Genomic DNA, 70,345 nt, shown 5'->3' on the forward strand with positions numbered 1-70,345 from the left:
AGTCTAAAATTGCCTTTTCCAGAGTGTGTCCCGTTGCCTTGCTCACAGACGAGAGCATCAGAGCCTTAACAGAGAGCCCCTAGGGACCTCCCAATCCACCCCAAAAGAGCGTGTTGCTCGTGCTGGGATTTCACACCATGAGATGAGGTGGGCAGAAGGCTGGTGGGGGGCCTGTCTTTATGCCACAGCACCAAGAACCCCTGCCACCTGCTTTGTCCCATTTCTATCAGCCCATCGTGGCTCTCATAGATGTTTCCTTCTGGCTCATAAAGGCTGATCGCCAGCAGCTGTCATTTAAATGGAGGCTTGTGTCTTTGTCACATTCTGAGCTCAGCCTTTGGAAGAGACAGAGAAGACTTTGGTCTTCTGCTCTAATGAAGGTCGTATTCCGTCTAGAGGGCCCACAGGGGACCTGTTCCCATCCAGCATCAACTCCACTTGGCTGTGCACCTCCTGTGTGTCCGCCATGTATTCACACTTCCACATTCATCTTGAGTCTCATTGTTCTAAAGAGATTTCAGAAGTTTGGGGAAGGAGCAAGATGCCAGGGAATGAGAGATGTGGGTTACTATCTAAATACATGAGGCTTAGTTTTTCAATTCTCTTTTAGCCATTGATTTTTTATTTAATTATACATGATCGGGGACACCTGGGTGGCTCAGCGGTTGGGCGTCTGCCTTTGGCTCGGGCCATGATCCCCTAGTCCCAGGATAAAGTCCCGCGTCAGGCTCCCTGTGCAAAGCCTGCTTCTCCCTCTCCCTCTGCCTGTGTCTCTGCCTCTCTCTGTGTCTCTCATGAATAAATAAATAAAACAGAAAATATTTATACATGAATGGTGAGGACAATTTCTTGAGATTTGTTGGGATTTGCTTTATATCATGTCGCATGATACACATGGTAATATCTGGAAATCTTCAGCGTGTGCTTGAAAATGACATGTCAGGTGCAGGATTCTATACATCACTGTCATTCTGCTGCGTGTCTCTGTGGCTTGCTTCTTTGTATGTCCTATAATTTTGGATTGCAAGCTCACGTTAAGGGTATCCCATTGTGGAAATGTCCCTCCAGAGAGGCTTGCATTTACTATTGCCACATGCTCGGTGGGTGTTACACATCCCACGTTTGCTCAGTATGTTAATTACCAGACCTGGCAGTGCTGAGACCACGTGGGTAATACCAACTCAAATCTCAAATTTGTGTTAGGAAGGTCTTGAGTCAGAATTTCTCAAGAGAGACTTCATTTTTTAAAAAGATTTTTTATTTATTTACTAGAGAGAGAGAGAGAGAGAGAGAGAGAGAAGCAGGCTCCATGGAGGGAGCCTGATGTGGGACTCGATCCCAGGTATCCAGGATCACACCCTGGGCTGAAGGCGGCGCTAAACTGCTGAGCCACCGGGGCTGCCTGAGAGACTTCATTTTTATTTTTCCAGCCAGAACCAAAAGTGAGACAACTTCTCTGATGACTTTTTTTTTTTTTTTACCAAAGAATTTTTTTCTTCCACTTGCCTTTTCATTGAAGATATGCTTTATTCAGCTGTCTTGGTTTCACATCTCTTTTGGCAAGTGTTCAAGACCTTGTCTCCCATTCTTTACATAGATGTAGAATCCAAGCTCCTTGGTTACCAAGATCAGCAAAGGCCAATGCTTCCCCACACCTGTCCCTGTGTCACCCAAAGACCTACCCTGCAGGGCAAAGGATTGGCATCTGCATATCACTCTGATTTTGGCTTCCTCTTTGTTTATGGTCCCTAGGGATTTCTTTACTACCTTGGAAAGTCAGCTGGGTATAGAACAGAATGTCTGTTACACTTTAGCCAGAATCTCTAGGTATTGGGTAGCATCCCTTCAGAAGGCTCCATCCACCACGCCCAAGACCTGGGTTCCCCCTCCTTCAGCTTCTGAGTGACCCTGGGAAGTGCTTAGGGAGTTCATTGTCCCCAGCCACCTGCTCCACAACCTCACCCACATGAAAGGCATGAGATTGTGGAGTGAGTGACAGGCAGGAGCTGGATATCCCAGGGGCCCCTGGAGTGAAGCACCTAAGTCCCTAGTGACCCTTTCAGGGTATCTGGTGACATCTCAGAGCTGAGGTGCACCTGGGGACAAAAGCTCTTCAACAAAGGGACAGATTTCTCTAGCAGTGCCTGAGTGAGCAGGAACTTGCTGCTCCAAGCCTCAAATCTATGGGTCAAAATCCCTCCTGATTCACACCCATGGGGTCACACCCAAGCTGCACTCCCCCTCCTCACAAGCTGACTCCTCCACCAGGCTCCCCAGCCTGCCTATGAGAGGCACCAACACCCATTCCTTTGCCCACCAGGTACCTGGGAGGTTTTCAGAGGTTCCCTCTTGCACGCCCTGAAAGCCAATCACAAACTTCAATATTTCAAATCTCTCTCAATTCTGGCCACTTCTTACCATCCCCACTGCCTCTGCTGTGTGCAGGTCTCATTATTACTCACCAGGGTTATTTCCATCTTCATCCCTCCTGTGATGCAGAGGCATGCAGAGCCTCAGAGCCTGTGGTTGTCTGGAGGGGGGCGCCCCTCCCCTGCTGCTTCCCTTGCAGACCCCCTGCATGGATCAGGATCCTTCAGCTCTCTGAGCCAGAGCTCTCTTTGAAGTGTGAACTGTCAGAAGCCAGCAGCCTGAACAAAAAGGGTGCAGAATGGGCACACAGGCCTGTGATCTGGCTTGGGGGGGGGCTTGCCATTAGGATGCAACCACGCTGAGCCCCCCTCTCCACTTCAGGCAGAGCTTGACAAGGACAAAAAACCCCACTGCGTTTAGAGATTTTAAAAAATGGAGTAATTTTACAAACTTGTCATTCTCACCCATCCCAACCTCCATCCTTCCCTTGTCCCAGCCCTGAGCTTCACCCCGTGGCTGACTCCCACCCCTACCCCTGGTGAGGCCCAGGAAGAGGAGGTAAGGGTGGGGGCTCGTTCAGAGGTACCACTTGGTAGATGAGCCCCGTGACATCAATGACCGACGCATTTCAGACAGGGCATCCTGCTTTCTGAGCTGAGTTGTGTGGTCCTGCCCAGCCCCCAAAACAAACCCTCCAATCCTCCTTAAAGAAGCTGTTGTTCATATTCACTCATGGGCAGCAAATACACAGAAGTTGGTCCTTAGTAAAGGCAGGATTTGTGACCAAGGACAGTAGTGACTCTAAATCTCTGAACACACCAGCCTCACAAGGGCAGCCCCGTGTTCCTAATCCCAGAGCGTAGGGCTTGTGGGCACGAGCCAGGCCTGGAGGGCAGCCCCCCCACCACTGGGAGCCATGCCGCTTCAGGCAAATGCATCCAGCATCCATGACTGCTTTAACTAAGCCCCCTCCCCCATGACACTGCTCCTCACGTGAGGCTTCATTGGGCACCAGTGAGGGGAGCGGGGAGGGGGAGTGGGGGGAGGCCAGGGAGAGAGGGGGAGGGGGAGGGGATGAAGAGAGACAGTAAAGTACTCATTGGTGTTTGGCTTGTAGTAGGTGCACTGAGCTCAGGGCTGTTTTCTCAGTAAGTCGGATTAAGGATTTTTGGAGAACAAAACACAGAACTTGGCAAGATGACCAGATGGAGGAGGGGTAGAGGTGGTATGGAGTGGGTGCCGTGGCGGAGGGCCAGCCCTGACTTCACAGCGGGACTCCACATCCCTCGCCCACCTTCCCTCCCTGCCGACACTCCCATTTGTCCTGCTGTTCCAGGACCAGTTGGATGAGTTGCACTGGGGTCCCAGGCCTGCTGCTCGGCTACTCCTCAGCTTCACTGACCCCATCAGTAAGGGGGTGACAATAAGGGGGAGAAAAGCTGAAGGGACCAGCCTAGCGTGTGTCAGGCACTAGGCTGTCAGTGGGGAGATGCAGCCGCCCCCTTAGGGGCCAGTGGGGACAGGTGCCCAGGCGGCACTGTGGGCCATGGGAGGCACCTGGAGAGAACTTGAAAAGGGTAGGTGGGGACAGCACTCCCGTGGGCTCCCAACAGGCTTGAGGCAGTGTGGCACTGGTGGGGAAGGGGCAGGGGTGGTGCAGGCAAAAACGAAGCCTGGCCGACCAGGCAGCTTTGCAAAGACCTGTCAGGAAGGCTGGGGGTGTGCAGGGTAGGGAGACAGCCGAGCAGGGAGACACTGGGATTTCAGGCTGAGGGGGTGGGGGTGCCACGAAGGAGAGGATGTGGGGTGACACCTGCTCGAGGCCTGGCAAGCAGTTGCTACGGATGCACGCAGGTGTGGCTCAAGAGCAGAGCAGCGGCCCCTGAGGAAGGTGTGGGCTTGCCTGGGGCTGCAGCTTTTGAAGCCATGAGGTCACCCTACATGGGGAGAGGGCTCCTCTAATCAGAGAAGGTGCCCAAGCGCCCAGAAAACGGGTCTCTGAACCGGCCTGGTCTCCCAGGCTTGGCAGCGAGAAACTTGTTAGGGATCCAGCCCCACAGGCCCCACCTCTGCAGCGGCTGTGACTCCAAGTGGGGAAAAGGAGCCGTGCCCCCTCTCCCCCCACCACCTACTTGGCCTTTTTCAGGGTCAGACAAGTGGAAGGACCTGGGTCTCAGCTGTGCAGGGGTCCTCACAATGGGCTGGCAATGAGTCACAGCTGGAGGGACAGGCCACCCTCCCCCCTCCTGCAGCGGGAGGGGCCTGTCCTGATGCCTGATGCTCCTACGGACCATGGGGACGGCCGAGAAGAAACGAGACAGACACATCCCTACCCCAGAGGCTAGGCCTTAGCTTCGGAATGTGACAATTTATTTGGGGGGGCAAAAGAGGCTTTTCACTCCCCCTTCCTGGCATTGATACAACATTGAAGAGCAGCAGAACTAAACGTACAAGACGAGAGTATTCGGCACAAACCCTCCCTCCCCCGGCCCAGAAACAACCGAATCCAGAACAACAGAACCAAAACCCACACCCAACACGAGCCGTCTTCTCCACCCTCGACCTCTGGGAGGGGGCAGGTGGACGGGGGCAGAGGGGACCCACCCCCACGCTGGGGCGGCATCTCCATTCCTGGTCTCCTGCCAACCCAACTAGTTCCCTCTCTTTAAACCACTGGAGGCAAAGTTTAGCCAGCTGGGAGCTGGATGGTTGAACCACAGACAAAGGCAACAACACTTCATTTTCAAAATGAGAAAGAGAAAAAAAGAGACAGTGCCCCTCCCCAAATATAGAGCTATATATGTATATTTTATATATATAGAATTCATTCGTGCACAATTCATTAAATGAGCTTTTCAAAAATTAAAAAAAATTATAAGATACATTTCTTTAGGCCTTTGTGTTTTTTAAATTAAAACGAACAAAAAGTGTCCATCTGCACTCCACTCGACAACAGGGGCAGGCCCCAGAACCCTTCGTTCCTTCTACCTTGGCCTCTTGCGAGGGCCCCCCCCCCTTAGACCATCAGCCCCACTTTGCCTAGCTGAAGCTCCACATACAGTAGGCACTCACTCACTGCTGGAGTGGGGTACTGACTCCTTCAAGGTGCAGCGGGGGGACCCTGCGGGCCTGGGAGGTGGGGTCCTCCGTCCCCACTCGGCCCGGCCCCCTATCCTGGCACCTTGTTGACTGTCACAAGACGGAGTCAGGCTAGGGAAACCCTCTCCTGGAGTTTTAGCCCCTAAACTTCTTTCTGAATCTGAGAGGAGATGCAGATTGAAAAAAAACTTAAACCTTTAAACACTTTCCTTTTCTTTTTAAAAGTGATTCCTTAAACCATACCAACCTCCAAGAGGCTGCCTTGGGCTAGTGCATGGGAGCCCGAAAGTGGAACTGACCACGTGGGGCTCCACTGTCCGGCGTGGGCCAAGTGCAAAAACAAAACAAAAACAAAAAAACCACAAACCCAACCCAAACAGCCAATAAAAACCCAAAAAGCTGGGAACGGTGGTGTGTCCACTCAGGTCCCATGGAGGCTAAAAGGACTGGTGACGGCCCAGCCCCTCAGACCTAACAGTCTCCTCCTCTGGGCTGACCCCTTACCCACGACTGCCGGGCACAGGCTGGGGGGGAGGGGGGCAGAGAGCCTGTCAGCTCTGTGGTGGCTTCAGCACCCGGGCCCCCACCTTTGAAGGGGCTTTCCCCACCTTTGAAACGCCAGAGCAGCTGGGCTCTTCACCCCAGAGAAGCAGCTTTGCCTCTGAGCCCCAGTTCCCTGGTCTTTTATATAGGGTGATCCCTCTCACTCTGCCCACGTCACACTGAGGGTGGGCCTCGATCATCACTTCTTTCCAGAGCAGGGGAAGGATGGAGCTTGTTCTGCCCCAGACCCCTGTGCAGGCAAGAATGAAAGGGGGCTGTGGGAGGGAGGCTGGAGGCCCCAGTGCCAGCACCCTCCACCAGCACTGAATCCTAAGCAGCTGTCTGGACACCAGCAATGCTTTATGAAGAGGCCCTGCACCCAATACACCCATTTCATAGAAGGGCACACTGAGGCTCAGAAAGGGGGATGAGACCAGGAGGTGCCCCAACTTCCCACCTCAAACCAGAGACACCAGACCTCACCTGTTTCCTATGACACGTGGGTGGGGAGGGGGTGGCATTATGGGGAGACAATCGATGCCCCAACCGATACTGAATATGGGAGGAGCTCGAGCTTTGGGGGTATTTTATATATAAAAATAAAGCAAACCAGAATGCAACTTCTGCTTGGTAATTAGGCAAACGGAAAAGCAGCAAGGGGAGAGGAAGGGCCCATAGGAGGCTGATTCGTGCAAGAGTGTGGGGGGAGAGTTATGGGTCCCCGCTCAGAGCCACCCTGGGAGAGAGGTAAGGAGGGCTCTACTTGCTCTTGCCCCTGTGCCCATCTAGGCCTCCCAGGGGAGGTGCCCACCTCGAAGCAGTGTGCATGTGTGCCTCTGTGTGTGCTGAGATGGGGTGGGGGCCACATGGCTGAGCATCAGGCACAGCAACCCACCTGTGGAAAGAGAAGGGATCCCCCTCTCCCCGTGGTTACCCCTGATCCCCTAGGGCCACCACCTAAGATTCTCCCAGAGTCTATAGCTCCTGTCTTCCTGAAGCCTGTATCCCCACCTGGCCAGGGAAGCTCAGGGGTGTCATGGTCTTTGGGGTGATGAGGAGGGAGGGACCAGACGACCCGACAAGCTGGCAAACGAACTGAAGAGAGCAAGAAAACCCAACTCTATCTGCTCACCAGCCTTCCTGGACAAAGTCACCAATGATGCAACAGTGGGACTCCCGCTGACCACCCCCCCAACACACAACCTCCCCCTAAATCTCTGCTCCATTTGCCTGGCCGCTGCAGCTTTGCCTAGTTCCCTCAGGGCCAGTGGTCATCCTTCCCTTTGAAGGAGGATAGGTGTGGGGTCTGGGCCCAGGACAGGAGGGAGGCCGTCCCCTGCCTGGGGCCAAAGAGAGCGAGCATCCGGCCAGATGCTAGGGCCCCACCAGCCAGGCCTAGGCCTCCATCCCCGTTCCTAACACCGCCACCTCACCTGTGCAATCATTGCGGTACTAGTTTTTCTTTAAATATCTCTTTCTCTCCCCCCCACTCCCACCCTGACCCCATAGGAATCCCACAATATTTTTTCTATTTCTTTTTTCTTTTTTTTTCCTCTTTTTTTGTTTTTTGTTTTTTTGCAAAACTAATTCTTTCACTTTCCTGTCATAAAATCACCTCTGAAAACACAACTTCTTTACAAAAAAAGTCACGAATGACACGGACTCTCAGGAAAACACATTTCTATGGTCTCTGGAAACACCTGTAACTGGCACCCAGGTGGTCACTCACCTGGGGTGAGGGGTCAGGGGGGAAATCCCCTCTAAGGACAGAGGAGAAATACCAGCCCTTATTTGGGGGGAAGCCAATTGGCACTTGGACGGCCACAGAGCCAACACAAAGGGCAGGGTAGGGAGGGGTCTAGGAGTACCAGCCCCCCAAACCCTGTGAGGGCCCTTGTTCTACACCCTGGGGTGGGGAGGAGCAGGGGCCATGCCTCAGCCCCTGGCAGGGAGATTTGGAAGAACAAATCCTCCTATACTTCGGACAAAGGCATTTGTTTACAACGGGGTTCCCTTTCTGCCTCCTCCTACCTTTTGCCATCATGCTTCTGAGTTGTGACCTCTTGCAGCACACGCCAAGAAGCTCCCTGAGCCATGCTCAGGGACGTGCCACCCATACCAACTGAGACCCGGGGCTAGCAGGGGCGGAGGAGTTCCCACAGTGCACCAGAGCCCGGGTCCCGCATACCTTCCCTCTCCTGAAGAACACAGGCCCCCTCTTTGGTCACCCCCTTTGGCCTCCCCGCCCTCCCAGACTGGGGCCTTGGTCTCTGCTGGCATGGACACCTCAGCTCCCTGGCAACAGAGAGAAGGAAAGCTGCCCTGGGCGCCAGGGCCTCCCACTGCTTCAAGCAGGCTGTGCTGTGAGAAAAGCCTCAGCGGTCAGAAGCAAGAGAGAGGGGGGCTGGAGAGGCAGGAGCCCCCTGCCTGGGAATGGTTTCCAGGCTTCCTCCTTCCCCCAGACACCGAGGAGGAAGGAGAAGGCCAGGGCTGGGGCTCCCCTCTCCACCTGGGTCTCCACCATGCTGTGTCTGCAGCAGAGGCCTGGCTGGTGGGGCGGACCGCCCCAGGGAAGGGTGTGGGGGCACGCACCCCAGCACGGGTGGGCCTTTGACCACCTCATTCTGAGGAACCTTCAAGGAAGCCACCTGGAAAGCCCTGGCGGGCCCTGTGCACATCCAGGTACACGCACAAACATGCCGTGGGGCGGCAGGTAGGCACGCCAGCTGGAAGTTTCCACGGCAGGTTCTTGTAGCACCTTTGGTCAAGAACTGAAGGGCCCTTTAGATGCTGGGAGGCTGTGGCAGGGGTGGGGCACCCTGCCAGCCCCTCCAACCTTTGAGACGGGGATGAAGAAGGAGCTGGGTTGGGGTGAAGCTAAGGGGACCACCTTAGCTGGGTCTGTCCAGAAGTGGGAAGACCCAGGCCTCTGGCCCCGCTCCTGCCACCTTCACTGGCATTGAGGGAGGGGCCGAGGCTGGCCTCACCTCAATCTCTGACGGGGCTTTGCCATCCCTGGCCCTCCTGCCCAGGCATCCAGGGGAGGGAAAGGGACGGTGCCCACGGTGGGAGGGGATCTCCTAAGGGGCCCCACAGCTGCCAGGTTAGCACCGAGAAATCAGATGCTGTGTGCGAGAGCTGGAAGCAAGCTGGGGAGAGAGAGAGTGGGATGCGGATGAGGCAGCTGAACCCCAGGCTTGGGGGCTCCCCAGGAGCCACCCAGCAGGCCCCACCATGCTCGGGCAAGGAGGATGCCAAGAGGCAAGAGGGAGGACTTCCAAGTGCCCTCGCCCCACTCCAGCCCTAACCTGTTCTGGGACTGCTGCTCCCACGGGGCCTCGGGGCTCCAACTGCCCGGCCCCATCCCGGGGGGTCAACACCGAGCCATTTGAAACAAGCAAAGCACAGGCAGAGGTGTCTGAGGGCAAAGGCGGGGGTGGGAGCAAGAGTAGGACTTTGGGCAGGAGGGCCCCCCCCCAAGCCCCCCTCCTCAGTGGAGCCCCCTCACTTGCTCACCCCACCGCTGCCACCACCCACACTGGCACCTGCTACCCCAGTAGCCACCTTCTCGAAATCCTCAGGGTTGCAGAATTCCTTGATAGTGACTGTCAGAAGGTTGCTGGTGACATCGGTGACAACCACATTGGAGCAGGGTGACATCTCGGGGCGCCAGTCCCCAGCTTCAGGCTCGGAGGAGGCACTGGCAGGCTCAGGGGCCGCGGGAAGTGCCTGGCCCACGGCAGCAGGGACATCGGGAGGCACCCGCTTGCTGGTGGCCGCGGCCTCAGGAGGGATGGACAGGTCAAGCACTTCGGGCTCGCGCCAGTTGGGAGCAGACGGGCTCATGGTCTCAGGGAGCAACTTGGGGGGCGCGTCATCAGGGTCGGAGGAGGACTGCGGTACTGGTGAGGGACAGCCAGACGAGCTGGAGCTGCGGGCATCGTAGGGGGCAGCAGGGGCAGCCAGGAGCAGCCCGGGGCCCGGGGAGGCCGCCGTGTCAGCCTTGCCCACCGGCGGCGGAGGCAGAGGGCCAGGCGGGGGCTTATTGTACAGCGAGAAGGTGCCAAACTTCATGTGGCGGATCTGGGTGCGCAGGATGCTCTCGCTGAACTTCTTGCTCTTGCCAATGACGCGGTTCCTGGAGGGGACTTTGGGGCGAGCGAGGGCTCCGGCCCCCTGCCCGGGGCCGCCCCCGCCTGTGCCCTTGTCGATCACCTTCAAGTTGAGGATGATGCGGTTTCGCTTGGGCTCCCGAGGCTTGACCTTGCGATTGATGATGCGCACCGTCTCGGAGAAAGGCGAGATGGGGGGGCGCAAGCCAGGGCTGCCACCCTGGGGGTCTGGGCGGGGCAGGGGGCGGCGGGACATGCGGTGGCAGCGGCGGATGTCCTTCTTGAGCCGGTGCACGGCTGCACTGGAGTGCAGCTTGGGCGAGGAGGCGCTGGGGCTGGGCTTGACCGGGAAGTGCACATCGCTGATGCGGAGGGCCTCGGCCTGGGCCCGCGCCTGTGGGGCAGAGCGCGGGGTGAGCAGAGCCTTGGCTTGTGGGCGCCAGCCACCCACAAGCATTGTGCCCTTAAACCAGCCCGAGAGCATCTCGGAGCATCTGCGGAGCTCCCAAGGCAACGGGGTCAGACAGCTGGAGCAAAGTGCACAGGTCTGCGGGCAGGGGTACCCTCAACCAAGCAGGGCTGTAAGATCCATGGCTTTTGCTAGCTTGGCTGTGGGCCCCGGGGACAGATGGGTTGGTAGCTATACTCGCTGACACCAAAGAGTATAGCCATCAGGTCACTGCGTGGGAAGAACAGCCCTTTGCTAGAAGCCCCTACCTAACTGTTCGTTGGAGGATCCCGGCCTAGCCTGGCACTCCTCCTCGCACCAATTCTTGGTGACAGAGGAAGACGGAGGCCCCTCCCTGCTCCACCCCACCCCCCAGTGCTACTGACCTACTTGCAGGGTCCCAAGGGCTCTGTGCTCTCTGCTTTTGAACAGGCTGCACCTCCAGCTTGGACTCCCTTCCTGGCTGGTCATCACCTCTGGGACAGACACTTGGCCCTCTTGGCCCCTCCTGTACGCTCCCAGCCCCTTCCACTTCCCCTCTTGGGTCTGATTCATGTCTGCCCCGGATGTGGCGCAAGGCCTGGGTCTGAGCAAATCAGTGCCTACAGATTCCAAAGCTGGCACCTAAAGCCTAGGTTGGAATCTACCCCAGTGAGACAAGGGTCTGGCAGGGATAGGCCAAGGGATGGGACCAACCTCATATGGGAGCCAAGATAGCCTGCAGGGTGGGGTGGGATGGCTGAGCAGGCCTGTGGGCAGCCAGGGGAATTGTCCCAGGCTCCTGGGAGCTACTGCACCCCCAGCTGTGAAATCTGTAAAGCCCCTGCACTCTGTAGAACTCACCTACCACCTCGTGGAAGATGGGGGGTGTGGCAGAGCCCTGAGAGACCTTGCCAAGTTCAGGGCAAGGAACTCTCAAGGCCACATAAAATGTCCACCATGGCCAGTCCTTCCTTCACTAACAAAGTAGTAGAGTCACAAGCTGCTTGGTGCTACGACTATGAACACACACAGGGGCTGCCCTCCATGGAGGAGACAAGGGACAGGTGGGGAGGATGCTGGGAGCTTCGACATAATAAAGGACGAATGGGGCCTAGAGGAGCACAGCTTAGGGGGGGCAGGCCTGTCTCAGAGGATGAAGCCTGAGGAGGGAGCCCTGGTCCTTTCTGAGCCAACCACGCTTGAGGCTCTGGTGGCCTGCCACAGGGGTGCCACGAAGACAAACAGTGGGGATGGAGAGCCCAGAGGCGGTCAAGGGATTAAAAACAATGACTGGACAGAGGGTAGAGGCAGTGACTGATCCGTCATCTACAGACAGCCTGGCTCCTGGTGGGGGAGACTTGCTAGGCGGTGTCTGGCTCAATCCACATGGGAGACAGAGGCCAAGAGGACACATGCCCACGGACAGTCTGTAAGCTCCCCGGGAGTGGGATCTGCAGTCTGGGGCCTCTCCATATCCCACCCCACAGCACTAGGCACTTAACGGTCCATGTGTGGTGGCCTGGGTGCCCCTCAGGCAAAACTAGATCGTATTTGACCACAACCCCCAGAAGCAGTGTTTGCAGACTTATTTGCTGAATTAACAAGGGGTCTTTGGAATGTGGTAGCAGCACACTTTTAACTCTACATGGGAAAGATTGGGGGGCTGCTTGGCCAACAACCCTTTGAGCACTAGGTGGCAGCACACAAGGCCCAGCCTGCCCCATGCCAGGAGGGCCAGGTCCTCCTGCAGCACACCAGCCAAGGTCTGGTTCCCTCGCATCCCTTCTCACACCCAGGCGCATCCCTTCTCACACCCAGGCGCATCCCTTCTCACACCCAGGCGCATCCCTTCTCACACCCAGGCGGGAGAATTAGCCTTTCCTCGGCTTGGCAAACAGGGCCTTTTGCAGGTTCATCCCCAAGGGAGTTTGGGGGAACCTTCCCCTCTTATCCCCCAGGGGGTCAGCGCTGATGCCCTCAGCGAGCTTCCTGAGCTCCCAGGGCTCTGCCCCAGTCCCATGGTGATGGTCCCCAGGGTGTGGTGAAAGGGGGTAAACCTCAGACCTGGGATGAAACTCCGGCTGGGGGGCCCATCACATACCGTCAGATAACATGCTAACACCTGTTCAGCACCGGGACTGGCACACAGCAAGTACTCGACAAATACTAGATTTATCCATGGGGGGTGGGGGGTGGGACGGACAGGGGGTTTATGAGCAACAATCTTCTACTAATGTATGATTTCCAAACTTTGTAAGAGAAACATTTCTTACTTTATAGCTTTTAAGTTTTTTTTTTTGTTTTTTTTTTTTTTGTTTTTTTGAAAAGAGACTAGTTTAACCTTCCTGCTCCTTTCCCCTCTCCAGGCTGAGAATTCTGTGAAGGTGGGACCTGGGTCTGCCCGTGAATTAAAAATGTGAACCACAGCCAGTGTTTACTGCTGTGGGTAAACAGGGGGAGAGGCATGGCTCTGAGGGGCTGGCATGTACGACAGATGACAGCACAGATGAAAGAGCTGGACCCTACCACGGACTCTCTGTGACCCGGGGCAAGTTCCACCACCTCCCTGGCCTCAGTTTTTCTATGTGTAAAGTGGGGATAAATCACAACCTACCTCCTGGGCTCCTGTTTCCTTGCAGGCAGAAAGTAAGTGTTCAGTAGAATTTGTTTACTATATACACTGCCCCTCGGTGACTCACAGACTTCTGGGCTCAGACCAAGCTGGCCTCCATTACCCCTTACAAATATCCACATCACTCTCGTAAGGTCCAGGTCTGGGTCCGGGGTCCTCTCATCTGCCTCTCCACCTCCCCCCCCCCCCATCTCTGCAGCCTTCAGTTTCTGGGGTGTGTTCACCTTGTCCCTTCAACCTGATGTGGACTCTCTGACAGACAGGGTAAAGACCAGGAGCCAGAATGAAGCCGGGAAGCTGGGGGGGTGGGGGGGGGTAGGAGCTCACAGAAGTCACCTCCCCTCTCTGGGCCTCGATTTTTCTCAGCTGCATAATGGGAATCCTACGCCTTCATAGGGTTGAGAGGATTAAAGGAGATAATCAATGTGAGGGCTCGGCACCGTGTTAGGTAGGCCCAGAGCCAGCTCAGAAGCTGGAGCTATCAAGGAGGAAAATGGCATTTCGTGAAATCCAAGCTCACGGTCATTACTCACTTCACCGCTAGAGGGTGCTCCAGCTGCGCTGAGAGGCTGTCACACAGCCACCCGCCCTCCAGCTGCTCCGCCCCATCCCTCCTCTCAGGCATGAAGGGTTGAGGGAGCTCCTCCGCGGGTCCCCCTAACGAGTGTCGGCTGGCAATAGGAGTCACGGAAATAGGTAATTCTGGACACCGACAGTTCTTCCACGGCTCCGCTTTAAGTCCGAACCCTTACACATGCACAGTCCTTTCGGGGTGGGGGTGGGGGTGGGGCTGGAGAGGCCCACCCCCACCCTCCTGGGGCTTTGAGCCTTTTGCACAAACTGGAGATGCTGAGGTTGCGCATTCTGCACAGTCGCTTTCCTGCGGAGCTTTCCCTGCCCTTCATTCCCCTGCCAATCGCCACACAGGCTGTCAGGGTGGGAAGGGGCCCGGAGCCATTAGATTATTGGGGCGACTGGGGTGCCCCACGGAGGCGCGCCTGCAGCCTTGCCTCTCTCCTAGGGCCATCTCACCTTCGCTCTCCGACTCTGTTCTTCCTCACTGAGGAAAATTAGATAATCCCCCCCAAACCTCTAAGATGGCTTCCTCCGGAGCTAGGTCCCCCTCCCTTGCCAAGGCCGATGAGCTCCGCTTTCACTCCCTCCCACCCCATCCTCGTCTCCAGAAACAGACAGGGATGGGGAGAAGCCAGCGGCCCAGCCCAGGTGATAAGCTCAAAGTGAAGTGATCTAAGGTCAAATTCAAGTTGGATTCCCCTCCCCAGGAGGGGAGGCATGCAGAGCAAATCCTAAGAGAGAAGGAAGCAGGAGTCGCGGAGGCAGGTGGCCCCCAAATGCTCCCTGTTCCCAGCCCTCAGGGAAACCACATTTACTCTCTCCATGGGTTCTAATTCCAGGCAGAGCCCTCCCATCTCAAGGCTGGGGGAGAGGGGAGGGCTGGCCTCCTGGCCTGTGCAGAAGTAACCTCCCTGCCACCCCCTCAGGTGGACAGCCCCCACCTGCCTCAACCATCCCCATGCTGGAGCCCGGCTGGCCTGCCCAAACCCCCAAATCCCGGTTTTGTCAGCGAGGATTATCCTCCCCGCTCACTCCCCACTCCCAGGCCCCTCTTGCTGAAGCGGGCGTGGGCCAGGGCCGGCTGCCAGGGGCTCGTCGGGGGCCTCACAACCACCCCCTGCCCAGCTGGGGCCCCTCTGGAAAGGTCCGCCTGCCTGGGCAGCCGCGGATCTGTCCCTCCCTTGCAGGCCCCGTGCTGCGCCAGGGCTAGGGGCCCGCGAGGGGGCTGCTGGGGCTGGGCCAGGTTACCTTCAGGAGGAAAGTTTTGGGTTTGGGTCCCCTCTTCTTGGGCCCATACAGCTCACGCTCCCTCTCCCTGCGGCCGAGAAACGCCAAAGGTTAAAAAGAGCCCCTTCCCGGGCCCCACTCCGCGCTGCCCTCCCCGGCGCTCCCGCTTCCCCCGCTTCCCCGCGCGGCGCCCCAGCCGAGCCTCGGCCCCGCCGTCCCTGCCAGCTCCCTAAACTCACTTCTGCTCGAAGGCTGCAATGAGCCGCGAGTCCAGGATGTTCTCCTCAGGCTCCCAAGTGCTGTACCTGCCGAGTCACACATGCACGAAATAAAAATGAAAACCCAACAGGCAGAGGCACATGCGAAGCAGCAAACGTGCACCCCCCTACACCCCCACCCCCAAGGGGAAAAAAGGCCCCGCTGTCCGCTGCCTCCCCTCCCCCCTCGCCCCCGGCCCCCACCGGCACTTACTTGATGGCCCACCCCTTCCATTTCACCAGGTACTCGATGCGTCCCTGAAAAACAGAGAAGAAAAAAAGGGGGGAGTGGGGGTGGGGAGGATGCGGGGACGCGAGGAGGCGGCGGCGCGGGGGTGGGCGAGAGAGCCCGGGTCGGCGGGACCGCTTCGCCCCGATGGGCCGCGGACCCGGACACCGGCTGCGGGGCCAGGCGTCCCGCCTCGGGAGGGGGCTCACCTTTCGGATCCGCCGCTTGATGATGGATTCGGCCGCGAAGACCCGCTCGCCCACTGCAGACAGCTCCATCTTGCTCAGCGGCACCCACAGCCCATAATACTCCCTGCTCCCGCGGCCGGTGCTGCACCGCTCGCGCACGCGCCGCAGCGCACAGGCCCCGGCGGGCGGGCGCGCGGCGGGGCGCGCGCTCGCGTTCCAGCTGCGGGCCGTCACGTGACCCCTCGGGGCAGGCGCGGCGTTGCCAGGACCTCCCCCTCCCCCGGGGCGGTTGCTAGGGAAAGTGAGCGCTCGCGGGGCGGGGGCGCGCGCTGCCTCTTAAAGGGGCCTCGCCGCGCGGCGGGAGTCCCGGCGCGGACCCCGGTGGGTGCTGGGCTCGTGGGAAGCCTGGTCTGGCGCAGTGCAGTCTAACAGGCACTTTTTTGCTCCCTTCTCCATCTTCCCGGCCCGCCATAGCTGACACCTTCTCCCTCCTGTTAACCCCTCCCCCTTGCAAGACTCGCTAGGCCCCAGCAGGGGAAGGACCATGGAGTCGCTGCAGAGGCTGCGCATCCTCCCAGCAGAAGTTTGCAAACAGTTAAATATGATACAGCAGAAATGCATTTGCTGTTGCCTTGCCAGGCCCTGCGGGAATTTCTTTAAAACATTGCCCTCCTCCTCCCCAATCCATTATTTATGTATTCGTGGGAGTGTGGTTTTGTAACCAGTTCAGATGAATTAAAACAAGAACTCCGCCGCATGAAGAGGGGTGGGGGCGGTAAATGGGGTGGAGGAAGGCCGGGAGGATCCTGTGCATCTGTCCTTTGGCCGGCCGGCCGGCCGGGGTCTTGGGCGGCACCTGCCTTCACCCAGGAGGCGGGATGAAGATTGCAGCGAGGACTGTGTGGCGGCGAGGGGAGGGAGAGAGAGAGGCTGTGGGGTGAGAATGGGCCCCTGGCACCCCAGATGAGGCCTGAGCGGGCCATCCTAGGGTCATTTGGCAGACACCACCCACATGATCTTGTCTATATGTTTTCTGATCCCCGGGCCCCCTGGCCTTGTCACTCTCCAGCTGCCTGCAGCTCCTTTGCTGGTTCCGCCATTGCTCACAGGGAGACCAGACCCCAGCTTCCTATTTGAGGACGGACTGGAAGACCTGGCTGTCCCGGAATGGACACACAGAGTAGCCCTGCCACGCAAAACGCTCCATTTCTTTTCTTTTGAATTATTTAAACTTTATTTTTTTTTTATTGCACCAGCAGTCTTGTCCTTTATAAATACATTTTAAAAAAGACCCTCCTGTCCATAATCTCCATCAAACCATTATTAATATCTTCATGAATCCTCTTCCAGCCTCTGTTCTACGCCTATATAAACACACGTATGTATGCATATGTGTACACTGTAGATACATAGTATATGTATATGTATTTGTTATTTCTTTTTAACAAAATGGGATCGTATGAATTACACTGTCTGTAATCTGCTTTTCTCCCTTAATGATATAAAGCAAACCTCTCTTGGTGTCATCAAATGAAAAATTTGCCACCATTTTCGTGGCTGTGATGGGGCTGAGATGGAGGTGGAGAAGAATCGGCATGTAGTGAGAATCAGGATTGTCTCTTGCTTTCATGACTTGTTTATTAGAAAAGAGGATTTTTATATTTCTGTACTGTAATCCTAATTCTTGTAGTTTCTAATCGACCACATCAAAATCTCTGCTTCTCATCCCTGCATCTATGCAGATTTGTCTAATTATCTTGGGAGAAATCCCCCTCACCTTCCTTAAAATCAACATGCTCTTGAAAAATAGTTATTTGCTGGCCAGCCCCAAGTGGGCTTTCACATAAGAACTGAGCTGCCTTCCTGGGGATGATCACGGTGAATGGGCAGAAGAGCTGTGTGAATTGAAGAGTGTGTGTGTGTGTGTGTGTGTGTGTGTGTTCAGGCTGAGAGAGACAAGCAGCCAGATAAAGTGGGTAACCATTAAATCCATTTGTTAGTTCATTCAGCAGCTTTTGTGACCCTTTTTAAGGTTTTGTGTTAAACCACCTAGACAAAGGTGCCGCAGGCTTGAGGAACCCTCAGTCAGGTGAAAGAGGCACCTGCCATGTAGTGTGACTGGTGCTAGAATAAACATGTAGTAATTTCCTATGGCTGCTATAACAAATTACCATAGACTTAATAGCTTAAAGTAGCACAGACTTATTATCTTACAGATCCGGAGGTCAGAAATCCAAAATCAGTGTCACTAAGCTAAAGTCAAGATATCCCCAGGGCTGGTTCCTTCTGGAGACTCAAGAAGAGAATCCATTTCTTGTCTCTTCCAGCTTCTGGAAGCTACTGGCATTCCTCAGCTCATAGAATCACTGCATCACTTTAGTCTTTACTTTTGCCTTCCTCTGACTTACCTCTTGCCTCTTTCTAATAAGGACTTTTGTGATTACGTTGGACTCACCAAATAATTGAGGATTATCTTCTCATCTCAACATCCTTACCTTAATGATATCTGCAAAGTCCCTTTTACCCTAGGGTAACATATTATACAGTGTATGGAAGGTATCATATTCAGACTCTGGGGATTAGAATGTGGAGATCTTTGGGTGGATGGGGCATTATTCAGCCTACCACAAAAAGTACGTATAGGTTGCCTTGGGGGTCTAAATTTATTAGAGTTCTCCAGAGAAGCAGAACTGTGAGGATGTATATAGAAATATATAAGAGGAGATTTGTTCATAGGAATTGGCTCATGTGGTTATGAAGGTCAAGAAGTCTGCAAACTGGAAAACCAGGAAAGCTGGTAGCAGGGGGCCTCACTTGGCTCCTGGCCTCTCATGATTCAGCTGTTAGACCCTTGGTCGGAAAGCCAGGGAACTGGGACAAGAGAAGATGGATGTCCCAGCTCAAGAAGAGAAAGAATTCTCCATTCCTCTGCCTTTTTGTTCTGTTCAGGTCCACAATGGATACATTATAGCGCGCATTGGTGAGGGTGGATCTCATTATTCAGTTTACGGAATTAAATGGTAATCTCTTCAGGAAACACTCTCATAACATATCAGAAATAATCTTTACCAGCTCTCTGGGCATCCCAGAGCCCAATCAAACTGACACATCCAATGAACCGTCATACGAGATAGGCGAGCAGTCCACTACCTGGAGGTGAGGAGGCCTGGAGGGCAAACTCATCTTTATCATTCAAGGCCCCAGTCAGATGTTCCCACCTCTGAGAAGCCCTCCCAGCCTCCTTTCCTCCATGCACTGGTTAAAGGCTGCAAGGAGAAGGTGTCAGGGGGGCAGATGTCAATTCCCAGGCACTTCCTGCTTTCTGCATCAGTGTGCTTCAGTATTCTGGGGAGGTCTCCAGAAGGAGAGGCCCAGGTGCTGGCTGTTGGAAGGAAAAGCACATGGTACCTAGGTGGGGTGGGAATGGGTGTGGGGACATGATAAAGGGCATCCACCCAGGGGGATCTAGGTAGCCAACAGATTTCACTGTGAAGGGCTGAGCTATAACACCATGTATACCTCACTTTATGGGCTCTGCAAAATCCACACTTATTCCCACTCCAGGGCCTTGACACGTGCTGTTCCTTCTGCCTGGAACATTCACGTTTTCTCCTGATGGGCACATGTCTTGTTTCCTCACTTCTTTCAGACTCTGCTCAAATTTCTCTTCTGCAGAAAGGTACTCTCTGACCTCCTTATCTAAAGTAGTACCTGTCACTCTCTATTCCCTATGTCACCTTGTTTCTTCCTGACCCTTAACACTACCTGATATTATAGTGATCATTGAGTTATGCTTCACTAGACTCCAAGCTCCACAGGGGCGGGGGTTTTGTACTTTATCCGATACACTTTATCTCCAGTAGTAGGTGTTCAATAAATATTTTTTGGACCCATGAGTGGAACATTGAAAGGGTTTTCAAGGCTAATCTTGACCATATAACATTTACACGGATACAGACCCAGCAAACAGTCCCTGGGTATCCCCTTCCCTCCCTGTGTTGGGCTTTGGGAATGCAAAGATGGAAATGATGGGATTTTTGTCCTCCCGGTACTGAGGTGCAGGGGGGGATGAAGGTTCAAACAGGTGCATTTTGATGTTTAGCTGTCAACCTCTCTGTGCTTCGGTGTTCTTCATCTGTAAAATGGGGGTAATCATTCCTATCTTGTAGGTTTATTGTGCAGATAATGAGATAAGATACATATAGCACCTGGAATTCTGTTGGGTACATAGTAGGTCTGTGAGAGTGTAAGTATGTATATGCCCCAAGCTGGCTCAGAGGGAAATGGGGACATACACACACAGTGTACACACTTACATGTTTTTCTTCCACCAAAACTCAATTTATTTGATCAACTCTAGAAGTTGAATCTGTGTTGGTCGAGAGAATACCAAACACTACATATAGTGCTCATCATGTTTCAAGGACTCTTCCAAGTGCGATGCATAATATTAACTAACTTAAACCTCAAAACAATCTTAGTGGCCAGATACTCATACTGTCCCACCTCACTGTTGCGGATGCTGGGTTTCTGTCCAAAAATGAAAGACCTGGAGCTGAGATGAACAACACCTAGGCTCTAGTCCACAAGATGTCCTTCATCTCCTCCCATGACCCCATGAGATCTGCCACAGGATGTCATTTGACTTATGAAACTGGACAAAAAAGCTGAAGACGTGCAGTCAGGGGACAGTATAAGTCTCAAGGAATTGAAACATGCATAGTTCCTCCTGAATGATCGTGCTGCAAACTTATGTGCCCCCAAAAGAAAGACAACTATTTTTAGAAAGAGGGCAGTAGAGGCTTTTGGAATTATGCCTGAATACAGTCATAATTGGGCAAGGGATACAGGGAGCTCCAATTTTGGCAGAGGGATCTTTTCGAAATGCAGTTCTGACCAAGTCATCCCTCTGTTTAAGACTCTTCAATGTTGGAAGGAGGCAAAATATCAACAAGGAAAAAACCCTCACAGGAGCCAATGGTTCTCTCTAGAAGGAAACCCAAGTCCTTTCTCTTGATGGTCTTTGCCCCCTTCCCCTGCACCCCGCACAACCTTTCCTTTGGTTTAATTAATCTGCCTGCTGTTTCCTGAATGGTCCCTAATTATTATTATTATTATTATTATTATTATTATTATTATTATTTTGTTCACGTGGGAAGCACCTACATATTTTTCAATACTCGATTCTGGGAAGTCCTTCTGTATGAAGCCATATCTGGCTTCCCCAGGTAGAACTAGCCTGATTTCATTTGTCCCCATTTGAAGGTTTATGTAGTTCTGGGGACACAGGAGAGTTCTGTTTGATCCCTTGTCATCTCTGGGAAAGCTTGAGCTCTCTGAGGGCAGGGACTCCTATATCCTTCAGTTTTCTGACACTGGGTAGTCAGTCAACAGATACTTTCTGGGGACCAACCGTGTGCCTAGCACCTAGGTGCTGAGGAGCTGGCAGAGAAAAGATAGACACACCCCTACCCTCAAGAAGCTTAGATTCTTATGAGAATAGGAGACAGACAATGAACACATGAAGCAAGATGATTTTTAGGCCAGACTTGTATCATAGGAAGACTAAATAGGGTGGCGTGGCAGAGAGGAACAGGGTATGTGGATGAGGTGCTTAGCTAGGGTGGCCAGGGCAGGCCTTTTGAGGAGCCCCATCTGAGATAAGACCAGATGAAGAAAAGGAGGCAGCTGCGTAGATCTGGGACAAGTGCTTTCCCAACAGAAGCAGCAGCAGGGACACCTGGGTAGCTCAGCGATTGTCTGCCTTCAGCCCAGGGTGTGATCCTTGGGTCGTGGGATTGAGTCCCACATTAGGCTCCCTTCAAGGAGCCTTGCTTCTCCCTCTGCCTATGTCTCTGCCTCTCTCTCATGAATAAATAAATAAAATCTTAAAAAGAAGAAGACGAAGAAGAAGAAGAAGAAGAAGAAGAAGAAGAAGAAGAAGAAGAAGCAAGTGCAAAGGCCCCGAGGCAGGGACAAGCTTGGCCTATCTGAGGCACAGAAGGAAGATAGTGGAGCTGGAATGGAGTAGTTGGGAGGTGGAGGTTTTCAAGGAAGGCAGAGACCCCACACACAGACCTTACAGCCACGAAAGAAAGCTTGGTCTTTGTTCTGAATGTGGCAAGGAAGCCCTAGGGGAAAACTCATTGCAAGAGGGAAAAAGACCATCACAGTGCTTGATGCAGAGGCCAAGCCTTGGGTTGTTGGCAACGTCCTGAGTGCCAAGTGGTGGCTGCTTCTCAAATCTGCCACCACCCAGCCTCCTGGATATACATCCATGGAGGCAGAGGCTGTAAAGAAACATGGAAAGAACTGTCTCTGGACTCTCCCAGCCTGGGTCCCCTCCAACAGAAAGGTGGACAAGGGGGAGGAAGCCATTCCTCTGTTCTGCTAGTTAGTTTGGGCAAATGTTCAGCTTCTGTACAAAGATATCCCTCAATGCAATGATTTGTTTCTCTCTTCCATAGCAATCTGGCCTGCAGCAAGGTCAGCGGACAGTTGCCAGGGAGGGTCAAGGCCATGGGTTGGGGGGACTGACTCCTAAGTGATTACAAATAAAATCAAGGATGATTCCGGCTCATGTGAGCCCTGGGGCCCCCTGAGGATCCCTCCCTCTTCTAGAGAATGCAAAACAGATGAGAAGTGCCTTCTCTTTCATCTCCCACAGACTGCAGCCAGCTCTGTGCAAACTTGTCCTCTTCCTGTTCTTTCTGTTATGTTGGGAAACTTTTTTTTCAAATACTTTTCAGTTGGTTGGGTGTGTGTGTGTGTGTGTGTGTGTGTGTGTGTTAATTTCCCAGATTCTTTTGCACAGCAAGGAGAGCTTGGGGGCGGAGGACAGGTGACAGGTGGATGCCCGGAGGCTGCGCCTGAGAGGGGGTGAGACAGGAGGCTGGGGCTTCTTTTGATCCCATGCTGCCAGCTTCATCAGGCAGTGTGGTCCCCGGAGCAGTGGGCCAGCGTGGGGGCCAGAGGAGCCTGGCTGCTGACCACCTGCTCTCCCCATCCTGGCCTTAGTCCCCTGCTTCTGCTCACGGTGAGGACCAGTGTCTCGCCAGGGCCAGCGGTCCTGCCTGAGGGGAGCCTCTCATAGTGTCACATCACCTTTGTCTCCTTCCCTGGGGTCTTCAGAGAGCCCTTGGGGGAGTGATAATAAAGATCCAAATCTCCCTGTGACTTGACAGTTCTGGGGCTGTCTGAAAAGATAAACTTCTAGGGGCTCATTAGAAAGAATCCTTCTAATGGATTCATTGAGCTCTGCCTCCAAAATGCACGGACAGCTCAGAACACGCCCAGAAAGTGCTGCACCAGCCAAGCATCCCAGATACTGTGGGAGGGAAGCAGGTCCCCAGGGCCTGGGAGCACACGTGGGCCTCCCAGACATTGCTGAGGGGGATTTTTCCAGTGGTGTGGCCTTCTCAGGCCACAGCCAGGAGACATGAGTATGTTGGCCTGATTATGTAGCTAATTTAGAAACAACCACTCCTGGAGGCTGCCCCTGACCTTTGTCACCAGTGAAGGTCATTATCAGTCGTCTGGGACTGTCAGAGAATGTTTCTAGCACCGTGTGTGAGACCCCAATTTGTCATTTGCTCCTTGCTTCCACCAGCAGGGCCTTCCCCAGGGTGGGGTGGGTGAGAGCCCCAGCTCTCCTGCCTGGGACTGTGCTGCTGACCACCCCAAGGCTGCACTGGAAAGAGGTGCCCCTCGAGGACTTTGCTGAAGAGAACCACATCCTGATCTTCGTGCTCTGAGCCATGGAAGGAGCAGGAGCCCTGGCACACCGCAGCCTCAGACTCTGGGACAGGTCTGCATGTGGCTGCCTGTCATACCACGGTGGGACATCCCTCTGGGGAACCCTGGGAGCCACCCCAAGTCCCATAAGGGCCAGGGACACCTCTCTCTTCCAGGTTCCACGGGACCCATAGCTGGTGATGGGTGTATACAGCAGGAAGAGTTGTGACCCATGCCCAGTGATGTAAGGGGACTGGGAGGTCAGCCCAGGGGCCTGCTGGGAATTTGTCCTGTTCTTGGCCCCACACAGACAGAAATGAGAGGTGACAAGACTGTCTCTTGCTCGCTTCGGCAACGCATATGCTTCTACAGAGAAGATTAGCATGGCCCCTGCGCAAGGATGACAGGCAAATTTGTGAAGTGTTCCATATTTTTGCTTTGTGGCACTGTTGGTACCAGCTCCGTGCTGTTTCCTCCCCACTTGGGGGCCTTACCTTCCATGATGGCTTTTCTCTCCAAGGGTGGGCTCTTAGGCTTCCTTCTGATTGGGAGGCTGTGCAAAGCTTATTTCTAAATTAAACTGTCTTATCCCTAAAAACAAAACAACAACAAAACCCATCTCAAATAATCTCAAACCCATACACACATCTATACATTAATGTGAATATTTTTTGATGCCCTTAAAGGTAGCTTTTGTGGGTAACAGATGGGAGCTACACTTGTGATGAGCACAGCATAATATACAGAGTTGTCAAACTGCTGTGTTGAACACCTGAAACTAATGTCACATTGAGTGTCAACTACATTTCAATTAGAAAAGTGTTTTAGGGCAGCCCCGGTGGCGCAGCGGTTTAGCGCCACCTGCAGCTCAGGGCGTGATCCTGGAGACCCTGGATCAAGTCCCATGTCGGGCTCCCTGCATGGAGCCTGCTTCTCCCTCTGCCTCTCATTCTCTCTGTGTCTCTATGAATAAATAAATAAATAAAATCTTAAAAAAAAATAAAAAAAGTGTTTTAAGGGTGCCTTGGTGGCTCAGTTGGTTAAGCATCTGCCTTTGGCTTAGGTCATGATCTTAGGGTCCTGGGGTGGAGCCCTCAGCCCTCCCACTGAGCAGGGAGCCGGCTTCTCCCCTTCCTTTGGCTCAGGGCGTGATCCTGGAGACCCTGGATCGGGCTCCCTGCATGGAGCCTGCTTCTCCCTCTGCCTGTGTCTCTGCCTCTGTGTGTGTGTGTGTGTGTGTGTGTGTGTGTCTCTCATGAAAAAATAAATAAAATCTTAAAAAATATATTATAAAAAAATAAAGAATAAATAAAATAAATTAAAAATAAATAAATAAATAAAATCTTCTTTTAAAAAAGGTATTTTAAAAAGTAGTTTTTGCGTGCAGAAAAGACGATTTAGGGGTTTGCTTAGGTTTTAAAAATTACTATCCCATTTATTAAAGGTATACATAAAAGGAAAAAGCTTCATCCTTAAACTGTTAATTTCCTCTTTTTATTGCTGAGTAGTATTCTATTTCAGTTGTATGGATATACCCCAAGTTATTTACCCATTTTCCTCTTGATAGGTTAAACTAAAATAGCTTGCTTATGCTTTTAGGATCAGTAAGGAGTTGGCTGATTCAGCTTGGAGTTGGCTTCAAGTGGTAGGCTGGGTCCTAGCTCTGTCTCTCATTTTCCTTGTGCTGGCATGCTAGCCACAGAATATTACTCCTTTGGTGATGGCGGAAGCACAAGTGGGAAAATCCCATGGCACATATTTCATGCTTTTTTTTCAGTGTCGCCACAAACATCGCATTGGCTAATGTCTGTCCAAGCCCAAGCCCAATAGCAACAGGGTGGGGACATTTACACTGCCCACATGGGAGGGGAAGGAGAGGACACATTTGCTGAATAGTCAACCCAAATAATACACAGAAATGCATTGTCCTACTATCCCAGGACACTTCCAGCCCCACTCATTCTCACTTTTAGAATTTGGTTATCTTAAGGACTTACCTTTACGGCCTTTGAAATGTCAATAAATAGCTGCCAATCCCAGGCCTTTCTGGATGCTTAAAATCCAGCATTATCTATAACATGACATAGACAGAGGGAGAGGCAGGCTCTTTGAGAGGAGCCCAATGCAGGACTCATCCCAGGACCCCGGGATCATGATCTGAGCCAAAGACAGACACTCAACCACTGAGCCACACAGGCACCCCTCGATTATGTATTTTAAATTGGAATCACAATTTCATAACATGAAATTCCAAACAGAGGAACAACATTCACACACTTCCAGGTGAATATAATTTCTTTCTTTTTTAAATTTTTTTTCTTTTTTTAATTTTAATTTAAAAAATCTTAAGTATTCTTTACACCCAAGAAGGGGTTCAAACTTATAACCCCAAGATCAAGAGTCACATGCTCTACAAACTGAGCCAGCCAGGTGTCCTGGTGAATATAATTTCTAATCCATTTGGACTCATGAAAAATTTTGCTCATGATGATAGCAAAAATAATAACAATTTTGTGGATACAAAGACACACAAAGCTAATTCCTAGTCAATATTTTGGAAAAAAAAATTTCAAGGATCTACCCAGAAAAAAGAGAATGGGATCCAAAATGGGAGACATGCAATTTGAGAGTAAGCCAGTAAGATATATAGTAAGTTCAAATGATTGAGGTTGTGATTGTGAATTTTAATAAAAAATAAAATGAAAACCTTTATTGAATGTTTGCTTTAAGCCAGGCATTGTTCTAAGTGCTTTCTGTATCAACACAGTAAACCTTCATAATGATCCTTAATCCAATGACATAGATATTATGATCATCCCAGATTTAAACAGAAGTTAAAGTATGGTTGCATGACCCAGCCAGGATCACAGAGCTAGAGCCCAATCCAGTGCCTGGCTCAACTACCTCAGTGTTTCAATAGTTCAGAATTTCCAAAATGGAAGCCTCATAATTAAAACATAAACAAATCTCAGACTTAAATTCCAGCTGATTTTACTAAAACCTACATGGAGGGTTGAGAAGAAAAGGCAAACAGTGCACTTAAGTTTTATTTCTTTTAGAATAGAATTTTATGCATGTTGACCAACTCTTTCTTTTATTGACATGTAGTTGACACGCAACATTGTGTTGGGTTCAAGCGTGCTGCATAATGATTTGATATATGTATATATTGAGGAGTTATTCTTTCTAAACATTTCACAAATGCCAATTGCACATTTTATTTATCCCATAATGTGAATGACTTTATTTTTCCTGATAAGAAAAATCATGTAGGTTCATGGAAAAAAATTAAATAGTACATAAAGTATAAATGAGAAGATAAATATCATCCTAAATTCCACATCCAGTGATAATCTTTGGTACACTTTGGTGAAGTTTGGCATAGCTTGGAATTCTGGACATCCTCTTTATACATATGCATACACGTATGTCTTAGTTTCTATGTATCATGTGTGTATCATGTATCTCTTTCATTATCAATGAATATTGATCTATAATTATCCCTTGGCACCTACATAGTAATCCATTGTGCAGATGAGCATTATTCATCTATGCCATCCCAAATTGATGGATCTAGATGTTGTTTCTAGTTTTTTTTTTTTTAATTTAAGAATAAGCTATGACAAAGGCCTTTAAGCCATGTCTTCTTGCACTTTCCAGTTATCTTCTTAGAATATGTCTAGTGGCCTGAGTTTAGAGAAAAATCTTAAACGTTAGTGGAAGGTATATAGCTGACCTTGTACCATCAAGCCCAGCTGTAGATTCTCATTTCTCTGCAAACCTGGGCACTCCCCAACTTCTCTGAACAGTGGTTTCATTCTTCTGGGTCCTTCAGAGGGTGTAACACAGCCTCATACCCCAAAATGAAGCTGTCCTCACTGGCTGGCTGCTGGGAGAGCTAGCCAGGGTGGAGCCTTTGCCTGTCCTCAGCTGGGGAATTTCCAAACCCTGTAATTTCCCCATTTAGATAGACATAGTAATAGTTTGGCCACAAAAATCTGCCATCTGCCCTCCTTTAGATCTGTCAAGGCTGGGTTTGCACATAATGTTTTTCACCCCCTGATGGTCTAGAACATCCTATCTGAAGAGAGATGAAGGAGGTAAAGGGAGTTGGGCTCAGGATTTTTGCAAATACAGCTTGTGGAGGCTGTGCCAAGACAGAGGCCAGATTCCACGGCCTCTGTCTAATTCTTCTGTTTGCTCTACCAGCCAGGCTAGACGCTGGGGAGACGCAGGGAAATTAGATGGTCTCCACTCTTGAGGAGCTAGCTGTGCAGAAGAGGCCCATAAACAGATTACTGAGAGAACTATAAGGGTAATGATAAACCTACTCTGGGTTTTGTGAAACAATGGAGGGGACGTGGGGAAGGGGAGAGGCTACCCCATTGTCAGAGTCTTTAGAGAGAGCATGATCTACCACAGTCTGTTTCTTAAGTCCACTGGTAACTCAATCAAAATAATATTTTCAAGTGTCTACTATTTACCAGCTACTCTTCTGAGTGCTGGGGACGGACTTTTGTTATCATAGCAAAAGAAGTGTCTATCATCATTGTAATAGTTTGACGATGATGTCAGCTTTCCTCTGGCACAATCAAAGCACTGGCCATCTAGAAAGGCAGGACACTTGGATGGCCTTGGACCTAAACAGGAGGGACCCAGGAATTAACCCCAAATCAATTGTCCCCCAAATGTCCTTTTAGCTAGTTTTTCTAAATTAGGATCCAGGCCAAACCTGCTTGCATTCCTAAATCTTTTTAAATTTAGAACAGTCCTTATTTTCCTAACATGAGTTGAAGGCACTAAGCTATTGTTTGTAGAACATCCTGCCTTCTGGATGTGTGATTGGTTCCTTGTGAGTTTAACTCATCATTTTGTTTCCTGCTTTTCCCACGTCTAACATGTCTAACACGTCTAACACGTCTCACGCAGTAACTAGCAGGAGCAAACAATCCAAACAAGCGAGCAAATAAAAGGTCTGTGAGGAAAGAAAAGACAGGAATTACAAAATTACAAGCATCACGTAATGGGGGATGCCTAAAACATTTCACCAAGTAACTAGAGACATTACGTTCTCTTCAAGCACATATGGAACATTTATGAAAACTGATCATTTATCTCACCCAAATGCAATCTTTGGTTAACATCAAAGAGTTGGATTGAACAAGTAACATTTTCCAACCATCACGTAACTCAAGAATTTAATCACAAGAATACATAGAACTTAAAAAAAAAAAAAAAAAAAACAACCTTCTCTTTAAATAATTCCTGGACAGGGCCACCTGGTAGCTCAATCAGTTAAGTGGCTACCTTTGGCCTAGGTCATGATCTCAGGGTTCTGAGATCGAGCCCCCCATCAGGCTCCCTGCTCAGTGGGGAATTTGCTTCTCCTTCTCCCTTGCCTCTCCCCCTGCTTGTGCTCTCTCTCTGTCAAGTAAATAAATAAAATTTTTAAAAAATATATTCCTGGATAAAAAGAGAAAGAATGGACTTTAGAATATACCAGAAGTGAAAAATAATAAAAATTTATCATATCAGAACTTACAAGAGGCTTATATGTGATAAAAAGGCTGAAAACCCACAAGCCAAACATTTTACCTCCAAAGTTAGCAAAAGAACAGCTGAATAAACCCAAAGAAAGTAGGAAAAAGGAAATGTAAAAGATAAGGGCAGAAATAAATGACATAGAAACAACCATTAAGTAGATGTAAATAATGAAGCCAAATCCTGGTTCTTAGAAAAGACTAATAAAACTGACACACATCCGGCAGATCTCAGTAGGAAACAAAAGATCGAACCCATGAACTGTTGAAAGGAATCGAAAGGAAACATGACTTCAGACAAAGAATAAATTAAAAATATAGTAAGAGGATATTATGAGCCACTTTTGGTCAATAATTTGAAGTTTTAAATCAAATGCACAATTTTCCACACTTACAAGTAATAAAATTTGGCTCTAGAAAAAATATAAAATTGGAACAATGTTGTAACCATTTCAAAAATTGAATTGATGATCAAAAATCTTCACACTAAAGAAATATCAGAATGAGACTTTTTTTTTTTAACCAGAGAGTTTCAACAAATATTTAAGGATGGAATAATTTTAATCTAACACAAACTTCCACAGAGGAGAAAAAAATACCAGTACGCCCTAAACCAATTTTTAAAAAAGTTGGCATCGGGATCCCTGGGTGGTGCAGCGGTTTGGCGCCTGCCTTTGGCCCAGGGCACAATCCTGGAGACCCAGGATCGAATCCCACGTCGGGCTCCAGGTGCATGGAGCCTGCTTCTCCCTCTGCCTGTGTCTCTGCCTCTCTCTCTCTCTCTCTCTCTCTCTCTCTCTGTGACTATCATAAGTAAATTTAAAAAATTAAAAAAAAATAAAAAATAAAAAAGTTGGCATGATCTTGGTATCCAATCCAGACTTTTGTAAATCAAGGAAATGTAGGTCAATTTTTTTCACAAACATATGAAAGGTAATACGTTATGACCAAGTTGGGTTGATCCCAGGAATGCATCAGAAAATCACGTCATATAATTCATCACATCAACCCATAAAAGGAGAAAAACCATATGATCATCTCAATAGATATAGAAAAAGTGTTTGATAAAACTCAACCTTCATTTACGATTTTTAAAAATTCCAAGTAAATTAAGAACACAAAAAAATTCTCTTAACTCGGTAAAGGATGAAAAAAATCTACATATTTGTACAATTGCTTTCTTTGGACTAGTATTTTCCCATTATGTACTTTTCATTCTTTTATTTTTTTTTCTTTTATTTTTAAACATAGATTTTGTTTCTATCAAACCTGGCAAACACTTTTTTTTAAAATTGCTGTGAACTACACATAACACAAAATTAACAATTTAAAGTGAACAAATTAGGGCATTTAGTACATTCACAATGCTGGACAACCCCACTCTATCTGGTTCCAAAACAATTTATCACTCCAAAAGGAGACCCTATACCCATTAAGCAGTTACTCCTCATTCCCCTCATTCTCCAACCCCTACACTGCCAATCTTCTTTCTGTCTCTATTAGCTTACCTGTTCTCGATATTTCATATCACTGTAATCATACAGGGGCACCTGGGTGGCTCAGTGATTGAGCGTCTGCTCAGGACATGACCCCGGGGTCCTGGGATTGAGTCCTGCATCAGGTTCCCCTAGAGGAGCCTGCTTCTCCCTCTGCCTGTGTCTTTGTTGCTCTCTGTGCCCCTCATGAATAAATAAATAAAATCTTAAATAAAATAAAAGATTTTATTTATTTATTCATAAGCAACAGAGAGAGAAAGAGAGAGAGGCAGAGACAAAGGCAGAGGGAGAAGCAGGCTCCATTCAGGGAGCCCGATGTGGGACTCGATGCCTGTTCTCCAGGATCAGCCCTGGGCTGAAGGCAGCGCTTAACTGCTGAGCCACTTGGGCTGCCCTAAATAAAACCTTTTAAAAATGTAATCATACAATTTGTGACTTTTTGTGTCTGGTTTCTTTCTCTTAGGATAGTGTTTCCAGGTTTATCTATGTTGCAGCATGTGTCAGCACTTCATTCCCTTTTTTGGCTAAATAAAATTCCATTGTACACTATAATTCGTCTATCCATTCATCCACTGAGCAGCATTTGGGTTGTTTCTATTTTTGCTATTTTGAACAGTGCTGATATAAAATGAGTGCATGTATATTTATTTGCATACCTATTTCCAGTTCTTCTGGGTATATACCTTGGCATGGAATTGCTGGGTCATAGGGTAATTCTATGTTTAACTTTTTGAGGAACAGCAAGACTATTTTCTGCAGCGGCTGAACCACTTTACATTCCCACCAGCAATGTACAATAATTTCATTTTCTCCATATCCTCACCAACATTTTCTATTGTCTGTCTTATAGACGTCTCAATGGGTTTAAAGTGGTATCTTATGGCCATTTGGTTTGCATTTTCCTAATAACTAATGATGTTGAACATCTTTTCATGGGCTTGTTGACCATTTGTATATCTTTTTTTTTTTTCATTTCTGTAAGATGACACGTATCTTCTAAGTTTATCTTTGTCATTAGATGATGATAAGAAGATGCTTATCTTCTTTGGAAAAAAGTCTTCAAGTCCTTTGCTCATTTAAAAAATTCTGTTATAGGGGATCCCTGGGTGGCGCAGTGGTTTGGCGCTTGCCTTTGGCCCAGGGCGTGATCCTGGAGACCCGGGATCGAATCCCACATCAGGCTCCCGGTGCATGGAGCCTGTTTCTGTCTCTGCCTCTCTCTCTGTCTCTCTGTGACTATCATAAATAAATAAAAATTTTAAAAAAATTCTGTTATATGTCTTTTTGTTGTTGAGTTGTAAGAGCTCTTTACATATTTGGGTACTGGACCAAGTGATGTAGAATGGCGGGTTTAGAGCTGTGAGACAATACCTTTAGATACATTATTTGCAAGTATTTTCTCCCCTCTCGTGGATTATCTTTTCACTTTCATGATAGTGAAATACAAAGGTTTTAATTTGGATGAAACCTAGTTTGTCTATTTTTTTTTTGTGCTTTTGCTGTCATATTTTAAAAACTATTGCTTAAAAAATAAAATAAAAACTATTGCTTAATCCTAAGTCTTGAAAATATACACTTGTGTTTTCTTCTAAGATTTTATTCTTAAGTTCCTACTCCATCCTTCTTTTTTTCTTTTTAAAGATTTTATTCTTTTTTTTAAATTTTTATTTATTTATTCATGAGAGACACACACAGAGGGGAGAGAGAGAGAGAGAGAGAGGCAGAGACACAAGCAGAGGGAGAATCAGGCTCCATGCAGGGAGTCTGATGTGGGACTTGATCCCGGGACTCCAGGATCACGTCCTGGGCTGCAGGCAGCACTAAACCACTGAGCCACCGGGGCTGCCCCTACTCCATCCTTCTCCTCATACTCTCTTTAACATCTTTAACACTGTATCTTTATCTCACTGTCCCTTACACCAAACTCTCTACTCTCCTTCACACAATCCCTAAGCTCAATCAAAATGTCACAATGGTTTTATTTCAACACCATGGATTTATTTCTAAGTAATCCCCCCACCAGTCCACCATTTCCTTCTTTTTAGTTTACACAATAGAAGCATAACAACACACTGCCTTGCCAGCATGCATGTCTGGGTTCTACAAAAGGTCTTTGCCATTGCTTGCTATGTCAGATAATGTGAACTGATCAAGCCAATATGGTCAAGTGAACTCTTAGCTTTGTTTTGGTAGATTTTGGCAACTGTTAAAAGTCTGAAATGAATGAGGATGTGCTACTTGCTTCTCCCATCCAAATTCTGTCACATATATAAATAGATGCTTAATAAACAAACAGTTAATAGCAAGTAGGTAGAAAGTAGTTCTATTTGCTAATGAAGCCCGAACTCTGTCCTTTCAGGTACTCTAGGCATCATCTTGCATAGAGTGTGCACTAAAGGTAGATGTGACACCAGCCCAGAGGCAGGGTTGTACTACTTTTATGTTTGGTATCAGGCAAATTGAAATTCTCCTCATCATTCCCTGGATACAGGGAATTTTAGAGCTCAATTCTCAGGGAGCATACCTAAGTGTGAACCCTACAGGACTCGCTAAAACAAGAATAAGGAGTGTCACTCAAAGAAGTTAACATATCTTGAGTACCTTTAATTTAACCATGAGAGTCTTACTAACAGTTATAAAGCTATTTAGCAATTTGTTAATTAGTTAATTGTTAATGTAAATTAGTGAAAACTAATTCCTGGTATTCAACTTATTAATTAAGCCTGATATATTGGTCTAGATATGGATAGCAGAAAAGGTCCCTGCCTCTGAAATGTGTCTCCTAATACAATGCCAAATGAGGACTCCTATAGGCTTTGACACATTGTCTGTGATGAAATATTTTAGAGTAATTACAGACATTGTGATATGCATTCCTAAGAAGTTCTATAATGAAAGCCTGTTGGTGGTAAACTTAGTTTTTGTCTGAAAGTGTCCTTGTTTTTCTTTCATTCTTGAATAACTGTTTCACTGGAAATACAATTTTAGGTTGACTTTTTTTTTTTACTTTTTTTTGATTTTGTAGATAGCTTAAGACTTCTGGTTTGCTGCTAAGAAATCAGGCATCATTATTCCTCCATAGGTCATCTGTTTCTTTCTACATCAGCTCTGAAGCCATCTCTTGTCATTGTTGCTGCATGGAGCCTCTGGCAAGCACAAATAGGACATAAAGTACAATCAAATTGCCCAAAGTGAAAGCTTCAGTTAGGACCTATGGGATTCCACAGATTAAATTTATCAAAAAACACATAATCAGAGATTTCTAAGCATACAAGAAATTGAGGCAGTATGAGTTAGTCAGGAAAATAGCAAACATAAAAACATGTAGACCCCTAAAGATTGCAGATATTGGAACTGATATATAATACCAGATTAGGATTCTATATAAAACTATTTGTAAAAAAAACACACACACACATATTTGTAACACATTTAAAGAAATATAGGATACATCCACAAAGGAACAAGGAACAAGATGTTATACATAATGAATAAGTTGATTGGAAAAAAATACAAATAAACCTTAAATGAAAAATATATTGGAACCAAATAATCACTAAATGGATTAAGCAGCATATTAGATACAACTGAAGAGAGAATTAGTGTACTGAAATGTATCTCTGAAGAAATTTCCCACAATAAAGCACAGAAGATGAAAAAAACATGGAAGAGGAGTTGAGAGATATGGAAATAAAATAGAAAGGTCTATTCAGAGTCTCAAAGGAAAGAATAGAGAGTGTAAAAGAAAGGCACAATTTGAGAAGGTAATAGCAGTAAAATTTTCAGAACTGATTAAAAAGAAATGCATCCACAGATTCAAGAAATACAATGGAAACATTTCACATCTATTTATGAAGAACAAAAACAAAAAAAGACTTTCATTCCATTAGTAACAATAATAAAAACTTAAATAGAGTTAAAAACTTATTTTAAAAACTCACCTAGCAAAGGGCACTGTGTATCAGTAAGTCCCAATGAACTAAATTACAGAAAGTAATGGGAGGGGCACTCATGTGGCAGTCAGTTAAGCATCTGACTCTTGATTTTGGCTGAGGTTGTGATCTCAGGGTCGTGACACTGAGCCCGGTATAGGGCTCCCCACTTAGTGTGGAGTTTGTTGGACATTCTCTTACTCCCTCTCCCTCTGCCCCTCTCCCTGCTTGTGCTCTCTCTCTCTCTCTTTCATAAATAAATAAATCTCAAAAAATTTTTAAAAGAAATAAAATACGGGTTCCTTCACAGGTGAGTAGGTACCTATGGCGGCTTCAAGTTATGGGTGAGTTTCCCACTGATCAGGGGAAATCACCTGGGCTTTCAATGACTTCCAGTTCAAAATATTTTCTAATTTTTCTGTGACTTCTTCTTTGACCTAAGAATTATTTAGACGGGTGTTGCTTAATTTCCAAATTTGGAGATTTCCTAGGTTTCTTTTTGTTACTAGTTTCTAATTTTTAAAAGATTTTATTTCTTTATTCATGAGAGACAAAGAGAGATAGAGAGACAGAGACATAGGCAGAGGGAGAAGCAGGCTCCATGCAGGGAGCCCAATGTGGGACTGGATACCAGGTCTCCAGAACCACACCCTTGGCTGAAGGCGGCGCTAAACTGCTGAGCCACTCAGGCTGCCCATGGCATCCTTGGTTTCTAATTTAATTCCATTTTAGTCAGAGTACGTACTTTGATTCCAATCCTTTTACATTTATTGAGACATGACTTGTGCCCCAGCATATAGCTAACTTGGTTAATGTTCCATGTGCACTTAAAAAAATGCATATTTTAGTTTGTGGATGTAATGTTTTATAAGTGTCAATTAGATTGCATTGTTAATAGTGTTGTTCAAATCTACTGTCTTTACTGATTTTTTTCTATCTGCTTGTTCTATCAATTACTGAGAATGAAATATTAAAATCTCCAACTCTAATTGTATAGCCTTTTGGTCTTTATCAATATTTATCAATGTTTGTGGGGCACAACTAAAGCAATGCTTACAGGAAAACTTATACCTTATACCTATATCAAAGTTATCAAAGGAAACTTAAATGCTTATATTGGAAAAGGAATAAAAAGATGATTTAAAATCAATAATCTAAGCTTCCACTTTAACAATTAAGAAAAATAAGAGCAAATTACACTGAAGTATGCAGAAGGAATAAATTAATAAAGATAACAGAAAAAATAAAAAGAAAACAAGCAGGTGACAAAAAATCTACAAAGCTTATAAACTTTAGGACTCATAATACTGAATAACAATAGCTTATAATTAAAGAGAGGTAAATTGATGTTAAATGTTCTAAGTTTCTTGAATTGTACAGAAAGGGGTAGAATAAGGTACTGCTTAATTTTAGACTTTGTAAATGTGCATGGTATAGTTTCAAAGATCATCCCTAAAAAGGAATTGAGTGTGTAAATTCCAGAGAATACATGAAATAGAAACTACAAATAGGAATAGAAAATAGGAAGAGGAAAAACAAACAAAGAAAAACTCAGTCACTGAAACAAACAAACAAAAAAGGCCAGGAAGAAAAACAAAGAAGCATCAAAAAGGAAACACAAGGGGCAGCCCGGGTGGCTCAGTGGTTTAGCGCCACCTTCGGCCCAGGGCCTGATCCTGGAGACCTGGGATCGAGTCCCATGTCAGGCTCCTTGCATGGCGCCTGCTTCTCCCTCTGCCTGTGTCTCTGCTTCTCTCTCTCCTCTCTGTGTATTCTCAGAAATAAATAAATAAAATCTTAAAAAAAAAAAGCATTGTAGAAAAAAGTTCAAATTTACCAATAATCACAGAAGTAGGTGGACTAAACTCACCAGGCAAAGATGGAAATTTTCAAAATGGATTAACCACCTATCCCCTTTCAGCTGTCCAAGAGATGTCTTCAATCTAAAAGAGTGTAAAAAGCTTAAAAACAAAAAGATGGGAAAAGTATGCCAAAATTAACTATTTTAATTATATTAACATCAGATAAAATATTTGTTAAAGAGCCAATACTGAGAATAGAGAAAATATCCATGTAGTGATAAAATATCAATTTACCGGGAAGTCAAGACAATTCAAAATTTACATGTATCTTATAAGATAGCTTTAAAAATGAGTAAAGCAGAAACTGACAGAACAAGAACTTGACATCAATCACCATTGTGGAAGATGCTAGCACACTTCTCCCTATCATTGACAGACCAAGCAGAAAAAACATGCTATGAAATGAAGGCTATGAAATGTAGTTAGCAAGTATTATTGAATGTTAATTTATATAGTTTTTTGAACATGAATTGAAGAATATACATTCATTTCAAGCTTCCATGGAACATTTGTGAAAATTAACCATATGCCACCAAGCAAGCCACAACAAATGTCAACGATTAAAATTATATAGATCACCTTCTATGGTTATATTGCTTAACTTATAAACAGACAACAGAAAGATGATACATTATTAACATATTTGGAATTAAGATGCTTAACTTTCATATAACCTGAAAGTCAGAGATGAAATTATAACATTGAACTGAAAGGTAATATTAAATATCACACTTTAAAATTTGAGACATATAGTTAAAATAGTATTTAGAAGAAAATTTATAGCCCTAACTTCATACTTTGGAAAATAAGAAACTGAAATTAATGATTTGCTCATCTCAAGTTAGTAAAGAGTGCAGCAGAATAAACCCAAAGAAAGAGAAGGAAGGAAATAATAAAGGGTAGAAATTAATGAGAGAACAAACATACAGTAGAAGATCTACAAAGACAACAAAACACTAGTTAACTCTTAATTACAGAGAAAAAACTGATGGTTACAGAGTAGGCGTGTGGTTTGGGGAAACAGGATGGGAATTAAGGAGCACACTTGTTGTGATGAGCACTGGATATTGTATGGAAGTACTGAATCACAATATTGTACACCTGAAACTAATATAACACTGTACGTTAACCAACTGGAATTAAAATAATTTACATGAATTTAAAGTAAAACAAAATAAAATGCTAAGGAACTTGATAAATTTCTGCTGAGATTGATCAAGAGAAAGGAAAGGTACAAATAATATAATACCAAGAATGGAAGAAGGAGGATATAACTCCACAAGCTGCCAGATATCCATAAGATAGTGATGGGGTATTATAAACAAATATATACCAACATATTTCAAATTTTATACTGGACAGATTCCTAGAAAAATATGCCTTACTAGTATTGACTCAAGAAGATATAGAAAACATGGATAGCCCTATAATCATTAAAGATGTTACATGAGTAGTATATAAGTTGGGATCTACTCAGGGAATAAAAACCACAGGTTATTTGAACCAAGAGAATTTAAAAGAAAGAGTTGTTAAGCAGGTATAAAGTCATTAACAAAGTAACTGAAAGAGATCCTTTTAGATATGGAGGAAGTAACTTAATGCAGCTGCCACCCTAAAGTTGGGGAAACAAAGGGAAGAGGTTGGGGTTATTAAAATTTAGTGACTTAGAGGAGGGGCCTCATAAAGGTGAAACTCAGACCTCTCGCTAATGAGGAGGTACTGTTAGCCTGGAGCAGGTGTTACCCAGTTTGGAGGCAGAGCCCCCAGGGATGGAAACCAGACTTCCTAAGAGGAAGCCCAGGACTCCCTGAGAGGAGCCTGCTTCTGCCTCTGCCTATGTGTCTGCCTTTCTCTCTCTCTCTCTCTCTCTCATAAATAAGTAAATACAATCTTAAAAAAAAAAAAAAAAAAAAAAGAGGGAGCCCAGGCTGGCTGGTGCTAGTGTCTTTGGGCTGTGTGTGAGGAGCATGAAGAAGGTGGTTCTGCAAGTGTTGGACACACTTCAAACTGGGCTCAGCTGTTGTTTTAGGAAGACCTGCTAGGTGACTCTCACAAGAAAAGCAAGCTGCTGGGAATCAAGTAAGAAGCAGATAAAAAGTAGCCAGCCCTTTTTTGCCTCCCCTTGCCTCCTATTGCTCCCCTAGTGCCCCCTACTGCAGAACCTAACATGGCACCAGCTGACCAAGCTGCAATATGGTTTGGAGTCCCAGGTCCCCCATCATAAAGTAGAGTATAGGCGGGTGGGTTTAGAGCTGGGGAGACAATACTTTCTGTGGCATAGTCCTTCCCGTTGGCTTCTTGGTATTCACACTCACCATTACACCTACATTTGACTTTTAGGCAACAAGAAAATAACTCTATTTCCATCTAACATGATGCAACTGTCTTTCACGCACATAAAGACATTCTCAATCTCTCCCCAAAATGAGAAGACACAAAGTCTCAATGGTCTGTATTCGTATCTGGTCAACTAATAACTTCTCAAATCCAATTACAGTCCCGCCTGAATATTCTGTTACCTAAATATGAAATTGGAAATTTAACTTCCACAAAAGTTACATAAAATAATACTGGGAAGGGGGGACAGAGAAGAAGAAGTGGTTAATGCACACACACACACACACACACACATTATAGAGCATGCATGGAAGAAAATATTCACAGTTGATTCCGTTTCTGTGATTTGTCATGAGGCTGTGGTTGACATTTGTAATTTCTTCTTCCACTCTTCATTCTACATACTCTCTGTTCTCAACTAGTTAATGGTCTTTACCTCTGAGGTGCCCTAAATCTTCATTTCTGAAGTCTCTGAATTCTTAGTGGTCCTGCCTTTTGGAATGCTGTAGTTTTCCATTCATTTTTACAATGGGACATGGAAGTACTAAGAGGCATCCCAGAACATCCTCGGAGTTTCAGATAGAGTCCCATCCACCTCCACTGTGTAGCAGCAAACAAATTTCACCTTGTAACCAAGATCAGTTACCTCGGGCAGTAGAGTAGCCCCTTTCTTCTCCTCTTGGTTTAGTGGAAGAAAGAGTCAAAATGACTGGTAGCAGTCCCAACTTCCAATGTAATGGAAGTATACTTGTGCCTTTTGGTAGAAGCATTCTTCTCTTAGGAAGCAAGACTTTCAAACCTACAGAGCTCGGAGTTGTGGGGAGGGAAGTGAAAATTCTGCAAGCAGGTTACTAGGTGTAATAGTGAGAGGACTCACTCCTATTTCTATCTCTTAATTCCTGGACTCATATATTGCAGTGATGAGAGAGAAAGTACCATATATAGGTTTTCAACCCAAAGCAAAAACTGCACCCTGTAAGATAAAACTCCATCCTTTAAAGCTCTTCTGCCTGGAAGCCTGGAAGATTTTCTTTTTATTCTCCAAGATCGTGCATTTTACCAGGATGTGCCCTCACATGTGACTTTCTCATCAATCCAGATAGAACTCAGCAAGCCTCTCAATCAGTTGATAGATATATTTTCCTCAGCTCAGGAAGATTTTCTTCTAGTATTCAATTAAGACTTTTCCCCCATCTGTTCATGCTTGTCTCCATCTGGAGCAGCTATTATATGTTCATTAGATCTCCTGGTTTTGTTCACTATGTCTCTTTTCCCTCATAAATTACATTTTTTAAAAAAACCTTTCTTCTCCATGTTTTTGAGGTATTTCCTGCATGCCATCTTTAGAGTCACTAATTGGGTCTCAGTAATCTTTAATTAACCTGCTGAAGTTTTTAGTTAAAAATCATGTTTTCTGCTCCAAGAAGTTGTATGTGTGTGTGTGTGTGTGTGTGTGTGTGAGAGAGAGAGAGAGAGAGAGAGAGAGAGAGAGAGCATGTACATGCAGCACTTGAATTTTAGATTTCATTTTTAAACTAAGTAGTTCCATTTCACTAGGCATATTAGTTCTCAATTGCTCGTATAAGAAATAACCACAAAGTGACCTGTTATGTTATTATCATACAGTTCTGGAGGTCAGAAGACCAAAATACATTTCACTGGGCTAAAATCAAGATGTCAGTTTCCTTCTGGGGGCTGCAAGGGGAGAATCCACTTCCTTGCCTTTTCTAGCTTCTGGAGACCACCGACATTCCTTGGCTCACGGCCCCTTTCTCTATGTTCAAGGCCTATCACTCTTAACTTCTGATGCTGTCATCTCATCTCTTTATTCTGCCTCTGATTCTCTTGCCTCCATCTTATAAAGACCCTTGTGACTACACCTGGCACTTCTGGATAATTCAGAATAATATTCCCATCTTAAAATCCTTAGCATAATCACATTTGCAAAGTCCCTTTGGCTACACCAGGCAACATATTCGAAGGTTCTGAGGCTGGGATGTGAACATCTTTGGAGGGGTGGGGCTTTATTCAGTCTGCTACATCAGCCATGTGTTCTAACTGTTCAATTTGATGTTCTTCCCTCTGGCTGCAGGGATGCCTCGTTAACTTCCTCAGTCAGCCTGTTGGGACTCAGGTCTGACTGTTGGAATACTCTTTTTTTTTTTTTCTGTTGGAATACTCTTAAAGGCAGGAGTCCAGCAAGTGGTGAAAAGCAGAGGAATTGTACACCCTGTGTGCCAGTGTTTCAAGGGTGGGGTCTGGCACTCAGCTCACCTCCCACAAATTCCAGGAGGAAGCCTCTTTACAAGTGTCTCCCAGCCATGAGTCAGAGCAGACATTCAGATCATTGAATATTCTCATATACTTCTTTAAAGTTATTGTAATATTGTCCTCTAAGATTGCTTAATCTGTAGTGACTTCATGCATTGATTTTGCTGGCTTACTTCCTTAGCATTTGATTTCCCTGTAGGTTTTGGGAATTCTGGTTTACAGAGTTATTTTCAAAGGAAACTGTTCTGTTTTTGTATCTTCTTTTTTCCTTTCCTCTCCTCCCCCAAACCCCCCGCCCCCGGCCCAATTGCTCTCTCTGGTCTTCATTTTTCAGTTGCTGGGTCTTTCAGGCCCTCCGTCTTGATCTCACTTCACAGAGGGTAGTTCAGGTGGTTACTGTTCTGCGGTTACATCAGGCTGTGACTGATCCAGTTATAGAGCAGCGGGAGGTTGGCATAGCTCCTGGTCTTTTATACTCCCTTACCCCCCAGCCTTCCCGATCTTCTTCTCACAGGCAGGGGGCAATCCATCCAAGACCCAAGACCTCAAACAGTGAGCCTGGGCTCTGTCTTCCATTTTGTGAGCAACCCCGGAGGCAAAACAGCTTGTTTCTTGGTTGAATTTCCTTCCAAGTATCTAAGCATCGCTGATTTTCTCTTCTCCATCTATTCTCGGTCTTTCAGATCTTTCTTTTCTATGACTTCTCTTCCTTTATCTTCCTAATTATGGGTTCACTGATTTTTTATTTTTTACTATCATCTTGGAGGGATCTCCAGAGACAAACGGCTGGATGCATGTGGTCACCTCATCAACTTCAACTGGATGTCCAAACTATCATTTAAAACTTTATTCTTGGGGCAGCCCAGGTGGCTCAGCGGTTTAGCACCGCCCTCAGTCCAAGGCCTGATCCTGGAGACCCAGGATCAAGGCCCACGTCGGGCTCCCTGCATGGAGCCTGCTTCTCCCTCTGCCTCTCTCTCTCTCTCTCTCTCTCTCTGTATGTGTGTGTGTGTGATGAATAAATAAATAAGATCTTAAAAAAAAACTTTATTCTTCAGGGGCTCCTGGGGGGCTCAGTAAGTTAGGCATCCAACTCTTGGTTTCAGCTCAGGTCATGACCTCAAGGCTGTGGGATGGAGTCCCCGTGTTTGCTTAGTGAGGGATCTGCTTGTGGATTATCTCCTTCTCCCTCTGTACTTCCCTCCGCTTGTACACTCTCTCTAAAAACAAAAAAATCTTTATTAAAAAATAAAACCTCTATTCTTCAGCCTGCATATATTTTGGCTTAGAATATATTAGAAAAAAGGTTTCATTAGCAGATTTAACAAGGGAGGGAGAGACAGGAAGAATTGCAGGTGATTCTACATTGCTAGTCTAAGGGACTAGAGTTTAAGAATCCAGGATAGTGGGACGCCTGGGTGGCTCAGCAGTTGAGCGTCTGCCTTTGGCTCAGGGCCTGATCCTGGATTCTTGGGATCAGGTCCCACATCAGGCTCCTTGCATGGAGCCTGCTTCTTATCCCTCTGCCTGTGTCTCTGCCTCTCTGTGTCTCTCATGAATAAATAAATAAAATCTTAAAAAAAAAAAAAAAAGAATCCAGGATAGTGAAACAGATTTTGGAGGCAAAGACAGGGAAGTGAGACTAGGAGCTTGAGACAGAAGGAAAGGAGGACACACACACACACACACACACACACACACATACAGATAGTAAATAGGGGTCCAGACTTCGTGTTGTTCAAGGCCTTTAGTGATGGGGTAGGAGGAAGAAGGAATGTCAATCGAGCAGTTTGCTATGAGAGGCATCGCTATAAAAACAGAGTTTCAAGAAAGGGAAGATCAACCCTTTCAAGTGCCACACATGGGCCCGCAGAAAAGGATCAGCCACATTTTGGATTCGGCTCTGGGCTTCTCTCACTAGGACATTCCTCTGTGAACTCTTGTGCTTGAAAGTCATTGACTGGCTTAAGAGGAGGCTCAAAGCAGAAAAGCACTGTGACTTGGCTTAGAAATTGCTCTTGGGCAAATCCACAAATGCTCAGTCCCTTTATATCTGCTTACTCCAGAAGCCGACAATTGGATTTTCCCTTTCTCTGTGCATTGGTCCAAATGGACAGTGTTCCTGGGTATTTTGGGTTTTCAGACTCATCTTCCAGCCCCAGTAGAGTGTTGTAATAGTTCACAACACAAGGTCTGGTGTAGATCCAGTTTCTCCAGCAGCAAGAGCCAAACCTACCAGGGGCAGGGAAACTGCCATCAGAATGGCTCCTATACTGGGGCAATAAGGCCACTGGCTAACAAGACTCACCTGTTTCTGGCCAGGAGCCAGATACCTGGTGCTGTTCATGGTCCTGAACTACATCTGCTGGTCTCTATTGCACAGTTATTCCACTTTCCACTGGGGCAGTGGTGACTCCTATTTAACTCACCCCAGGACTTGGGAATCAGGAGAGCAAGGAGAAGAGAAAAGGGCAGACCAAGTCCTTTGGAAAATCCTGCTGCTGAGACATTTCCAGAGAGAGGAAAATGGGATTTTTTTCCCCTTGCAATCATCATTTACAAAGTTTTACAGTCTCCAAGACCTCTGTTGGGAAGCATACAACCTCACCATTTCTCTCTGATGATAAGTTTATAGATGATGATGGAAACACAGGACTGTGAGCTCCTGGAGTTCAGATTCCAGGATAGGGTAGGTGTACAGTAGGTGTTCAGTAAGCACTGGTTGAATTGAGAAAATGTTGGGTGTAAGAGACAGAGCCTAGACTAGGTACTCAAGTTTTGCTTTCATCCCTGCCCTGAAGGAGGACAAAGGGGTTAACATTTGAGATTTACCTATGTCAGTCATTTTAAATTAGGTTCTTTAATTTAATCCCCATGGGAGATTTATCACGAATTTTTCAGTCAAGAATCAGGCTCACAGAGGCAAGCCTCCTGAGTGAGATCCCATTGCTCTTGTGGTGAGTCTAGCGCTCGAACTCAGATCTTGCTGACCCCAAAGGCCATATTTTCCCTACCACCATTGGCTATTTTCTTCTTGTGCAAAGAAAGACACAAACTTTACAAGGGAAAGATGGGCTTGCGATCTGTATGAGGATCTTGTTTAACGTCTGGAGATTGTGTCAAAGGTTAGAAAACTGATTTTGTGATGGCAACTATTGCTCATCAGGTTTTGGAAACAGAAGCTTAGGTCTAAGGTTAAGAAGGGGAAAGAGATGAGCTCAAACCTCAGCAGGACCCAGGATTTCTTCCCTATCTCAGTGCCTCATGTGTGTTCCAGCTTTGGTCAGCAAAAGTAGGGAGTAATTCCCAAAGACAGAAGAAGTCATTAGGAGAGCCCATAAAGACACAACAGATCTGGTGTGGGAACAAGATACAGGTCAGGTGATGCAGTGTAAGGCTTGGTCTGACTTGCAGCTGAATGGTTTTCTTCAGCTCCTGGAAGAATCAGGTTGGCAGTCCCCCCGCCCCCCGCCGCCTTTAATCAGATCCAGAGATGCAGCCAGCCCTCCCCTCATAGCGCTGGGGAACAGAGTTTTTTTCCAGTCAGCTGAGGGCTTATCCTGATTCCACACAATCTGCTTGAGTGTTGGTTTTTCACTCATTAGACAACATTGACCCGTCACCCTTAAGAACCGTTGTCTCATGAAAGGTATACTTCGAGGAGGATGTCAAGATGTCTTCCAAAGGACCTGTCAACTCTTTGAAGTACTTACTGAGCCAGGGTCCCCTTTTGCTGCCATCTCCCCTCCTCCCACACACTGGTGGGCTCCTCAGCCTCCCATGGTTAATTGGACCAGGTGTGGACACCTGATGCAAGCTGCACCAATCAGAGTCTCTATTCTGGAGATTGAGTCATGTGAGGCAGTGGATCTTCTAGGTCAGCTTTGGCTACCAGACCTGGAAGGTCAGGGAGACCTGGGGCTGAGGGAGCCATTTAGGGACATGATAGGCCTTGTGCATAGACAACCATGACAGCCCTCGCGCAAACAGAGAAACCAGACCAATGAGGGGATGGAAGGAAGGAGGTGAAGAAGGAGAAAGAAACAAGCAGCAGGAGGCAGGCAGAGGCATTGTCATGGTGAGGGCAGCCTGCAGGGGGCACTGACATCGTGGGGCTGGTGCTAGGTCAGTATAGACTGCAGAGCCACGGCATAGCAGAAGCTTCCAGCTCTCTCCCTGAGATTTACTGACCTCATTTATTCCGACAGGAACGGATGAAGGAGAGGGTGTTTTGTTTTGTTTTGTTTGCAACGAATGGGATCAGGTATCGGATACTTGAAGCATCCTCGTAGGCCGCAGTTCCTCAAAGTTTTCACAGCACAGATCACCAATTTGTACCCAAAAAGTGGAGTTTCATCAACGACTTTAAACGACAAGATAAGCCAGTACTTTAAGCCTGAAGACCAGTTTCATATCAGTGAGGCCTGCCTCGCACCCTCCCACCCTCCTCGCTCCAGCTCTGCTGGCCTTCAGCCACCAGGGCAGGGGCGGAGCAATCAGTGGGGCCACCCCCTACCACACCGTGATGGGCTCAGAAGTGGACATGTGACCAAAGCCCATCCAATCAGTGTGAATCTCAGGTCTTTGGCTGGGAATTTGGGGTTGGTCTGGATGCCGAGGGGTGAACGTGTGGGGTTTGGTCCTGCTGTAGCACTTTTCTACCACAAGGGAAGCTGCTCTGAAAAGAAGCCAACGCAAGGAGGAGGACAGAGCCAAGGCACCTGCAGCGAAATGGAGCCAGAGCCCTGACATCACAAATGATCTAATTAGTTCCATTTATTGCTTAATCCACTTGGAACTGGCTTTCTATCATCCCTGGCTGAAAGCAGACTGACCTGTACACTACCTGCTTTTGCTCACAGCGGGCCAAAAAGATGTGCATTTAACTCTGCTAGGATTAGATGATATTCATTATTTTTCTTATTACTTCCTTTAACCCCGAATCAAGGTCCAGATGCATTTTGTTGACCATCAACTCTTTTCTGTAGGTAAAGCAGTGCGTGGAGCAACCTCTTTTATTCACAGAACCGAGCCCTTCCTTGTGGCAGCCATGGCTCCTTCAGCTCTGGCACTGATCCCAAAGTACCATTTCTAGCGCATGACTCACAAAATAAATAACCTATAAGTGAAAGGCCTCTTATCATACTTTGGCACGACAAACAAAATGCCAAGCCAGGCAGCATTTTTCCTTCACGTTTGAGCCCCGTATGTGCCAAGGGCTTGCTTCATACCCCTCACATGAGGATTTTGGCTTTCTCCAAAGCCAAGCATCTACTAGCATGTGCATGCACTGATTGCTTTTCCACCATGTGTGTTCCTAATGTTGCATAATGTCCAACTGTGTTATCTGATAAGGGAGTTTTGTCAATAGGCCTCTTTGCTTTCTCTCCATGCATAACCTTTATCATTATTTTTGCAGCTGGTTTACAGGCTTCTTGGTAATTGTACGACTGACTTTTCTGTGCATTTGTTAATAGGGCAGCAATTTAGAATGATGCCCCTGTAGCTCTGGCCTCCTCTGTATCTTTAGTAACAAGACCTTACATTAGAAAGCATTATTTTGGGTTTGTTCTGGGAAAACTGGACTGGTTGTTTTGGGAGAGATAACAGAAAACACTTTTTATGGCTTCAGACTACTATTTATCCCAGTTTTAATGTTACTGGTAATATATTGAGGACTAGGGTACATTGCTGGTGCAATAAATGAAAATTTCCAAAATTTCCCATTGGACCTGTCCTCACAATTTTCATTTACAGCTACCTGTGTACAATCATTCCTCAAGAATTTGCTTGTCCTGAAATGCATGGTTCCATATTTCTTCGATACACTGGAGAACTGCTTATTCATGATGTGTACTGTGTTCTTCTGAGGATTTATGTTGCCATTTTCATCATTAATTTACAATTGGAAGAACCTGTTTGGGCCATTGATTTGTTTTTGTGAACTGGAGATATAATGCAACAGAATAGTAACCACAGGAATTCAAAAATAGCAAACATAACTTGCCAGCCAGAAGCCCTATGTCAGTCTGATCCGAGTTCAATTAGGAAAGGGCAATATGCCTTGGTCATTTCTTAGGTTTATTTTTATTCCTAATTTTCTGAAACTTCACAATGGCGGTTTTGGGGTGTGTGTGTGTGTGTGTGTGTGTGTGTGTATGTCAGAGAGAGAGAGTGAGAGAGAGAGAGGGGCGAGTGGGGAGGAGGAGGTGAAAACAGATGAAATAAGACCTGCAAGTCTGAAAAAATATATCAGGCAGTGCCTGCTGGCTAAGTCCACTGAGTGACAGACCTGATTTCAGCTCAGGTTATGATCTCAGGATCACAAGATGGAGCCCCACATGGGGCTCCATGCTCAATGGGGAGTCTACTTGTCTCTCTCCCTCCTTCTCGGCCCTTCCCCCCTCCTTCACACGCTCACTTTCTCTCTAAAGTGAATAAATCATTTTAAAAAGATTTTATTCATTTATTTGACACACACACACAGAGCGAGCACAAGCAGGTGGAGCAGCAGTTAGAGGGAGAGGGACAAGCAGGCTCCCCACTGAGCAAGGAGCCTGACATGGGGCTCAATCCCAGGACCCTGGAATAATAACCTGAGTTGAAGGCAGATGCTCAACCTACTGAGCTACCCAAGTCCCCTGAATGAATAAATCTTTAAAATATATATATATATATATATATATATATATATATATATATATAGAGAGAGAGAGAGAGAGAGAGAGAGAGAGAGAGAGAGAGGAGAGAAGAGAGAGAAGGAAGGAGGGTAAGGTTGTGAGACCATTAATTATTTGTGTTCAACTCTTTCCCTCCGTTCTGGCTTTTTGCTTTTTCACGGCCAGGAGGAGGTGGTAGGTAAGGTGTGGAAGGAACATTCTAGGCAAATGGATGCTTTGTGCCTGAGCCAACTCATACCTGTGCTGAAGTAGGACACGGAAGTTCACTTCTGCGGGGTTGTGACCCTCTGTCCTCTTAAGTAGAGATAGGAGAGAAAAATAACCTAGAAATAATGACAAATGTTTCCTCTTTCCAATGATCACACCTCTGTCCTTTTCCTTCGCTGATTTATTGTCTCAGACCTTCACCAGGAAGCTGGCTTCGCCCCGGTGGTGAGAGATGTGAGGGCCATCCGCGCTGCTTGGGAACATTCTCGCTTTTCTTCTTCCGTCACTTGGCGGAGTTCCATTTCCCCACACCTTTGGTTTCAGGTGTGCGCGGGTGGTTTGCTTTGGCCAATGAAATGTGAGCAAAAATGACGCATCACTTCCAGGTGGAAGCTTGAGGAGCCGGGGAGCCGTGTGCGGTGTTCCTGCCAAGTTGTTGAGCAGTGTTCGGGGTGGAGGCTCCGGCTCAGCCCCCCTATCTCCACGAGGACTAGGGGACAGAGTGTCCCCCACCGCCCACCATGGGCAGTTAACATGAACAGGAAAAAGAATTCGTTGTTTCAAGCCACTGAGACCTTAAGGATTGTAGTTCCTGCGGTGTAGACCGAACCTGGGGAGGGTGGGGTGGAGTGCACGTGTAGGTAGAGAGACCATGGACCCCTTGGCCAGATTTGCTTGGGCAGCGCCCCAAAGCCCTCTTTTTTTTTTTTTTTTTTTTTACAGAGGACACCCGTATATTTTCAAGGCCAGTCGCCATCCTTGCATCTTCTGTTTGCCAGTCACACACCAAGAATCTGGAACATTCTCAGTAGACGGCTTTATTGGTACGGGTTTTCAACAAACAAAAATAAGCCCAACAGCGTTTAAAACAAAACAAAACTGAACAGAATAGTGGCCTCCGGTCCCCCGCGGTACTGAAAAGACAAAGATCTTCACTTCCAGAGGTTTCCGCTGCGCGGCGCCGCTGCGCGCCCGCCCAGCCCCCGACCCCGCCGCGCCCGCCGCTCCCGCCGCCGCCGGGGGCCCGGGCTCCGCGCGCACTGCGGGGTCCCGGGGGCGCGCGGAGGGCGGCGGGCGGGGCGGGGCGGGGCGGAGAGCGGGCACGCCCACCGGCACGCGCGCCCCCGCCTCGCCATCGCCCCCTGCCGGCGGCGGCCGGAGCGGGCTGCGCGGTGCGCGGCCGGGCAGGCTGACCGCGCCGCCCGCGTCCAAGGCCGGTTCGGAGGCGCCCGGGCGGATCGGAGCTGAACCGAGACTGCGCGTTGTTAGCCTTTAACGAATGCGATAGCTATGAAAAATTGAGGGCTGTTGCACTCTTTTGAAAACGAGTGTTTCTTTTGAAAACGAGATGCCTCGCAGGCAGGACACACGGACGCCCTTACCGTCACTGGGACATTAGAAGGGAGGCGAGGTTCTGTGGATGGGACAAGGCAGAGAATGAGTCCCCGGAGAAGGAGCGATCGCAGCTCTCCAGGGTAAACCTGAACACGCAGAGGATCTGGAAAATGAAAGCGGGGTTGCTCTCCGAGCTGTGCCAAGCCCCTTCCCTGCAGACCCCTAGTTTGTCACCGTCTGCGCAAGGAGCTCTGGGTTGCAGGAGTGTCGCGGAAGGGGAAGGACCTGACACCCAGAACGATCCGCGGAGAGAAGCGGCTTTATTGTCCTTGGCAATCAACCAGCTGAGTGGGGTTTGCAGGCTGAATGTGTCATGCAGGGTTTTCAAACAATTTGCATGTTTTCCAGCTGCTTTCAATCGCCCCCCAACCCTCCTGCTCCTTAAATAGTGTAAAACATTTTAATAGGCCAAAACCATGTGGGTTTAAATTTTTCTTTTCTTACAAGCCTCAACTGTGCTCCCTCCACCTTGTGTTTTTTGGTTGTCCTTTTTTTTTTGTTGTTTTGTTTTCAAAGCGTTTAAACATTTTTGTCCATTTGACATCAGTTTAATGGCTTATTTTCTAGTAGTGGCTTCTAAAAATCAGATCCACTTAAACTTGTGCGCACATCTCTTCCTTGTTTCCTCTTTCACAGCATCAAAATACTTCATGACTCCTTCTGATGTGGGAATTGGTGAAAATGATCATTCTTGGGGCCTAAGGAAATCTGACATCTGCTCAGAAACTTGTTTCATAGGTTCGCAATTTTCGTTTCATTTCATTTCATTTCATTCAAATTTCAGATTTGGGCTAGTTTTATCTTGCCCAGTATTTCTTTTGGCAAATGATTCAATTTGCTCTTTTCAGGAATTTGTGAACTCCTTTGCCAATTTTCACAACTAGTAGTTTGTCACCAGCATTCTGCTATGATTATGTCCCCTACTAACTTGAGAGTTTTAACACAAAGTATAGTTCGACAGAGCTGGGGACGTTTAGGGAGGCATTGCTAACAAAATGCAGTTTTCATCATAAGATATATTTACTACTGGCCATCAGTGTTGTTTGCTTGACAACTTGACTAAGTGACATTCTTAAGATTAAGTTCTCATTGTTCCCTTGTTACAGATTCTAATATTGCACATGTAGGGACCTCAGAATGCCTCACCCCCTATAGGTTCTTGAGAGATACCACTTCTCACATGGCTAATTTTCGGGGCACTGTAATGTACTGTGAACTCATGATTGTTTTGTCTTAGATTTGCCTTCATTCTCACTTGAAATCCAGAATCCCATCCAAAATACACAAGTACTTGGGTAGCCCGGGTGGCTCAGCGGTTTAGCACCTGCCTTCCACCCAGGGCGTGATCCTGGAGTCCCAGGATTGAGTCCCACATCGGGCTCCCTGCATGGAGCCTGCTTCTCCCTCCACCTGTGTCTCTGCCTCTCTCTCTCTCTCTGTCTCTCATGAATAAATAAATAAAATTTTTAAATAAAAAAAAAGTAGTGAGATGGGAAAATGAGAATGATCCCCCTGGAAGTAGATTATTCTTCCTTTTAATATTATAGCTGTTAATAGTAGAAAGTACAAAGTAAATATAGTTAAAACATTTTGTTCTACAAGTTGTTAGCCTCTTAAAAATACAACGGCTACTAAAAATTGAGTACCATGTATGCTTAAGGAACATTGGTGCCACTGTTTTGGAAATGAGATATTGTACCATAAATGCAACTTAACTAGATCTTAGTTCACAAGTGAATGTGGTTAACAAATGAGTAAAGTAAACAATAGCTTTTTTACCAAAAACATGATTTCATTCTGAATAATGCAATGTGATCAAATCTGGTCATCCAGAAATTTGTTATTTTTCTTTATACAGAAAGTATGTAGTCTGGATTTTTAAATTGTTTTAATTTGTTATTTTTAAAAAGATTTTATTTATTTATTCATGAGAGACACACAGAGAGAGGCAGAGACACAGGCAGAGGGAGAAGCAGGCTCCCTGCGGGGAGCCCAATGCGGGACTCCATCCCGGGACCCCAGGATTGCAACCTGAGCCGAAAGCAGATGCTCAACTGCTGAGCCACCCAGGTGTGGATTTTTTTAAAAATGAGTTTGATGCCCTTCATTCAAGGGAAACTAATCCACAGTGCCTCTGAAGTGATGGAAGAGTCTGCCCTGAGATGTTTTTTAAAAAGCAGACATTTTAAGTCCTACATGTCTTTGCTGTCAATCTCTAGTGGACAAATTTTTTTTTTCAGCAATCTCTTGGGTTTCTTTAAGATATATTACCTAAGCAGTGGAGAAACCATATTGTTTTTGTCTATAAGACTGCTTCTAGGGCAGCCCGGATGGCTTGGCGGTTTAGCGCCACTTTCGGCCCAGGGCATGATCCTGGAGACCTGGGATCTAGTCCCACGTCGGGCTCCCCGCAGTGAGCCTGCTTCTCCCTCTGCCTGTGTCTCTGCCTCTCTCTCTCTGAGTGTGTCTCTCATGAATAAAAAAAATAATAATAAAATAAAATAAATAAAAAATAAAAATCTTAAAAAAAAGACTGCTTCTACCTATCAGGGTTTATCTTGTACATGATACTCTGAGAAGTAGGAATGTATGGTCCTATTTTGTATACTTTTAAATTATTAATATGACATACATAATATGCATAGTATCGATGTTTACCATCTCCCAAAAGTAAAAATATGTTACAAAACGTTCTTTGATCATTTGGACTAAGTAGTGGCACTTGGGTTAGGATTACTTTTTCAATTCCATTTAACAGACAGCCTATCTTTAATCAGTACAACTTGCAAAATTTCCAAGTCTATTTGTGTATGCAACAGAATACTCTATAATTGTCACACTCTGAATTTATGGTTCTTGCTCCCTATGTGTCTGAGAAGAAAGACCCAAAAGGGATTTATTTTTCTTAGGAGAATGAGTCAGAAATTTTGGGCTAAAAGAGTTGAAACTACTGTTAGATAACAGTGCCTACTATCCTATTCTTCCAAAATTTGTGATAGTGGGACTGACTTTTGTGTATTTTGCATGGTGGCTGAATAAAATTGGGTAGCTAATTCTACAATCCTACATGCCTTCTAAATATATTTTAAAAAAATAGAATGGAATTCATTATTGTAAATTTAGACTTGCAGACACGAAGTAGAAACTGTCCTGCAGGTTTCCTTAACAGGTGACATTTTGCTAGGGGCTGAGGAGAGGAAGAAGGGAGAGTCAGTTTGTAATGGGCCAGAGTTTCCGTTTGGGATGATGAAAAGGGTCTGGAGACGGTGGTGATGGTTGCACAGCCAACCATGGAATATGCTTAAAGCCATTGAATTGTCCCGTTCAGAATGAGATATTTTGTGTGTTTTTTTTAAAACCACACACACACAGACACAAAAGACCTTCTGTGTCCTGGCTTCCATGCCAGCACAGCCTCATCTCCACCCCTCTTGGCCCCAAGGTCACCTACCAGCAGCATCCGGGATTCCTGGCCACCGGCTCCCACACCCTGCTTCTGCCTGCTTCCCCATCTTTGCTCTACTCTGCTCCTGGTCTGCAAGGCCCTCCTCTTCCTTTTCATCTGGCTCGTCCCCCACATTTCTGAATTAGGAAGTGGACAGCTGGGAGTCACATGGCTTTTGAAAATCAGCTTTGGGAATCCATCTGGAATTGAGTCCTCCCCCTCTGCTCTTGTTATCTTCAGCTCAGTAGATACCTGGGTAGGTTCTGGGGACCCTGGAATTCTTGCTTGGGGGTGGGGGGCAGACACTGGGATGCCAGCTTCCCCCTTGTTCAGAAGCCCCTCCGGGGTGCCTCACCATCCCCCACTTTCAGTGGAGAGAGAACAAGGCTCAAATCTGTCCGGGTGTTAGGGTCCTGGGAAGTCTCAGTGATCATGGGGGAAAACTACCAACTGAATCTTTGTGTCCCCCTAAAATTCATATGTTGAAATCCTATACCTGCCCCCATGTGATGGTACCAGGAAGGTGAGGCTCTGGGAGGCTTTAAGATTAGATGAGGTCATGAGCGTAGGGTCCTCATCATCGATAGAATCAGTGTCCTCATAAGAATCACAGAGAGCTTACTTCCTCTTTCTGCTGTCTGCCAGGTGAGGGCATGGAAGAGGGTCCCCACTAGAACCCAACTATGCTGGCATCCTGATCTCAAACTTCCAGCCTCCAGAACCATGAGAAATAAATTTCTGTTGTTTATAAGCCACTCAGTCTGTGGTGCTTTCTTACAGCAGCCCAAACTGATGAAGACAAGAGGGGAAAATAATGCAATCTTAGCATAATGGAATTTAAAGAATTTGCAATCATGAGCATGGACTCAGTGCTAAGCTGGGCCCATCTTTCTCCTGGATTCTTCAAAACTGAGGTCTGGATGACACCTGGCTTTGAAGGGATCAGTACCAGCAAGGCTGGCCTGGCATCAACCTGTGGTCACTGTAGCCCGAAGCATATGTGGGTAATGCTCTCTCTGTTCATGGACCTGGAAGCATTTAAAGTAGAAGCAAAACTATTTTTGATCCAAAAGATCCAAGGAGACAGAAAAATGGTAGCACATTCTGTCTAGGTGAACATGGCTTCTGTTCATCAATTTCTGGCTCCCATGGCTGGGGCTACCAGGCTCTGTCTAAGGAGGAGCCCCAGAACCCCCATCTTCTGGGGTGCTGACTGGAGTGCAGAATCTTTGACCTCTTGCTTCTGTGGGAGGTGTCACCTGGAGCTGGGGCAGCACTTGCCAGAGGGTTGCTCCCCACATTTGCAGCAGCTCTTGTAGACTGAAGGGTGGCTCACAGTGGTTGGGGGGGCCTATTTTTAAGATTGTACTTGTAACGGGTTCTATCACCGGTGAGATCCTGCGAGGAAATGGGGGCTTCAGGAGATTTTTCTTTTTTTTTTTTTTTAAAGATTTAAAAATTTATTTGTTCATAAGAGACACAGAGAGAGAGAGAGAGAGACAGAGACAGAGACAGAGACACAGGCAGAGGGAGAAGCAGGCTCCATGCAGGGAGCCTGATGTGGGACTCCATCACGGGACTCCAGGATCACACCTGGGCTGAAGGCAGGCGCTAAACTGCTGAGCCACCCGGGCTGCCTGAGATTTTTCTTTCTTCCTGACTTCCATGACTGTGAGAACAACAGTCACTCGTTGTGGGCAATTTGAAGAGCAGACATAAGTTGTAACAGAAAAGGCTCCATATTACCTCCTACAGAGAGCGAACATTTTAATTTAATTTTTTTATTTGTTTAAACGTTTTATTTTATGCCGAACTTACAGAAAGTTGTATATAAAGAGTATCCATATGCTCCTCATGCAAATTTGCATATTGTGAACATGTTCCCCATTGGCTTTAGCCTTGATGTACTCTTTCCTTATCTGTTTCCTACCGTCTATGTATCTCCTTATCTATCCAACTATCTACTTCTCTGTCATTTACTCCTCATTTAGATGAAAGATTTGTATGTTGCGGTATTCAGGTGGACCCCCATCCCTTGCCACCATACTCCTTACCAGAATATCTCTGTGAGAGAAGGGGCATGGCCACTGCTGTAGCTGGGGCGCCAGAATGCTACAGACATGATCCCATTCATAATAGGACAAGTGATGATCATGTGCTGAGGACCACCCCACAGCCAAGTTAAGCTTGGGCGGCCAGCTGGCTCAGGTGAGTCTGTGTGGGGGCTACAGCAGGTTGCCCAGAAATGCCTAGAAAGGCCATGCTGTCTCTGCAGAGGAGCAGGCACCATTACGTCACTATCTCTGGCTTTTCTCTATAATTTTATAAAATAATTCATTATCTGCTATGAAATTGCAGATAGCAGTGATAGGGAACATAAGGGACATGAAGGAAACGTGGTTTAAATAGACCTGGGGATCATGTGGCAAGGTACAAAGGCCAACTCTGGTCTCCCAGAGGCTCCTCCTCACTCCCTATTCCCCACTCTACCTCCAGCCTGGCCTGAGAAAGGCACACAAGGGAGGGAGGGAGACAAGGGAGGGACAAGGGACTGGGAACAGCAAAACTAAGCCAAAGGAAGAACAGGGGCCAGAAAGAGGCAGGAAAGGCCTGGGGAGAGGGAAAATATACACAAGGGAGGGTCGGCCCCAAAGGGAGGTAGACCCAGTAACAGGTAGGATGGGAAAGAGAGGAGCAGAGGGGCCAAGGGCATCCTCACCCCCGGGCTCTCCCAGAACCTGTGCACACGTGGCACCAGGGCTCCCGGCCTCCCTGGGGTGCCTGCGTCCTCCCACATCCTGGGAGCTCTGTGGTGGGAGAGGAGACAGTCAGCTTCCCTGTAGGACAGAGAAGCCGCCCCACCACACATGCCCCTGTCTGCCTCCTCGCCCTCCAGGGACTCTGAAGTTGTCCCCAGGGTCACCTAACCAGGATCCTGATCCTCACGCTCAGCACAGGCTGGAATCCTCCCTCTGGGAGCTAGCTGGACACCCCCGCCGCCCCTATAGGACCACTGACCCCTGGCAACCTCCGCCTGTGCCCGGTCCCAGCTCCTGCCCATCTGCTGGGAGGACTGGAGGGGGTCTTGGCTACAAAGGGCTCAGGCAGGGAGCTCTGTGCTCAAGTCACCTTCAGAGCCAGGGCTCTGGGAACCTGCCAGGGCCCCGGCAGTGCCTGTGTGCTTCTGGCTTTGCCAGAATGTTCTCCAAGAAGGTATGCCACATTTCCACATGGTGATACTCCCACCCACAGGGAAGGCAAGGCTGGTTCAGTCCTTCCCTGTGTCCCTCGGCCATCCAGCAGCACCCAGGAGCACCTACTCGGGGTCCCACCCCGGCAGGAACCTGGCATGCAAGGATGTGCTAGGTACTGTCTTGCCCTCGAGGAGATGGCAGCCTAGAGGAGACAGGGGAGGACCCAGGTGACCCCATATCTTCGTCCCACGGACCCACCCCCTGCTCTGCCTGTGGACCCCAGCTGAAGGGATGCCTCAGGACCCGGCTTCGACCTTTGGTGTCCCCAGCCACCTGCTTGCTGCCAGGACCTTCACAGTCCACGCGCTGGGAGGACAGGTGTATGATTGAGAAAGGCCCACCGACGGCTTCACTCTTGTCCCTGCATGTCGGGCTGTCTGGGCCTGTCCCCGCCTGGGGCCTGGCTGTGCGGGAGGTCATCGTGAAACACGGAGGCATCACCGGCCTGTCGCACCACATGGTAACATAGGGAAGGCTTGTTGCCACCCGTCACCTATCCCTGGAAGATAAAGTCTTCTGGGGGCATCCAGGAACCTTCCTGGAGGCCGGGGGGATGGTGGTGGGTGAAAAAAAGGAAGGTCCAGAGGGCTTTTCGGGGTCCAGGCAGGGGCTTTTTCATCTCTGTGTCTCCAGCCACGTGGGACCAGCCCGGGAAGCTTTTGTTGCCTTCGCCGGTGGCCTCTGGGCAGCCCTGCCCCGAATTCGGCTGGTCCATGTGGTCACATCTCATGCTTTTCTCTGTTGCAGTTGGGAACACGGTCACCCCTTGAGACCCAGGGGCTGCCCCTTCCATCCCTCAGGCCCTCTACGTGATGACTGTCCCCAGGCCCCCTTCCCAGGACACTGATCCTCTGTCCCCACGCCCTCTGGGCTTCTCCTCAGCCCAGGACATCAACCCCATGGGTCCAACCTGAACCCCTTCTCCTTGAGCGAGCAGCTCTAGGTGGCCAACAAGGGAGCCTCAACCTGGGTGACTCCCCTGAGCCCAGCTGTGGAAGGAGGGGCCTTCATCCAGAGTGACGTGAGCTCAGTAACTCAGGGATTGTGTTCCAGAATAGTGGCCGGGATATGGCTTGGGGCTGACCTTCTCCCAAGCCGCTGGGTGGTCCTGTTCTTCCCCTGCCAGGACGCCCCAAATGCAGGAGAGCCGGGGCGGGGGTGTCACCAGGCGCCTCTCACGGCCTCAGTGGGAGAGGGCTCCAAGCAGGGTGTCACAGGGAAATCTGTCGAGGCGAACCAGAGCCTCAGCTTGCAATGCTTTGGGGATTTCCAACGACCATCTGTCCAGAATGCCAGAGCATTTGTAAAACTCAGCGCCAGGGCTTTCTTGAGAATAGCAAACATTTGGAAAGACCCGAAGTGTGCTCCGTTAGGGGACTGGCTGGATCAAGTGGGTCAGGGCTCGTGCACACGCAGAATCTCACGGGCCCTTGTGAATATTGATGGCGTCTCTCGGGATTTGAGGAGCTCGCCTTCCTCCTCTGACATATTGAGACCTGGGGGGCTGTGTAGGCCCGGCCGCCAGGTGGGGGGGGGGGGGCAGGCCTCCAGGTGTGGGTCCCGCCTGGATTCCAGGGCAGGACGGCCACCACCTGCAGACCAGAGGCCGGCCCCCTCCCAGGTCCTGCCCCGACCCTCCCTTAATCCCTCGCCCCTCCTGAACCCCGAGCTGGAGGTCAGGGGACACCCATTTTACCGAACCTCCCAGCGGGCAGGAAACGGGGGCCCGGGGCCCAGTCGGCCAGTCCTGTGTCTATTTCTTAAGTCGGGGCGCAGGCACTGGGGGCTCACTTGGCGTCACGTCAATCCTTATGTAAGGAAACTTCTAAGAAAGCATGTGAAGGGTGGGCTGATCATTTGACACGGGAGTGACTGAGAGTGTGTGGTGAGTTGTCTGAAAACACAGGACAAGTGGGCTTCCTCTCTGAAAGGTAGTTGTTTCCTTAGGAGCCTGTATGACTTCCTCTTCCCCTGAAGGGAGCTCCCTCCTATTTTCTTCTCATCATTGTGTCTGAGATTCGGCTATTGCTCGTGGGATCGCGTAAACCTCCACGCTTACAAAGACATCTTGGTGCCCCATTTCGGACGTTCCTCAGCTTGCCAGGCTCTGAGTTGGGGCGCACGGGCCGAGCATGGAGAGCACGACGGTCACCTCCCGGCTCTGGCTGTGACTTCTCCCCCAGAGGCTGTGTCCTCCCCTGTGGGGGGACCTGAGAGGACCCGTCCTCACTGCTGGGTGGGGTGGGAGGGTTCAAAGAGCCACTCCCAGTCCTATGAGGCACGAGGAACAGACCCTGGTGGCCAGTCAGGCTCGCTCCTGCCTGCCTCAGATCCAGTCCTTAAAGTCTACCACGCTGGGGATGGGAGAGACCTGCTGCCAGCTCCCAGGTCACACGGTGGGCCACACTCCACGACCCAGAGCACCGGAGGCAGAAACAGCAAGAACGTGGAGGAGAGGCCCAGAGAGTCAAGGTGACTATGGGCATCCAGCTCCGGGGAGGCCAGGGGTCCAGCTGGCTGCGGTCCTCCGACAGGAAGAGGGTACGAAGCCCAGGGTCTATGTAGGCAGGTCGGACACCTTTCTCTCTTTTTTCCCTCTTTCTCTCTTTTGATCCTTTTTTTTAAAAAAAGATTTTATATATTTGTTCATAAGAGACACACAGAGAGAAACAGAGACACAGGCAGAGGGAGAAGAGGCTCCCTGCGGGGAGCCCGAGGTGGGACTCGCTCCCAGGACCCCGGGATTACGACCCGTGCCAGTGGCAGATGCTCACCCACCGAGGCCCCCAGGCATCCCTCTTTTGATCCATTTTAAAATGTAATTTCCAAATTTTATTTTAATTATATAGATGAAATTCAACTCAATTATGTTGATAAAAAGGGTCACTAAAAATCCCACCCCTGGGGCGCCAGGGTGCCTAGTGGGTTAGGGCTCCCCCTTTGGCTCAGGGCATGGTCGCAGAGTTGGGATCGAGCCCCAGGGCGGGCTCCCTGCTCGGTGTGGAGTCTGCTTCTCCCTCTCCCTCTGCCTCTCACGCCTGCTCCTGCTCTCTCTCTATCAGATAACTTAAAAAAAAAAATCTTAAAAAAAATGCCAACCCAGCCCAGAGGGCCAGTGACTTCAGAATACAGGTGGGGGCCGCGCTGGTTCCCGCCCGCCAACCCCGCTGGATGAAGAGGGCACAGCCGAGGGCCCGGGACCCCACCTGGAGTCCGGACTCATGACCACTGAGACCAGGAGAGGCGTCAACCGTCAGCTTAGCCCAGAGAGGAGAGCTGTCAGAACGGGATAATGGAGACGGTGGAGGGGCATCGCCCAGAGGCGCACGAGGAGAGCGGGTCCCGGAGCAGACGTACGTCCAGCCAGCGCCCGGCGGGTCACCCGGCCCGGGCTCGGGGCACACGAGGGGCCTGCCGGGCCGCCCACCTGATGACAGGAGAACCTGGGGCCGCAGGGGCTGGGAGCTGCCGGGCCTGCAGGAGCTGCGGGTGCCCGACCCCCCGAGCGGCAGTGCTTGTCTCCCAGCCTGTCCAGTAGGAGGCTACGCTCCCCGAGGGCCCGGCGTGGCCTCACATCCCACTGGTCCCTCGAGTCCTTGCCACCTGCAGCCCAGGGCGAGTCCCACAGACACGCTTCCCGGTGGCCCCGACCGCCTGCCGCCTAGAGTCGGCCCTGCTGGATCCGGTGCTGGATCCGGGGGGCCAGGGCTCCATGGGGACCATGGGGAGGAGTGGGCTTCCGTCTCAGCCCCGGCCTGGCTCCCGTCCCTTCCCTCCCGGTCCCCCCGGTGGCCCTGCGCTGCTCCAGCCCCTCCAGTCCGGGACACGTCGGCCTTGTCACCGGCCACCACGTGCTACCCGGGTCCCCCCTCTTACCCTGGAACCCCACTAGCATTCCTGCAGGTGCGACACACGGGACCTGCGAGGTCGCCTGTTACATTTATATATCGCCTGAGTTCGGTTCGTTTCCTGTCACACTGGCTACAAAGCATCACCCAGAGCCTGCGTCCCTGTGGGGAAGGAAACGGAAGGGTACCGGTGTGACGACAGACGCCTGACAAATCACAAGCCCAAACAACAAACGACAGACAAACCCAAGCCCAAACCCAACGTTGTGTCTGTGTCCTTGCCGACCCCGGAGCTGGACACACCAGCCCTGAGCCCGTCCCTCTGCACTCCTGTGGTCTGTGCCCAGGTCACCCCCTGGCTTGGACTGCCCGGCCGTCACCCAGCACCTTTGCCACCGCCCACGATGCTGAGAGTCCACCCCTGGGCCCCCCTCCCGTCCTCCCAGACTTCGAAGGGACATCGCTGGTCCCAGCCTCAGCTCGTCCCCTCTCCGGCTGAAGGTGCACCTCCCCTCCAGTCAACCGCCCACGGCCTCCCCAGCCTGCCCTCTGACAGAGGAGGACCCCGGCTCCCTGCTGTCTCCCAGCTCCCCACCCCCAGGCCTCCCCTCGGAGCCTCAGCTTTGCCTTCGACATTCCATACCACAAGCTGAACCCCCAGCACCTTCTGCAGTTGCAATGACCAGCGATGCAGATAGTCTGTCCCAAGGAGCAAGCAGAGATCACCCTCCTTGGGGGCTGTTGCCGAGTCATGTGTGTGTTTCCAAGATGCCCCCGAGAGTTCAAGGTCAGTGCCACCCGCTCCTGATACTCCCTGATACTCGGCAGCAGGCTTGCCCTGTGAGCCTGTCTCCTCTTTGGAGCATTCCAGAAACCATCCAGGGAGCACAACAGGGTGCTGGGGAAGGGGCTCAGGTTGGGGTCAGGCCAAGGACCCTGAGGCCTGCTCATCTTGTCACTCTGGGACCTGAATGGAGCCTCCTGGGAGTGTGTCCTACACAAAGTCAGACAGACTGAGCAAATGACAGTATAGGACAGCAGTTCCTGGGAGTACGGGGCTCTCCAGTAGGTTCCAAATCACTTGTTCTTCTGCGGAAACTCAAAGTTCACAGGCTGCTGGCCTGCAGCCTTCTCTGGCTCACTGTGCTCCCCTAGGTCCTCTCCTTTGGGGTGCTGCCCCTGCCTGAGCCCCTCCCTCCCGCTCCACCGTGGTCATTTAGGCCTGACTCTCTGTCCCTCCGGATCTCAACCTACAGGGTGTCTCTCCCAGCCCCTTACATTCTCCGTGTGCGGCTGGTGCTCCCTTGAGGCCCTGACAGGGGAGGAATCTGGGAGGGGGGCCCCCCCGGGACTGTCCTGTGATCTAGGAGGGACTTGTGCAGGCTCACCAGCTGCCAGGGCTCCACTTGGGGGGGCGGGTGGAGTCCACAGAGGCCAACGGGAGGGTGATGGCCGGCCTGTGGGGGGTCCTGCCCGGGTACCTGTCCCTTGGACTCTGTCTGGGTGCCCTGTGTCAGGAGGGGTAGAGCTCAGCTTCTGTGCAGGGAAGTCCTTCCCTCTGGCTCCCTCCAGGGTAGGGCACTACGGTGGGGGGGGGGGGGCTGGACTCCCCCCGCCCCTCTGCCCTGCCTCCACCCAATATGGAGACTCATTTTGCTTTAAGATTTCATTTATTAATTCATCAGAGAGAGAGGCAGAGACACAGGCTCCATGCAGGGAGCCCGATGGGAGACTCGATCCCGCGTCTCCAGGATCAGGCCTGGACTGAAGGTGGCGCTAAACCGCTGAGCCACCTGGGCTGCCCAGACGCCTTTCTATTCTCTTACAAGGTGCCTGCATTCCCACCATTGCTGCTGACAATAGGATAGGCTGGCAGTGGGGAGGTTTCTATTTCAAATCCCCCCACCCCCCACCCCCTACCGCTAGGCTTAGTGATTGTGACTTGCAATAGAGGGAATTCGTGTGACACTTCCCTCCTTGAGGGCCCACTACACACTGAGAGGCATTTGCAGGTTTGCAAGGGGTTGCAAGCCTTTATTTAGCTCTCTGGACATCGTGACACATTTACAGAGAAACAGTTGGTAGAAGATCCTTAATATTTCCCTGCATGGCTCTGCATCGAAAATCAATTAAAGTAATTACTTCTCTAAAAATTGAAAACTCCTCCGCGGCGTTGACTATAATCTTAATGATGTATGTTTGGAACCTAGGACAGATTTTTCAATGAAAGGAAATCTACTCAGATTTTTTTTTTTTTAAAGACACTTTCTTCTGGGCTCATTGCCTTAAGCTGGTTTCCTCGGGTCAAGCTGAAGATGTTGGTGGAGGGCAAGTGGGCATTTCCTGGGAGGAAGTGTTTCCTTCTGCTGTTCACAGACGCCTCCTGAGGTCTATAGGCAGACTGAGGTCCATCCTTCAGGCTCCTTCTGCAGGTGGAGACAGGGGGGCAGAGGGGAGGTGCGACAGCCACAGGGATGGGGAAGGGAGGGGGCACCTGGAGGTGAGGGTCAGAGGAGTGTGGCCAGGGCGGGCAGGAGTGGAGCTGGCGCCCGGGAGGGAGCAGGTGACCCCGGGGAGGCTGTGAGAGGGGCCGGGAAAGACCAGGGAGACGAGAGGAGGGAGAAGGGCAGCGGAGGCAGCAGGAGGGAGGGAGGACCTCACCTGGAGAATGGCCCGAAGTTGCTGAGACAATTGCTGACTCCTCCTGTCCAGATCAGCCCAGGGCTGGAAGGGTGTCTCCTGGTGGTCCACGAAGGTCTGCCAGCAGTACTCAAAGTCTGCATGGAGGCGGGGGACGGAGGTGAGCTGGGCTCTGGGGAGGGCCAGGGGCCTCAGGGTGTCTGATCTCCGGGACAGGCTGAGCCCCTCGCCACTGCACATCTGCTGTGTCCCCTCCCCGGGGCTCCCCTCACCCCGCGGGACTCTTTCTTCAGCCTGGAACCTCAGCCACCTGACTTGTCTCCTTTCTAGAGTCTCCGTGGCACGGCCACCCACGATTCTCCCTCCCCTTCTGGACACCGGTCGCCCCTGACCTGCAGGCCCATGGCCCTCCTGTCCTGTGCCCTGCGGGCTCTGCCCCCCACCCCCGCAGGCAGCCAGCAGGGGCCACCGCCAAGGATACTACTCCTGCCCACCCCTCTGTAGCCTCCCCAGGCCTCTCCCTGCCCACCGTCCCCCCAGGAGGCCCACGCTGACCTCTGAAGGTCATGATGGAGATGTGGACCCCAGCGTCGTACAGTCTGCGCAGCCCCTTCACATAGGGTCCCATGGTGTAGATGCGGGAGGCCAAGATGCTCAGGCTCACGTGTCTGTTCTTGGCCAGAAACCGAATAATCTCCTCGGCACATTTTTCGCAGGGGGTCCAGGAGAGAAAGCACGTGACCTTGTAGCTGAGCTTCTGGTCCAGGTTCCTGGAGTGGATGTGCTCCAGGAGGAACAACTCGGCATGTTGTCCCCTGCCACCCTGACACAGAAGAGGCATGGAAGGGTTCCTGCATTGGCAGTCAATATGGGGGGCGGGTGGGGGCGGGAGGTCCTGGCCTCAGGGAGGCCCCGCTCAGGTCCTGACCCTGGGATGTCAACGCACTATTCCCAGGATCCAGGGTCACCAGGACGGGTGGACAAGCACAGGAGGGCAATTTCCCAGGGGCCTGGTGGGCGGTGCTCAGGACCCCCATTCTGCCTCTGCTCACTATGGCTCCGCACCTGCCTGTACCTGACGGGTGTCCCTTCAGGTGCTTGCGGTCCCACTGATCAGGGGTTTGCAGGATTTCTGGCTTTTACACCACCGCATTCAAATATGATCCAACTTGACTACTGAGTTCCAGGAGCCCCGCTAAGTTTGTGCCCAAGGGAAGGGCCTTCGGGACCCTCACGACTGGGGCCCTGCAGGCAGAGGCAGCAGAGCCACAGACAAGGGAGAGAGGAGGCCAGGTGAGCACCCAGGTCAGTGGCCTGATGCCGTGGGAGTGGGTGCTTCCTCCAGGGAGGGGTCCAGCCCTGTCTGCATCCACCCACTCACCCACTCCACGCGGGTGTCGCTACCTCCACGAGCCCCAGCGCCCAGCCCACGGCAGATGCACAAGGGCTCGCTGGGGGGGGGGGGGGGGGCAGGGCTGGGCAGGGGCGCCCGGGGGGAGGTGCCTGGCTCATGGGATGAATGTCACTGTCGGGGTCATAGGACTGGGACATGAGTCCAACCAGTCCAGGGGAGGGATTGTCTAGCAAGGACCCGGCGCAAGTCAGGTGAGCGGTAGCAGTGCAGAGATCTGGGTGGAGTGTGATGGGGACACGGGGACCGAATGGACATTCGGGGGGATGCTGGTGTGGGCAGCAGTGCCTTGGCAGGATCCCCAAGAGTGGGCGAGGGTCCCTCCAGTTCCTCTCGCTTGTGGCCAGGGGGAGCGTCGAGAGCCCACACAACTCGGGCTCTCTGGCCAGGGGCTGCCCCGGGGAAGGGGCCAGGGAAAGCTGACCCCTGGCCTGGAAGCCTTCTCCTCTGTCCTAACCCTTCCTCGGAGGCACAGCAGAAGGGGAGAGGCTGAGCCCGGGGCGTCGGGTGACAGGGATTGACGGTGCCAGGCCTTGGGACACTGGGACTGCTTCCCGATGTGTGGCCCCAAGCCAGTGACCACCACAGAAACGGTCCCCACCTGACTCCAGGCCGCGGTGTGGCTGCTGGGCCGGGACCAAGCCTGAGAGGTGCGTGGATCCAACCCCACACCTCATGTCCACCCAGAACCTTCTACCCCCTGATGGTCCCAGTATTGGGAGGCCCTGCACACTGCAGTCAGCCTGGGCCAGTCACCTCATTTTGAACGATGTCCTTATCCTGGTCCAGAGGGACCCCGGAGCTGCCATCGCTGAGCTCCACTTGGTAGCAGAGGTAGGTCTTGGATGGGTTATGATCATTCCGGAAGTTCTGGGTGAAGGTGTTCTCATCCAGTAGGTGTCTGTGGACACAGGAGTGGGGGAGAAGCTCAAAGACTCGGGGCTCCCTTTAGGGTATTGAGCATCATCTTGCTGATGTATGTTTGGAGTAGAAGAGAGATTTTACATAAAACGTACAGATACTTTGGGGTGCCTGGGTGGCTCAAGGTTGAGCGTCTGCCTTCAGCTCTGGGCGTGATCCCAGGGTCCTGGGATCGAGTCCTGCTTTGGGCTCCCCCCAGAAAGCCTGCCTCTCTCTCTCTCTCTGCCTGTGTGTCTGCCCCCCACCCCCGTGTCCCTCATGAAGAAATAAATAACATCTTAAGAAAAAACCCAAAGAACAGCTAGTTTGATCTTTAGAACGCTAAAGTATTACTTATGAGCTCATTGCGTTTTGCCGGATTCTTTGGATCCTCAGCGCACGCCCTTTACCCCGGCGTCCCACATGCTGGCCAGACCCACAGAGGACAGGCTTCCACTCGCTTGCTGGTGCCACCCCGTCTCCCTCTGCGACCCCTTCCGAGGGCCCCCGGGGAGGCCAGGCCAGTCCTCTGCCCGCTGCCCCGCAGGAGGCACAGCAGAAGGGGAGAGGCTGAGCCCGGGGCGTCGGGTGACAGGGATTGACGGTGCCTGGGCAATGGTCCCGAGTGGGCATGTGTCGGGCCCCGAAACAGCGTGTGGCTCGGGCTGGCCTTGATGTCAAGGGGGGAATCCCCAGGGTGTCCCTCCACCACAGGGAGACCTCAGGCGCTCAGACCTCGCCTGGGCCTCTCCCTCTCCCCGGGCAGGCTGGCATCCCATGTCCTCGTCTCACCAGCCCATCCCCGTCCTGCCGACCCTCTCCCTGCAGGAGGGAGGCAAAGACGTGGAGGAGCCCTGGGGTCCAGGAGGAGCCCCTGGGGGTGGCGGTGCCCCATCAGGCCGCCCTGGGCAGGGGCTCAGCAGCAGGTGATGCAGGAGGCGGGGTACCTGTCCCAGTCCTCTGGGCCAGCCTCCATGTCCGCGGCCCTTCACCGCCTCTGGCTCTGTGTCGGCTGCTCCTCCAGCTGGTCGCACCTGTGCTCTCCCGTCGGGGTGCTCCCCGCGGACCCAGGAGCCTTATATACCATCAGCGCTCCTGGAAGCTGCTGAGCTGGCATTACCGCGCCACACCCCTTCTCGACTCGGGCTACTCATGCCACCCTCATGGGTGTCGACATAGGAGGAAGTTGTCTGGGAAGTGTCCTACCCGAAGTCCCCAGGGTCAGGTTTTGGTTTCTCTGCTCTGACGGAGGCCCTACCTGGAAGCCTCAAGGAGTGACCAAGGGCAGATGAGGTCCGAGGAGGGTGCGGTCCCTCTCAGATTGAGGGACCAGCAAGGCGGGAGGCCTTGGGACCTGGACAGGCGTCGGGACCCTGGAGGGCGGCCCGGGCACAGACACAGCCCCAGAGGGCAGGCTCCTGGGCTCCTGGGTGGTGTCCCCACCCCGCTCCCCAGGAGTCTCCCTTAGCAGCCAGCAGGGCCTTGGCCTGACCTGGGCTCCCCGGGGCCCTCAGGGTGAGACACCTGTGCACCTGCACACAACCTTGTCCCGGGATGGCCGGAGCGTCTGGTCTGAGAAACGGCAGCCGGACCTTCCTCCCGGGTCCTCTCCAGGCGGGAGGACAAACTGCTGCTGAGCTCTCCTTCGGAGCCCACTCCCTAGGCACCCACCACCCACTGGATGATTGAGACATTCAGCCCCATTACCACCGTAGCAGAAATGAAAGGCTCCAGAGGGACTGGGACTTGGCCAGGACCCCACAGGGGTCAGAAGGATGGGTGCAGGGATGCAGGGATGCGGGGACGCAGCCCTCCTCCTGGGTGGCCACCTGTGCTCTTCTGTCCACCTCCAGGCCTGGAGCGATGAAGGGGAATTTGTGTTCCGGTCCCGAAGGGACCTGGGGCCCTACCCTCGTCCCCGTGGGGCTGCCCCTCTGGCCCACTGACTCCCCCATCCTGGCTTCCCTGCCCACTCCACCCCTCATCCTGGCCCAGCCTCCCTCCCTCCCTCCCTGGGGCTGTGTCTGTCCCAGGGGCCAGCTGGGCCAACCCGGGCCTGAGTCACACCTGGCTGCCTCCACCGAGAGCCGTGAGGCTGATTCTCCTCCCCGCTGTCTAGTCACATCTGAGAGTGGAAACCTTAGCACAGTGTCCCTTCCTCCTGGGGGGGACAGACAGAACAGTGACCTCCCGGGGCCTGTGTTGAGGCCCCTCGCTCGTCCCTCAGCCTCTAGACCCGGTCCTCTCTAGCCCTGACCCCAGCCCCTGGGGGCCCAGGTGGTCTCTGCGGTGTCCTCCTGCCTTGTGCCCACACTTTCCACTCACAGCCTCTGCACCCAACGGACCGCACACACCCACAGTCTCTAGCCCTCCTGAGCTGGAGCCCCCATCCCTCCCTGGACGGGGGCTGCGGAGGCCAGGCCTGGGCCCCTGAGGATTTCCCCCACCCAGTCCCCAGCTCTTGCCTTCCAGGGGGGAGGATGCGGCCCTCATGCAGGCCAAGCTCTCTTCCAGGACCCCCGGAGTTTCCTGGTCACTCACCCCCTCGAGGCAGCGCTGCTGGTCCCCCCACACCCATTGTTTCCGAGGGAGGGACCCCTATGTGTGCACGCAGCCCTGTGCTGGGGCAAGCAGTGGCTCCAGGAGCGAGAGGTCCTGCTGCATAAGCCCTGGCCCTGGAGGCCCACTGAGGGCAGCAGCCCCCCCCCCCCCCCCACACACACACACATCTGTCCCCTGCCTTCCAGGTGGCTCCTGCAGCCAGGACACCCACATCTCAATGGGCTCAGCCTGCGGCACTGGCTCTCTTGAGCAGAGGTGCCCCTTCAACTGTCCTGGAGCGTCTGTGGGGAGGCCAGCGGGGCCTCCTTTGCAGGAGGGTGCCTTGCTCCCACTTTCCCGGGACAGTCTCCCTAGCACTCCAGCTCCTCTGCCAGCAGCTCTGAGGTCTCAGGTTCTGGAATGTTCATCAGCACCCCGTCCTTCCCGGCTCCCCTACCCCTGCACTGTCTGCTCCGTGCCTCCGCCTGCCTGCCCCCTCTACTGCAGACAAGACTGGCTCTGCGTGTCTCCACGTCTGGAAGACCGATTTGCAGTGAGTGACCAGAGTACAGGCGGTGAGAGCATCCTCGTCCCGGGAAGACCAGAGGGCACATCCCGGCCAACAAGGTCTTGCCCTTCTCCCCAAGGTTACCTCTTGACTCACCTGTGTGAGTCTCAGATGAGGGGCAGGAGCATGAGGCCCCGCCAGCTGGGACCTGGGTGGGGGGGCCTCACCTCAATGTTCTTGTCCCCCTGGTCCTTCCCGAAGGACCCCAGCCCCGCATCCTCACCCACGGCCCCCGCCCCATGTCCTCTGAAGTCTGACTTCACACAGACTTCACAGCACAGGCCCAGGGGCTAGCACGCTCCCTGTCCCTGTCTCCCTGAGACATGCTCCTGAAAAGGTGGCTATAGAGCCTGCGTGGTGACCTCTGGGTCCAGGGGAAGCGCTCGACACGACCCGTGTGGCCATGACCTAGAAGCACACAGGCAGCCAGCTGGAGGAGGGAGATCCTGTCCTCTCTGGGGAAGGACAGCCCCTCCTCCCCGAGTCAGCTCTGGAACAGAGTGAAGATGTGAAAAGATCCTTACTGGGGTTCCGCCAGAGTTCCTAGCAAAGCGTGCCAGGGTCCGAGGAGGGAAGGGAAGGGAGGGCCTGGGTCCCCGTGAGAGCTCATGTCTGCACCCCTACCTCGGGAGCAGGTGCAGGCCAGGCCAGGACTGGTCTCTGTTCTCCTGTCAGGAAAACTGGGAACAGGCTGGGCTGCCCAGGGGGGGGGGGACGGGGGGCAGACTGGTGGTGCCAGAGAGACAGACTGGAGCCAAAGTAGCCCAGGAGGGTGCACACACGGCCCCTCGGCCTGAGTCTCTCCACCTTCATGAAGCAGATGGTCCCATTAGCGTGGCTCAGCAGTTTAGCGCCGCCTTCGGCCCACGGCCTAATCCTGGACACCCAGGATCGAGTCCCATGTCGGGCTCCCTGCATGGCGCCTGCTTCTCCCTCTGCCTGTCTCTGCCTCTCTCTCTCTCTCTCTCTCTGTCTCTCTGTGTCATGAATAAAGAAATAAAATCTTAAAAAAAAAAAAAAATAGAAAGTCCCGTTAGCATCCTGACTCCAGGCCAGGTGGCTCTGGATGAGCTCCCAGCCCTGCCCCCTGCGGGTGGCCTCCCCTCCCTGGAGCCAGGGACCAGGACAGGCTGCCTGTGCCCAGCCCTGGGGCGAGTAGTGCTCCCTGGCTGTGTCGTGTCCCCTGTCCAGCACCTCATGGTGGTCTCTGGCTCATGGGCAGAGCTCCAACACTGGGCTCCTGGAGAGACAGGGCCCTGGGAGATAGGGGGCAGGTCTTCCTGGATCCCACCCTCTGGAAACTGTAACTGTGGGGACCCTACTCCTCCTGTGGGGACCACCAGTCCTCTTCCTGGGTTGCCCCCTATCCCCTGTGTCACTGTACCATGGATTTTTTTGGTGACTTGCTTCCTGGGACAGAGGTAGGGATGTTGTCAGAGTCCAGAATCAAAACCAAAGGTGTGATTTGATTATGCGTTTCTTCCAACAGTCACCATTTGGGGAGTTTCAACCGCTGGCCTTGGTCTGAGTTCAGATATTCACTTGGATGAGTCCTTTAACCCTGGGTGGTTCCTTTTTGTCATGTCCCTGTTTGTCGAGTAGCTGTGCGGGGTGTCTAGGTCATAAAGTGGCTGGGCTCGTTTGCTCAGGCACCAGCGTATAGGACGGCAGGTGCTTGTCTTTATGTGTGTCCTGAGGTCCCAGGGATATCCTGAGTAGGGAACCACCTCTTCTAATCCACCCCTAAGGCTCACAGTCCTGAGATAGACGCAAGATGTGCGGTCACCTCAGCCCTGGGGGACAAAGTAGGCTGGTCTGAGCCACAAGCTTGTGTCCCTCTCTCTTTTCCCCACAGCACATTCTCTCTGCTCAGAATCCTCCTGCTTCTGGCCCTGGCTACCAGGGTTTGCTCCAAGCCTCCTCCTGGGCTGGGCTCGGGTCCTGATTCTGCTCTGCCTGGCGATCCTCAGTACAGAAGAACAGGGCTCAATCGACTCCTGTTATTGCTCTCATTCACTTTACCAGTGGGTGCCTGCTTCAGAGAGATGCAGATATTCAAGCAGGTGAAGGCTCTGGGTGGGTCCAGTACACCCAGTTTCTTCTACTCCCAAGACAAACAACATTGTTGGGCACTCCCATACTGACCTCTGAGGAAAGTATCTGGGGGCCCAGCCCAAGAGGAGGCTTGGAGCAAACCCTGGTAGCCAGGGCCAGAAGCAGGAGGATTCTGAGCAGAGAGAATGTGCTGTGGGGAAAAGAGAGAGGGACACAAGCTTGTGGCTCAGACCAGCCTACTTTGTCCCCCAGGGCTGAGGTGACCGCACATCTTGCGTCTATCTCAGGACTGTGAGCCTTAGGGGTGGATTAGAAGAGGTGGTTCCCTACTCAGGATATCCCTGGGACCTCAGGACACACATAAAGACAAGCACCTGCCGTCCTATACGCTGGTGCCTGAGCAAACGAGCCCAGCCACTTTATGACCTAGACACCCCGCACAGCTACTCGACAAACAGGGACATGACAAAAAGGAACCACCCAGGGTTAAAGGACTCATCCAAGTGAATATCTGAACTCAGACCAAGGCCAGCGGTTGAAACTCCCCAAATGGTGACTGTTGGAAG

The 70,345-nt window shown here is 50.1% G+C and overlaps 2 protein-coding genes and 1 pseudogene across 2 annotated transcripts; 1 reads left to right on the plus strand and 2 right to left on the minus strand.

Moving 5' to 3' along the window:
• Positions 1 to 4,718: 4,718 nt before the first annotated feature.
• On the minus strand, positions 4,719 to 15,916 carry CBX6 (chromobox 6). Its single transcript, XM_025984246.2, has 5 exons — positions 15,685 to 15,916; positions 15,461 to 15,504; positions 15,229 to 15,294; positions 15,011 to 15,077; positions 4,719 to 10,518 (listed from the first exon to the last, which is right to left on the minus strand). The coding sequence occupies exons 1-5, from the start codon at positions 15,751 to 15,753 to the stop codon at positions 9,517 to 9,519; spliced, it is 1,248 nt and encodes a 415-aa protein (XP_025840031.1). The 5' UTR covers positions 15,754 to 15,916; the 3' UTR covers positions 4,719 to 9,516.
• Positions 15,917 to 23,738: 7,822 nt separating this feature from the next.
• Positions 23,739 to 23,832, plus strand: LOC112908744 (U6 spliceosomal RNA; annotated as a pseudogene).
• A 37,845-nt stretch (positions 23,833 to 61,677) lies between these two features.
• LOC140597512 (DNA dC->dU-editing enzyme APOBEC-3A-like) lies at positions 61,678 to 65,689 on the minus strand. The gene is made up of 5 exons (XM_072746236.1): positions 65,563 to 65,689; positions 64,472 to 64,616; positions 62,860 to 63,127; positions 62,326 to 62,441; positions 61,678 to 62,090 (listed from the first exon to the last, which is right to left on the minus strand). The coding sequence occupies exons 1-5, from the start codon at positions 65,589 to 65,591 to the stop codon at positions 62,055 to 62,057; spliced, it is 594 nt and encodes a 197-aa protein (XP_072602337.1). The 5' UTR covers positions 65,592 to 65,689; the 3' UTR covers positions 61,678 to 62,054.
• Positions 65,690 to 70,345: the final 4,656 nt, after the last annotated feature.

The sequence above is a fragment of the Vulpes vulpes genome, unplaced genomic scaffold (assembly GCF_048418805.1).
Source record: "Vulpes vulpes isolate BD-2025 unplaced genomic scaffold, VulVul3 u000000677, whole genome shotgun sequence".
Classification (NCBI taxonomy): domain Eukaryota; kingdom Metazoa; phylum Chordata; class Mammalia; order Carnivora; family Canidae; genus Vulpes; species Vulpes vulpes.

Coding starts and splice junctions, on each gene's coding strand:
- CBX6 (XM_025984246.2), bottom strand. CDS start 15,753: ATGGAGCTGTCTGCAGTGGGCGAGCGGGTCTTCGCGGCCGAATCCATC. Junction 15,295..15,460: donor TGGAAGGGGTGGGCCATCAA/GTAAGTGCCGGT, acceptor GTGACTCGGCAG/GTACAGCACTTGGGAGCCTG. Junction 15,078..15,228: donor ATTGCAGCCTTCGAGCAGAA/GTGAGTTTAGGG, acceptor TCTCGGCCGCAG/GGAGAGGGAGCGTGAGCTGT.
- LOC140597512 (XM_072746236.1), bottom strand. CDS start 65,591: ATGGAGGCTGGCCCAGAGGACTGGGACAG. Junction 64,617..65,562: donor GGCCCAGAGGACTGGGACAG/GTACCCCGCCTC, acceptor CTGTGTCCACAG/ACACCTACTGGATGAGAACA. Junction 62,091..62,325: donor AACTTCGGGCCATTCTCCAG/GTGAGGTCCTCC, acceptor CTCCACCTGCAG/AAGGAGCCTGAAGGATGGAC.